General features: G+C 50.0%; 3 protein-coding genes across 12 annotated transcripts in view; 2 read left to right on the top strand and 1 right to left on the bottom strand.

Moving 5' to 3' along the window:
- The first annotated feature begins 22,232 nt into the window (after window positions 1-22,232).
- Window positions 22,233-37,976, top strand: A4GNT (alpha-1,4-N-acetylglucosaminyltransferase). The gene is given in 4 exon segments (XM_063339787.1): window positions 22,233-22,335; window positions 35,466-35,686; window positions 35,946-36,395; window positions 37,344-37,976. Coding segments are annotated over 4 exon segments (1,386 nt in total). The 3' UTR covers window positions 37,956-37,976.
- A 2,034-nt stretch (window positions 37,977-40,010) lies between these two features.
- DZIP1L (DAZ interacting zinc finger protein 1 like) lies at window positions 40,011-56,734 on the top strand. Of its 9 annotated transcripts, none has more exons than XM_063339780.1 (16): window positions 40,011-40,144; window positions 40,393-40,500; window positions 43,996-44,523; window positions 45,395-45,479; window positions 46,365-46,477; window positions 46,861-47,055; window positions 47,256-47,393; window positions 48,983-49,123; window positions 49,656-49,686; window positions 50,516-50,560; window positions 51,018-51,154; window positions 52,284-52,476; window positions 52,648-52,852; window positions 53,640-53,791; window positions 54,597-54,736; window positions 55,363-56,734. In XM_063339780.1, exons 2-16 carry the CDS (start codon window positions 40,453-40,455, stop codon window positions 55,510-55,512), a joined length of 2,301 nt encoding a protein of 766 aa, XP_063195850.1. In that variant the 5' UTR covers window positions 40,011-40,144; window positions 40,393-40,452; the 3' UTR covers window positions 55,513-56,734. The 9 variants fall into 9 exon arrangements, 8 of the variants coding, with proteins under 8 accessions (XP_063195850.1, XP_063195852.1, XP_063195849.1 ...); XM_063339782.1 differs by having other exon boundaries at window positions 40,107-40,144; window positions 40,393-40,525; XM_063339779.1 differs by lacking the exons at window positions 40,011-40,144; window positions 40,393-40,500 and adding exons at window positions 42,563-42,692; window positions 43,095-43,350 and having other exon boundaries at window positions 46,861-47,022.
- Window positions 56,735-64,072: 7,338 nt separating this feature from the next.
- The window catches only part of CLDN18 (claudin 18), a 16,390-nt gene continuing 10,557 nt past the window's right edge, over window positions 64,073-69,905 (bottom strand). For both annotated transcript variants that reach the window (XM_063339318.1, XM_063339317.1), the window contains exons 2-5: window positions 66,822-66,986; window positions 65,482-65,587; window positions 65,002-65,112; window positions 64,073-64,399 (exon numbers count right to left, since the gene is read on the bottom strand). In XM_063339318.1, coding sequence (XP_063195388.1) covers window positions 64,222-64,399; window positions 65,002-65,112; window positions 65,482-65,587; window positions 66,822-66,986 — 560 coding nt within the window. In that variant the 3' untranslated portion in view covers window positions 64,073-64,221. The remainder of the gene's footprint in view (window positions 64,400-65,001; window positions 65,113-65,481; window positions 65,588-66,821; window positions 66,987-69,905) is intronic.

Genomic DNA, 69,905 nt, shown 5'->3' with positions numbered 1-69,905 from the left:
GAGGGCTGGAGCCCCTCTGCTGGGAGGACAGGCTGAGAGAGCTGGGGGTGTCCAGCCTGGAGAAGAGAAGGCTCCGGGGAGACCTTCCAGCCCCTTCCAGTCCCTAAAGGGGCTCCAGGAAAGCTGGGGAGGGACTCTGGATCAGGGAGGGGAGCCATGGGACGAGGGGGGACAGTTTTACACTGAAAGAGGGGAGATTTAGATGAGATGTGAGGAAGCAATTCTTTGCTGTGAGGGTGGTGGGACGCTGGCCCAGGTTGCCCAGAGCAGCTGTGGCTGCCCCATCCCTGGAGGGGTTCAAGGCCAGGTTGGACGGGGCTGGGAGCAGCCTGGGCTGGTGGGAGGTGTCCCTGCCCAGGGCAGGGGGTGGCACTGGATGGTTTCTAAGGTCACTTCCAACACAAGCTATTCTGTGATTCTATGCCCTGGGGCATGGGGGGTGTGAAAGGAGTGATGTGATACGGCCTGGAGTGTGAACATGGTCTTCTGGGCAGCCAGTGCTTTGCCGCATCCCTACTGTCCTCTCCAACAAGGTCCCCGAGGAGGGTCCCTGTTTCTGCAGCTGACACAAGATGTCCCCCCTCTACTCCTGCCGCTTCCTCTCCCTGTGCAGAGGATTCGCCATGATTTTCTGCTTACTTCCAGCTGTGTTTACAGTCACAGGATTTCTTACTTCTCCTGAAAGTCATTCCCAGGGTGAAATTTGAGTTTGTAAATTATTAAAATGTTATCAAGAGCATGCAGACTTGGCCGTTTTTTTTTTTCCTGTTGGTGAATAAGCTGATGTATAATTCAATTTTCCCCCACAGTTTCTTCAGTATTACTTAAAAATTATACTCGTGCGCGCACACACACACACACAGAGATCCAAACCTTATTTCCATTTATTTAGAAGTCTCTTTGGGCCAGAGGCTTTATCTTCCTCTCTTTCTGCACAGTGCTGAGCAAACTTGGGGTGTTGTCAATATATGAATAATATATAATAATAATAATAAATTCAGAATTCTTAGTTTCTGAATGTATCTTAACAATAAATTATTTTAATGCTTGTTTCTGAGAGAAATAGCAGATGAGAGCACATATATGGCACACAATTATTACTGTTTGGTATTAGGCAGAGCAAGAACCAATACTTCTATTTACAGTTTCCTGACAATATCTCCTTTACAAACAAAATCTGCTTATAATTTTACTAGATTTTAATTCTTTGGTCTGAAACTCCCTTGGCTGGCTGCCTAGCAGGGTTCAGCTTCCCTTCAAAAGGGAAGCAAGCAAAATCTTGGGGGATTTTTCCCCCTCTCACATTTAAACAGTTTTACAGCCTCGAGGAGGTTCTGTGCTCCCAGGCAAAAAAGCCCACGCTGTTTGGCAGGGTGGCTGAGGTCAACGGCAGCCTCTTGGACATTCACCCAAGCTTAGTCCAAGCCAATAGCTCCTGAAAAAGCCGTTTTACACTATCCCTGTAGCTATTTATTGGTGACTGGAAACTGAAACCTCAGAGGCTGGGCTCTAACCAAAGGAGACAAGCCATGAAGAAGTGGGAAAGAGGGAGAGAGGGCAGAAGGATGAAGGATTAGCAGCGGGGCCCGGTGGGAAAGGATGCGGTGGAGGAGATGGCCCAAGGTGAGGTAGGAGCTGAGGATGCCAAAGAACATGACTTGGGATGAGGAGATGAAGCTGGAAAGGGGTGAAGGAAGACGCAAGAAACAGCTTTTCTCCTTCCCTCCAGGGACTGGTCTTCAGGGAAGAAAAAATCACCTTCTGGTTTGTCCATGAGCTCCAAGGGATTCACTGGACAGAGAACATGGTTGCTTTGTGTGTTGGGAGCTGCTCTTCCCACCCCCTGCATGAAGGTTTCCTAAGCACAGACAGGCCCTAAAGAGCTAGTGCCGTAATGAAATGTTCAGAAATAAGCAGTTATCTAGGCTCCTTCCTTAGCCAACATGACGTGAGAGAAGCTCTTCCAAGGGCATTCATCCTACCCATCCCAGGAAGTCGTCTTCATACTTTCTAGAAGTCAACAGGCTTTTCCCCACTGGAAATGACCTGGCTCAGGATATTCAGCTTTCAAAGGGCTGGGTGTGCAAGGTGAGGAACTCCATCCCTCGGTCTGCAGATGTGCTGGGCTTTTCCAGTCCCAAATAGGGTTTGCTGGAGCCGTGCTTGGAACCAGTTGCACTAAAATTGCAGGGACACGTGGTGTCTTGGACACCTGGGTGGCACAGGAGGCCCCTTCAGCTGCTTAACACTTGTGAAGGTCTGGGCTTTGTTTTCTCTGGCCAGTTATTCACCCTTTATTTCATTTATCTTTCCTGTTCATCAAGTTTAGTCCATGCTCTCTAGACCCTAACCCAAGGTGCTTTAGGCAATTGTGTTCTCCCAGCTCCCCGATGCGGACATGTTCCAGGTGCCCTCCTGAGTTGGGGGAGACCCTCCTTGCTGGTGGCATTTCCCGATCAGAACTGCCCCAACAATTTCTGCCCCAAAAATTCTTTTAGCTCATCAGCTTCACACTAAAGTAGGACCTGTCACGGACCTTGTGCTAGGAGGCTTAGTGATATCTATTCTAATCTCATGTTCCCCAGGAAGCTGCTCTAATCCACTGGTAAGCTTCCAGCAGGTCATCTAGCCAAGGAAGGGGCTTTTCTCATCAATTGTGAAAGTTTTCCTGTGCCCTGGGACCCAGATCTGCATGTCTTCCAAATAGGCCACCAAGTGTTTTGGTGGCCCACGTTCACGGAGCTGACACATACGCTCATCCGCTCCCCTCCCGAGGCCTAAGCAGCATCCTGGAGGGAAGCTGGAGCATTAGCAGAAGCTTTCCCCATTACACATCTGGCAAGACTGGCGCTTCGGGAACATCAACGACACGCTTATGTGCGAACACTACCCGGGAACACGTTTTATAGGGAAATGTAGCTTGCTAAATGCTCTCCTGTGTTTGGTTTAAGAGGCTCAAAGACTGCCCGAAATCTCGCCAGCAGACATGGGCTGTCCATCGACACATGGCAGTGTGGTGTCTGTGGTGGAAAAACAACTGGCAGAGCATGATGTATGGGGCTGTAATTAATGTGAAGTAAGCTGTACGCAGACGGCTGAAGCAAAAAGCACCCGAAGGACAGCCAGCGAGGAGCAACGCTCAGGTCAGCCTGACATTTGCTGTCCTGTGGGCAAACATTCCTTACAAGAATTGGACTCCACCTCCAGAAGAGAATTCATGATCAAAATTGATGAGGAGAGGAAATTGTTGGCTGTCTCCAGCAACAGCAACAGACACCGCCATTAAAGACAAGGAGTGGAGGTGTTTCTTTTTTCCTCTTTCTAATGGAAACCAATCTATCGAGATGTTTCTCATGTTGCTGAAATAACAAATAGGCTTTTTATTGCACCTCCCATCCCCGTTCTGCCTTTCCCATCTCTCATTAATGAATCTTTCACTATATGGTAGGAATTGCAAATAGAGATCACTAGCAGCCTGGGACTCGAAACCCATATTCCTAAAAAGGCATCCTTTTGACCCAAACAGGTATCTCCTCCTCATAATAGATTGTTCTCCTGTCAGGCGGACTTGCAAGAAGAAGGAGACAAATAGCATTGATGCAAGCCTTTAATTGCTTTCCCATTCATGGAAGGTAAACTTGCATGCAGACTCTATCTAACCATTTAATTACAAGCAGAAATTACTTTTCTCTACTGAACCTAAAAATGTTAAAGCACACTGGGCACCTTTCATGCAAAGAAAGTAAATATTTTTGCAACCGTGTCAAATTTTCGTGGTTTTTTTTTTTTTCTTCTTCTTCTTCTTTTCCACTCATTTGCTCCCTTTCTGTTTGTTAGCTTTTTGGCAGCGAGAAAAAATAATTAACCGGAACAATACGACGCAGAGAGGTATCACAAGCACTGAAGTCGTTTAGCCTAGAGAGGAGAATGAGAAGTGATTTGATTGTGAGGGATATCATGAGAAGTAATAAGAATATACTGTCATTTCCTATAAGCAATGGGGGATGCTCAGCTGGAGTACGGTCCTCTGCTAAAGCGAAGCAAAGATAATATTTTTAACTCAGAGCCTGGTGCTGCCACGGCAAATGAAGAAGAAACCTAAGTAAAATTCAGCACCCGCTAGGTGCAAGGTCTGCTGGTGTCCTTTCAGACTCAGAATTGAGTAATTTCTACTCGAGGTGCAAAGCCGTTACGCCGAGGCCTGTCCTTCTACTTACTCTTCAGGAAAAAAAAATGCTGATTTATTGCTGTGGACTTGCCTCTAAGTCGCTGTTTACCGTGATATCTGCTTTCCAGATAAATGGATAAATTGGATAAATGGGGGTTGCTCTTTACGTGAAGAAAGCCTTGTCAGTAAACATGCATTATTGCTGTGATTAGCTTGAGGAATCATATACATTTTTCATGCTTTTCTGGTTGCACACTTCCTCTAATTCACTCCTAAAAGCCCATCTGTTTAAATGAGCTCGCAGTGCCCGCTAATCAATAGTTCGCACTCCCGGGCTGCTGGCGGTGATGCCGGGGGAAGCACAGCCTTGCACCGGGAGCTGTGGTCTGGGGGCACAGCGGGGACCCCCCCGTGGGGTGGGCAGTCCAGGGGGTGCCCTGGGGGAGCAGGAGAGAGCCTGAGACCAGTCTCTTGACGAAATTGCTACTTAGCTGGGGCTTGACCCCAAAATCTAACAACAAATCACTGCCTGTCCACTCTGGCCTTCCTGAGCTCTCCCTCCGCGCAGTGTTCTTGCAGGGCAGGAAAGCTTCGTTAGCTTTCTTGCTAATAGCCCAAAGCGATAGCCTGTGGCTTTTAGGGCAGCCTCGATGGCACTGGAGACCCCCAAACCTCTGCAGCGAGGGGAAAAGCTGGCAGCTGCCAGCCAAGGAGGCACCTCTAAATCCCCATCGCTGAGTACAGCCCCGAGCCCCAAGGCAGCCACCACCACCGTGCTGCTGCAACAAGGGTTTTGGGGGTGGCAGCCCCAAAAATGAAGGTCTGGAGGCAACACGCTGACCTGCCTGGGACCTGCCGAGTCCCAGGGACACAAGCTGCCTCGTCCCTGTAGATGGATGGCTTTGCAAACCAGACAGGGGAACCGCTACTTCTTTTTGAGCCCGTTCCCCGCTTCAGTTCAGCACGAGCCCACGTCCCAGCCTGGTGGAGCATCTTCCGAGATGCATGTTCCTTAATTGCCAGAGCATCTGCCTCACACCGGGAGCGGGAGGGAGCGTGATTTATTTCAGGGCCACCGTGGCGAACGTTTTGCTGCAGACAGGGAAGCTGCAGCAGCTCCGAAGCAGCGCTGCATCCCGCCGTCAGCGGCACAGATTCCTCTCCGCAGCTGCAACAACTTCGGCTGGGTGAGACGCGCTCGGCCCCCGCGCCAGCAGCCCTCGTTTTCTCCCGCTGAACCTGCAGAGCCTATAAAAAGATCAATGTTGTGTTTACTTGAGGCTTCGTAGGGACTTTGAGTGTTTCAACAGCAGTTATTTGTCACGAAAGGCCGATCGGAGAGGTGGTTACTGCCTGCTGGAGGGCACGGGGCTGCTGCTGAAATGTGCAACTTTTCAGGCAGCACGAGGAGGGGAAAGTTGGTCTCAGCTTGCCAAAGAAGCAAAAATTAATCTAACGCGACTGCAGATCTAATGAGAACCCATTTCTTTCTCCAGCCCAATTTAGGCTGGCTAATACTGTGCGTGTTTGCACGGGCTTAATTGAATGTCCTTGCCTCCGATGCTCTTTGACAAGGAAGGCAGTTTGCAGAAGTTTGTCGAAGGAAGGGAGCGACTTTGGAGACCCGGACCCAAAATACAAACTTCCCTTTGAATTGCAGCCTGCGCGTAATGTTTGCCTCATTTGTTAAAAGCCTGGTTTATTTGCCTACTTGAGCTCATCAGCGTAAATATTTGCCCTCTCTCGTCGCGCTCATTAAATCCTTTGCATTTGCTCGGGAAGCGGGAGGAGGTGGTTCGCCGGCGCGGGAGGAGCCGGACCAGCCCCTGGTTCATGCTGTGTTTGCTGAGCTGCTCGGCTCGGCTTGCAGCCCTGAGAGCCACGCTGCTCGGGGACACGTTTCCTCGGTTATTTGATTGATTGGGGGTGTTTGGGGAGAAATATATATATATATATATAATTTTTTATATATATATATATATATTATAGCAGCCTTCCAGTACCTGAAGGGGTCTACAAGAAAGCTGGGGAGGGGCAGTTTGCAAGGGCATGTAGCAATAGGACAAGGGGCAATGGTTTAAACTAGAGCAGGGCAGGTTTAGATTAGACATTAGGATGAAATTCTTTACACTGAGGGTGGTGAGACACTGGCCCAGGTTGCCCAGAGAGGTGGTGGAGGCCCCATCCCTGAAGACATTCAAGGCCAGGCTTGATGAGGCTCTGAGCAACCTGATCTAGTTGAAGATGTCCCTGCTGACTGCAGGGGGGTTGGACTAGATGGCCTTTAGAGGTCCCTTCCAACCCAACACATTTTATGACTCTAAATGCACATTTCCTCATACCGGTGCAGGCTCGGCAGGGCCATGAGTTCCTGGGCTTTCCAACCATCAGAGGCTCCGGAGCCTCTTGAAGGCTCTCCAGAAGGCCACAAAAGGAACAGTGTCAAACGCGAAGTGTAATGAAACATGAACTGAAGCCGTTTCCCTTCCTGCTTTTCCGTCTCTTAAGACAGAATGTAATCCCAAATTCCACCCGAAGGCAGATGGAATTCAGGCCAGTTTAAAGCATCAGCATTTCTCTGCTGGGTGGGTCTCATGTTATTCTTGTTGAGGGAGAGGGGAACGAGAAGTGGTTATGGTTTGAGAAACCCACAACAATTTATGGTCGTTTAGACAGTTATTCTCTCATCCGATGACCCCTCCCCACCTGGGAAAAACAATTGGGGAAAACCAAGGAAACTCGAGGACTAAAATATAAACAGATTTAATAGAATAAGACTAGACAATTAACATTAAGAACATAAAGAACCAGTATTGATCCCGATACCAATAGAAAATGCACAAGGACTATTCCCAGCCCATCCCATCAGCAGAAGCCGTGCTCTCCCAGCAGGGACAGCCAATGGGGGACCCTGCGAGCGCTGCGGCGTCGGGAGGAAGGGAAGGGCTCAGGGCTCCGGCACCGGGGCAAGGAGTGCTCAGGATGGCAGCCAGCAAGGGAGAGAGACTCTGCAGCAAACTTTCTAATTTATACTGAATGTGAGATTCATGGTATGAAATAATCCTGCTGGCAGCTTGGGTCAAGAGCCCAGGTCTTGCTCCTCCTCGTCCCTGCACCTGGCGAGCTTGAAAACATTGAGACCTTGAAACCCACACCTCAGAGCTGGCTATAAAGTGAACATTTTCACCAGTTCAGATACTGGAGTCTTCTAAAAGTGCAGTTTTCCCAAGCATTAGAAGAGAAATTAGTCCTATGTTGCTCAAACCAGGACAGAAGTCCTTCGCTCTAAATGCATTATGCTTTTCCTCCTCCCCTTCACATCCCAATTTCTTCCCCGAGGAACACCAAAATCATTGCCAGGGGCAGCAGGAGTAGGTGCAACATGGCGTCCCCCTTCTCAAAAAGCTAATGAGGACTCAGCGTCAGCAGGACCAGCTCAAGGGACTGCTGCAATGCAGCCACCAGAGCCCCACCATGAAGAGACTCGCGTCCCTGGTGCGGCCCGGCCCTGCGGCGAGATCTTTGCACAAAGCCATCAAAAGCCCAGATACCTTCCATCCCAAGCGGCAGCAGGTTGATTCTTACACCCAAATGTATTCAGAGCAAATTTGCTCTCCTGGGCCTCTAACATGCTCTAATAACTACAAGTGGTCCGTAGCAGAGCATTCCCAAAAGCGTCGTTTCTCAACCCAGATCTTTTAAAGAACCAGTCGTGCTTTGAAGTCGGAGTGAGTCCATTTTCCCCAGCAAAGATCTGAGGAAATACAGGATATAAGGCACTTTCTGATACCTCTGAGCTGCTGTTTGAACCCTGAGTCCAGATGAGCTCAAGGAAGGCAAGACTGTGGAGCTCACTGGAAGACCTTAATTCTCTCTCTAGTTCTGAAATTTAGCTGGAAAATATTTTAGAGGCATTTTTCCCCCCCCTCACATCCAAGCTACAAGCATGGATTCCTTTCTTTGATGTAAGGTTTCACTAAGAATAATTTGTGATGCAAAAAGTTCTACTCAGAAGACACTTTGAAGCTGAACAGCCTTTTTTAACTTCAGCAAAAACAAAGCAGGATAGCAAGCTGTAACGTTCATATATCCCATATAAATCTTTCAGCATGTATGTGTTTAGCCCCTTTAGTATGGCTTTCTTCTCATGCCTGTCTGCAAAGCCGTTTTCCGACAGAAGCAGTTGCACAGCAGCCCCTGGCCCCCCCATTCCCTGACTGTTGATGAGTGCCTCTGCCCCACTGGGACAAATGAGTGTTTCCCACTCCTGGGTCCCAGCAGAAAAACCACAGCTCGCAACATTTCAGATGATGCACTCGGTGACAACGTCGCCGTTAGAAAAGCAGGGAGGGGGAGGCACAGAAGCGCTCCAAGAGGCGAGAAAAGCTTTTTAGGAGGGTTTGCTGCTACCCTACAAGCTCTTTACAGCTGGAAGCTAAACTGGTGCCTCCTGTCCTCCTCCCCATGGCACATCTGCCGGCACACGGTGCTGGGGGGATGCCGTCCCTCTCCCCAGCGGCATCAGGAGCCAACATCTGACTTCGCCGACATGCCACTTATGTAGCGCCCTCGCTATTTGTCTGACTTTCTCCAGAGTTCTTCCGCAGCCTCCCATCCAGCTCTGCGTTCCTGGTGTCCATAGTCGCATCTCCACCAACCCCAACACCCACTTTCCTTCTCTGGAAAGGAGCAGAAGACCCCTTCTCCCACTCAATCAAACCAGTGCAGTGAGACCAGCAGAGACCTGACATCCCTGTTCCCCTTATTTTCTCTCTCTTTTCAGAAGATTTTAGGACGTCTGCTCCCTCGTATTTATCGCTGTGTTATGTGCCATCAGTGCTAACTCTCCTGGGGAAGTTTTGCTCTTGGTGGTCGTGTGGGAATGATTGGTTTCTCGTGGCGGAGCTGCCTCTCTGCCCACTGCTCGCACCACACCGCAGGGAGGTGAGCCTCCTGCTTAGAGAGGGGCTTCTCCTCCAAAAGAGGGGGGTCCTGGAGACCCCCTTCCAGCTTAGAGAAAGGCTTTTCCCATGAGCTGGAATCAGTTTCAAAACCTTCTAACCTCCTTCCCAGCATTGCCCGCAACTTCCAGAGCTCCTCCCCTCTGGACTGGACATTTTTGTAGCAGCTCTTCCCAATTAGCTGCTCAGGCACACCTGGGTTGCTAATAAGACCCATTATTAACCCACTCAGCGCTGCTGGTGCCTAAGATCCAGCTCCTTCATTACAAGTCCCTACAGGACCTTCCCCCCCAAGTCTTCCCTCTTTTTTCAAAGGTACCATTTGCCTTCAAGGCAAAAGGAAGCACTTTCAGGAGTACAGACATCCAGTAAAAGTAATTTTGCATTGATTACCAGAGGGAGGTAATGCAGAGCATCTTTTCTTCCTGGACGTCAGCTGTGGCCCTTTGGATAGAGCCCTCGCAGGTGTTTGCTGGCCACGCATTCCCCTCGCAGCTCACGGCCAGTTGTGCACAGGTTGTCACCTTAAACTTTCGTTCTTACTGTAACCAATCCTGGAGAAAAAAACAGTTTTCTTTTGTTAGACACGTTGCCAAGGCATCTCTGCAGAGACGCTTTGGAAACAGCATCTTCCATGAAGGCTGCGCTCAACCTGATATAATATCCTCCCTTTCCCAGGGAAAGTATTTCACAGAGGTGTTTCAGAGCTGGCCAGTACCGTGAGTATACCGTTACTCTTCCCCTCAGTTGATAATTGTTTGATTGTCCTCCGTGTCCCGAGATTTAAGGTTTGCTGCTGGCTCCAGCCAGGTTTTTCTACTGGCTTCAGGCCAGCTCTAAAGTGAAAGGTTAAAACTGGGTCCTCCCAGGGGTTCTGCTTGTGTGCAGCAGGGAGGACCCGTGCTGTGCTATATGAGGATGATCTTAGTCTATAAAGCATCCCTGTGTAACAATTGACAGGCTTAAGTGGGCTTCACCCGTTGATTATGCTCAAAAATTAGTGAAAACTCTTCAAGATAATCTCTCTGTACAAGTCCCGCTCTCCCGCGCTCTGGGGACAGGCAGAAATGGGAGAAGGAATCAGCAAAGAGATTCTCCAGATGTGCAAGACAGGTTTTCTGAGGCCAGTCCGCAGAGTCTGGTTTCAGCAGTGACCTCCTGGACTTGCTCTGACTAAAGAGATGGCCAGACGTCTGCCCATTGGTCCTGCAGATCCTGGTGGTGGGAGCCCTGGAGGAGTAACCACCCTTACCCACTGCAGCTGTGTTCACATTGCTCTAACAAGTCACTGCCTGGACTTTTCTGTTCCTTTTTGGTAGCTTTGCATCGCTTTTCACAGCTTCAACTCACATCACCTCCTTTGGAGGTGGTCTGCAGAGCATGTTTCCCCATGCTTGCTGCTGCCCCCACAGCCGCCGTGTGATGGGATGCCCATCCTGCTTGCATTCAGACATCCCGTGCCTTACCAAAGCCTTTCCTGCCCGCCTTGGGAGATAATCCTTAAGTGACCATTTGGGTATTGCATCCAAAAAAAAAATCTCGTTGTTATGCAGAAGCACCAGAAGTGCTTCTAGAATTAGCAGCTACTCCAGGTTGCCCTGTTCATTTTGATATGTGCCACTTCAAAGCCCTTCAAGGGCTTGATTTGGGAAGTAAATGGGATTCAGAGCAGGTGAAACATTAAGTAATTACAAATTATTGGAACACTTCATGTTATGAAAGCCCTTCAAATAATTTTAAATTACTTTGTACTAATTGTGATCAGTGCTCCATTCATTTCCAAAGCCCTCTTCAAACGACAAGCCGTGGTATATTTTGGGAGCTGGAACCCAGTGCCTGGTTTTTTAAAAAAAAAAAAAAAAAAAAAAACACAAAAATCTTCTTTTTGGAATAATACACTTCTGAAAAAGATCTGACAAATGCACTTACCAGTTGCGTTTCACAGGTTCTTCTGCGTTGCCTGGAACAGCGTACCAAAACCAAGTCAAGGCCATGTATACAGCTGATACCCCTTGAACAGAGGATATTCCCCCATTACACCACTTGGGAATGATTCAGAAAATGAAAGGGAGGATTATAGTAGAGAAGAAGACCAGACAACCGTTCTCCTGGCAAGAAAAGCAGGCATAGCTGGGGTGTGGGAGAGCGCAACGGGCACCCTTCCCAGGCATCCTTCATCCAGGACAGCCAGGAAAAGCTTTTTCATCATCTGAGCCAGGACCAGACCACAGGCACTGATTTATTTTACATTCTGCCTTATCGAAGACCTGCCTCTGGGAACTGACTTCCCCACAGACCTCCACAAATAGGAGCTTGGAGGGGAGCTGTGTTCATAAACCCTCGATGTTGATGGGAATACTTTGGTTTGGCTGGAGGCCTAGGCACCTTGGAGATTTAGGAGTTGTAATGTGTGATTTCTCACCTGTCTGAGGTCTCCTTGTCTTACAATGGGATGAATCATCTTTTAGGGGTATGTTTCTCACACAAAAACATCAAAATCATCCCCAATGATACATCCAGCCAGCTGACTACAGAGAGCTTAAGCTCCATGAATGCGTAGGACCCACAGCCTGTGTGAAGCTGGTGTAGAAGTTGACTGGAAAAGTTGTTTAATGTCCCCTTAAGCTAATAACACATGTTATTTTCACTACCTTAACTGTACAAAAGTGTGTTATGAATCACTCATAATGAGATTAAAGCATCATATCTGACGAATGCTTGAGGAAATTTGTCTTCAGGTAAGTAAGCATACAGACAGCCTATGCAAATTCATACCTGAAACTGTTAAAAAATGGTCCTGGTAGTGTAATTACTGTTTCCTTCATTGCAGATTAAGTCATATTACTTGGAGCTTTTTTCCAAATCCATAACAAAGATGACTACATTGGGTGGTTTTGTCTCATTACCAAGCCTCGGATGGTCCCTGACAGACCTTTTATGGCATGCCATCCCAAAGGGACAAGCCAGGAGGCGGCCCATGCATTGTAGGTTTGACGGTCAGAAAGCACAAGAATGGTTCATGACATCGAGGAGAACACATTTCTATCAACCTAAAGAAAAGGAAAATCACACAGCTTTTTTTTTATAATCTGGTCAATTTTTAAGAACGGCAACAGAAGAAAATCTCAGTGCTCGTGACTCCTCACCCTACCTTGTCGATCTCAGCTTTTCCCTGATGATCTTTCCAGTTCCTAGCTCTCCGTGTCTGACCATCCACCCGCATCCAGGCCCGCGGTGCCACTGGGATGCTGTTCTTCTCTGGAAGGCTTTACAGTAACGAGTGCTTTATTTCCTGTTTAGCAGCAAAGGTCTGACTCAGGCAATAGGGGTATTTATCGCCTTTTTCATGTGTTTTATGTGGCACTGTATCAAATGGGTTCCTCACGTCTTGAGTTGCTACCAAGGCCTTTGCCTGAGTGAGAAAGCATCTTTCTGTGTCCACTGAAAACGTTAATGGAAATCATAGTGTTATGGGTCTTCCCATCTCCCTGCACCTGGAGAAACCTCCTCTCCCTCCTGCTGCTCCTCTTATGCAGCTCATTATCGTCTCCTTTTCCCGTGAAAACGCTGAGGGCTTAGGAAGTTGATGGTTTGAAGTACCAGACCATGTCGATAGGCTCATTAATGTCTCCTCAGGGAGGCTCAGCTCCGGGTCTTGAGCCCTTGTGTCTGTGTGGGTCCTGACTCAAGGTGTAGAGGGGAAACCAACCCATTTGCTCCTTTTTTGAGTGAGGTCTCCAGGGCTGGCAGAAGTTCACCTTGCAGAGCCTTCCCCTCCTGGGTTCCTAATTCAGCAACCCCACCAACTACTTATTTTAACATGTCATTTTTTTTTAAATAAAAGGCATTTAGCTGGATGTTTGTCCCATGAGCTGTACCCAGAACAAGTCATACAGCGATGGCTCTGTAGGCTGCAAGCTTTCATTAGGCTTCTCCACCCCACAGCCTGTGGGTCCATGCCCAGCTGTAGGCAGTGGGTATTTGTGGCAAGGTGATGTCTCTGAGTTTGCAGAGAGTCTGAAACGATGACGCTGGGGTGTGAACCATCTTCATCAACCACCTGGAAGTGCCAACTCTAAAGCAGGTTGATGGTTTACGTGCCTCCACAAACACTCCTTTGGTAGACCAGATGCGGTGGTGCAGAGAGAGAGAGAGAGAGGAGAAGTAGGATGGGGGAGGGACTGCACGTTGCTGGGCTGAACAAAATGGAGAGAAAGAGAAGAAAGCAAAGAAGCGAGGAAGAAACAAAGAAATAGAGGCGAAAGGGAGGACAACCAAAAAGCAAAAGTAATGTTTCAGAGGGGAGCAGATGGGTGGGCAGAGAACGACTCTGCACTTAAAACATCTGATCATTTCTAACAGCCGCCTTCCCATATACCAAAACACACTCCTCCCAGTGAACATTATCTGCTACGGGCTGCAGGGAGAAGACTTCCTATTCATTATCACCTAAATGCCTTCCTTGGAAATCCGTCTGCAGGATGTGTTTGGCTGGCCAGTGTCTCCAGGCTGGTGTGGGCAGCCAGCTGCTGCCAAACCCGACGGCCAAATCCTGCCTCCCTGCCCCTCACTGGCGGCAGGCGTTGAAATCTCCCCCCTCCTCTATGCAGTCAGCGATTTTCAGAAGGCTTTCAGGAGCTGAATTATCTTGGAGACATCATCTGCACACCCAAATGTTTGTTGAAATAAGCCACAGTTGAGAAAGGGTTATGGGAGAGCTCGCCAGCCAGTGTGCCAACCTCGCTGCCTTAAGAAACCAGGCTGAAAACGTGGAGGAAAACCAGCACAAAATAATAAAAAAAAAAAACAAAAAACGGCTAATTTACTAATTACAATAACAATAAAACTCAGTCATTAAAAAAAGCAGTTAAAGCCGCAAACGAACAACTGCTTCAACAGTTATCGGTAACAGCATTTACAAGGCCCAAGTTCTCAAAACCCATGAAAACGAATAGCTCAGGATGTCATAAATTTTATACTGCTCCCATAGCAAACCTGCGCACAGCATAGCAGAAAATGCATATTTCATTACCCCTCAACAGCCTTAGCTCCCATGCAGACTGCAGGCATTCTTTTCGGTGTAATTTTATAATACGCACACAACTCAAAGCCTCTTTGTAAAAGAAACATAAAAATGATGCATGCGCATATTAAAGACTCGTATTTATCAGTCTCAAATGTAAGTTCACGTACATGCTTAATGTTACCATAAATCAACAGCTCTCTCCGTTAAACCATGTATGCAACCTTATTATCGAGAAAAGCCATTTATGAACACTAGAGCAAGTAATCCAACCATCGTTTGAAAAAATGTTTGTTAAAAATATTTCCTATCTGAACGAATTACTCAAAAGATACATCATGAAAGCAAAATAAAAACAAACCCCACCAATTAAAAACACGCAAGGACTTCAGGCTCAAGGAGACGGCATTAGGCGGAGAAAGCGTTTATTTCGTATTTAATAAAAGCGGCGCCCTTAGCTAATTGCACTCCTCAGGTGGGTGTTTGAGTCTTTGAGGATCCTCCGTAAAGTCTGGAGGAAAGAAAAAAACTCTGTCAAAAGTAGTTTTGATGGTGTTTCAATGAGAACAGTAACTCCCTTTTTGCTTCTGTTGAAAATTAGTATTTCTTATTAGAAAAAAAAAAGAAGAACACAAAAAAAAAAAAAAACCCACATGAAAAAGCATAGAATCATAGAACGATCTGTTGCGTCTTCAGGGGGTGAAGAGGAGGCAGAAACAGCCTGTCCACTGTGGGCTACCCTTTGCCACCAGCAACCCACCTCCTGCTTCTCAGTCCTAAGGAGGACTCCAACTATGGTGAGAAGAAGAACCGTGTCTCCCTTCATCCCTGTCCGTCTGGTGCGATTCTGGGGCTTGCACGGAGGGAAGAGTAGCTCCCCGCAGTCTCACCCTCTTGCTAATGTTCTGCGACTGTGGGGCTAACAGCTCATTAGTATTGAAATTGGTTCATACATAGTTCACTTGCAATTGAGGCTCCAATAAGCTTCCTATTTAGACCCTGCAATGCTACGAATTTATGCCCAGCTGAAATCTGTTACAATGCTACCGCATAGACATGCAATTTCATAGAGAGATAAGATATAGATCTGCTGTACTCTGGTGATTCTCTTTCAGAAGCATACCTTGTCAGGCCATAATTTGATATTCTTTTACCATTTCTATACGGCGGGAAAAAGCCCTTTAATTTAAAAAAAAAAAAAAAATTACATTTTCACCCTTTTGTTCAGTAATGACACAAATAGTAAAATGTTCAGATTACATCAGGGAATGGAAAAGCCCCATGGAGAAAAGACACTGACAAAAGCTTCATTTTCAGGTAAAATTGCATGAAGCTTGGGGCACTGCATACTCTTAGCGATGTTTTTTTTTTTTCTTCCCCCTGCCTTTCATCCCCATGCATCCCTCTGAATGTTAATAGATTTTACATGGGGACGTTTAAAAAGGACTGCAGAGAAATAGGGTTTTATCCGCTCTAATGTCTTCCAGAAATCTCAAAGCAATTTACAACTGTGAATAATATACAAGTAGTTTGGTGAAAGCGGGGGCCAGCAAATCGGATGCTGACTCCAGCTGCAGCTCGCATCCTGCTATAAAATCAGTTTTAATCAGGATGCTTTTGGTAATATATATATGCGTGTCTGTTTTATTTTTCCTAAAGCTGCGTGGTGTTTTTTACTCCTGCCCAGATAACCATTGGAGAAAAAGGGAAGGGGGTAGTCCAAAGGATGATGTTCTTACTGGGACTACGCCGGAGGATGGAACAGGGTGGGATTTAAGAAGTGCCCGGGCAGATGTTGAGTATGGGAATGCCACACTCCGAGGATAGGCTTATGCACATCTGTGGTGCATTCGAAGCCAGAAACAGGCCGTACAGAAGGAGCATGTGACTCTTCATTGGAGTCAAGAGACAACCAGCACCTGGTTATAAACTGGGGGAGTCGTTCCGAAAGAGCACCTGTAGGAAATAGTCTTGATGGCCACTGGGATTGGCAGGGCACCAGCTAAAGCGGAGTGTTCCCAGGTTTGTTTGCACAGTAGGTGTGAGTTTAGCGGTGGTCCTGTATCCCACACCACCGTGGCCAGCCTACAGCACTGAAATGAGCCACCATGAGCCAGCAACATCAGGCAGAGGAGTGTGGTCCTGCTCATGGAGGCATAGTAGCCAGGACCTCCTTGATCTCTTTCTGAGGACGCTGTGCAGCTTCAGGTTTTGGCTGCCAAGAATTTCAGTCCTGGTTTGTCAGGAGATTTCTTGCTCCTCATGTCAGACTGCATCAGCCAGGATCGCCCTGAGCTGAGGATGTTTTGGACTCGAGTAGAAGAACTATGCCAGGATGTCATGAATTGAGTCTGGACTGGCAGACAGTTCCTCGAGGGGCACCACCATCACTCTCCCAACCCAATGGGACCTCTGGTAGCCTGAGCTCAGCTGCTCTTAGGGGAGTGATGCCCACTACCACCACCCCACAAGCAGCACCCTACAGCCAGGAAGGGCCCACAAGAGATATGGTCAGGGAGCAACAGCCTCTTGACTGTTATTTGCCCCAGAAACAATCCCTCCTGAACCTGTTCACCTGATTCCAATGCAGGGTCTAGCTCTAATTAGGCTTTAGGTGACCAAGATGTCATTAGCCTGTCCAGCCTGGAGAGAAGAGCACCTCAGGTTATCCAAGCAGCATCCTCCCGCAAGGTCCCACTGCACCTGAGATATCGCACTGCCAGGAGCTCTGTGTTATGAACAGCTTCTTTTTCTTCTGCATCTAGAGCTTGTGATTTAAACCTTATCAATGCCGCTAAACTTTTTAATGTATATCAATTGGGTAAAGTTCACAAACAAAGCAGGAATCGATCGGTGGAATAATAAAGTATTGATCACGTTGACGCTAACCGATGAACCTTCAGATCAATAATGAACACAGATCACATTCCCGTAGCACATTCAGTTTACTGTTCACTCGGTGGCACGCTCTGTGGGATGGCAGGTGGGAAGGGAAAACCATTTCATAGCTCCACGAGTTTTGCAAAGGACTGCAGGAGGCACTGCTCAACCAATACGCTTCTCTGGGCACCAAGCACTTCTCAGACGGGCTCCCCATTTCTGTCATCACCCTCTTAGCTTTTTCTGCTTCTGGCTGGAGTTTCTCTCTGAAACGTTGACAGGGAGAAACACTGCGTCGCAGTTGCCTGTGTAACGTATGAGTATTTGCCTTCCTCTACCAGGAATGCCTCAGCTGACACATCGGAGGGCTGCATGTATGGTTTCGTGGCAGGATCACCCGAAGGGTTTGCCATCCTAGGCTGAAAACCTGGCCATCTGCTGTCAGGTTCCCTGCTTAAAGCAGAAAGTTTGTTTTGGGGTTCCCAGGAGAAGAGGGGCACCGATATTGGTACTACTTTCGATTGCAACAATATTGATTGCACCTGTATTAATAGGCACAACTGTGTATAAGCTGGACCCGGACAGGTTTAAGATAGGAATGAGAAGAAGGTTTCTAACCGTGAAGTTCCTTAGGCTGTAGGTGAGCTCTTCTGGGGAGAGAAACCTCTTACTCTCGGTGTGGGTATGGTTCAGCAGGATCCTGCCCATGCTGGGGTGCTCCTGAAGCCAGCAGTGCCCAGGAAGTACAGAGGGACCATCTTCCCTGTGATCCTCTGCCCTCCCACAGCCCACACCTCACAGCCGACCCCTAAAGGAGAGGAAACCACACCATTTCCACCACCAATGGCTCGAGGCTGGAGATTTTACACCTTATGCTCCCTGCAGTCTCTGACACCCCAGTGCACGAGTGCTGGGGAGGGGAGGTCTACCCCAGCTGACATCTTGCCCACCACTGCGGGGCTCTCCAGAGAAGTAGGAGCATATTTCTCTCTGCCCTCTGTTGCTCTCTATGAAAATCAGGAGCAATTTTATTTTCATATATCAGAGAAGAAAGCTCCCTGCCCCACCCCCCCCTCCACCGGCCCTGCTGACCCCAGCCTGGTCCAGACGGGGCTGTGATATCAAATTGTTCTTTTTTAGAAGACCATTTACTGTTTCCAAAGGTTTAAGAGAGTGGGAGGTAGCTCATTCGGTTATTCACTTGGACTCGGAGCTGTTAGACACAGATCTTAATGGATAGTATTGATTGAAAGAAACAAAGCAGCAGTTTTCTTTCTTTCTACCAAGGGATTTCCAGGCTGAGATGAGAATAGTTTGCTGGCTTACACTCTTAACGACAAAATACCATATTACAAGGTCCCCAGAAGTCTCTCAGCAGTGAGAGAAAGAAATGTGCAAGGTGTTAATGGGATAACAAATTAATAGAGAATAGGATTAGCGAGGGGACACAGGCTGGTACCAGGGCTCCCAAGGTCTCTGGTGTCGAGGTTTAATCCATTCTTGGCATGTTGTCCTTGCTGACAGATGAACACAATGGGAACCCACCTGATTCCTGGTGCCATTGGGATCCCCAATGGCAGCTGGGACAGCGATGGCATTGTGAGCCGCCAAAAAAACAATTTTAGGGGAAATCAGCTCCTGCAGTACCTGGAAAGCCAGTGTAATTCTGTCCTGTAGCATCTGAGAACTGTGACGAAGCAGCAGGCTTGGAAACAGTTTTAAAATCATTACCTGACTCTCTGTTGTCCCATGCAATTTTCCCATCCATCTGCCAGTCATTTTGAAAGGTCGAGAGCAAGGACATGCAAGTTTGGGGACCCGAGACTCACTGCTGCATCTAGTTCTGGTTTGCGATGGCCCCGGGCCACCAAGGCATCCTTAGCAGACCATCCCCACCTGGGCAATTGTCTGGGCACGGCAGGCTCCGCCACCCTATCAGCCACCGCAGAGGTGACCGTTGAACCCAAAACCATTGTCATTGTCACCTTCCTCACCAAAAGACTTTGAGTCGCATCTCCAACTTCAGGATCTTGGACGTGGCAGAGGCTAGTTTTACCGGCAGAGCAACCCATGCCCTTTCTCGTTGCACCTGGGGGTACCAGCCCCTGAATATCTGGGGAAGCAGCGCAAGCTGCGATGTTTATGCTCCCTGTTGTATTCGATTCCAGATCCCCAATGGTTTCAATCAGCGCTGAGTATACAAATCCCCTGGGAAGCTTTTCACACCTCAGCCCTCCACCCCAGCCACCTTGGGCACCTTTGAAAGTTCTCCTGCCTCTCATAAAATATTGGTCTCAGGCCTTTTAAATGAGTGAGAGCCCCAAATATCACACCATCCACAAGCTGTTCAGCCCCTCCTGGCATGAAGACAAGAACAAAAGGGCTTTCATTCCTACTCTGCTTTTGACAGTGAGAAGAGGGATGGGTCATGGGATGGGACATTTCATTGCCTTTAACGATGATGCTGATTTTGGATGGGCCATGAAGGTCACTGAAGTTTTGGAGGGATAACTGCCCCCCCCCCCCAGTCCCCTTGGCAGCGGTGCTCGGTTGTGAGTGCGATGCTCTGCAATACTTCACCCAGCGCTGTAACACCTCCTAGACAATGCTCTGTCTCTCCCTGACTTTGATGAGTCACTTATTATCTCTGCTTCTTTTTTTTTTTTTTTTTTTTTTAAAGGGTCCCCCCATCTTTCCTAGATCATGTTAACAAGACAGCTATGGAGAACGGTGGCCCTAGGGGTCTTCATTAGTTCCTCCCAGATTTATGTTCCCTGACAGTTTAATACAGTGTTTCGGGCATGGCTGCACAATGATGGGGTCAAAGCGAGCTTCCAGAGGTCAAGACCTTGATCCTTTTATTTATAGCTAAAAGGGAGGGGAGCTCTAACACTGTTTAGTCATTGCAGGGCTCCAGTAAGGAAAACGCAGACAACAGGAGGGGTATCTGCACAATCACATTCGGGATCTACGTGGTTCTCGGTGCGTAAGGCGGTGCTGTAGGACAGAGCTCCCAAGGATTTACAAAGCCAGTGTTTGGTCCTACAGGAGGATGTGTAGAAGGTGGAGACCAAATACTCAGACTCACATTGCTCCAGGGCACAAGATTGGTGTGGCCTTACAGGTGGATCCCAGGAGGGGAGCCCCATTTCCATGTATCCCTTGGAAATTAAGATCCTGCAAAAATTTTACCTCCAGCCTGCTTTGGAGGTGAAGGGAGCAGGGTAACGCACGCTCCCTATGGGTTATGTTCAGTCTTCCCAGAAGAGAGCTGAGCTGGAGACCTGAGCGTGGTCTCCTGACCCAGCCGAGCTGCAAAGCAGGCTGCTGAGATAACTTTTGTTCTCTCACTGCTTTATTCCCCAGTAGAGGCAGATTTGCACCGCTCATTTCATCCCCATCCTCACATCCATTGCAAGGGCGCACGTGGTGCCTCCCATCACCTTCCCTGGTACAGCTGAACCGATCTCCATGGGGGCACTTCCCAACACCATCCTTTTTTCTTTTTTTTTTTCTCAGATGCTGTCACTGCTGCTGGCAGTAAATTTGCTCTTGGTTAGCAATGGAAATGCTACCACCTTCAGGATTCCCCCACACCTTTTCTCTCCCTTCAGGGCCAAGGAAGCTCACAAACCAATCTCAGCACCAGGTCTACTGATGAGCAGGTTACCAGAAAAAGTCCCCCCCCACAACCACTCAGCTGGGAAAAATAATCACGGCCGCATTCTAATGAATACATCTTGATTTACACCACTGGCTCCACGCTAATTTAGAGCAGCTGGGGCCAGGCTTGTGCTAGGCTACTATAAAAAGACATTCTGCCTGCCAGCCCTTCCTCTCTTACAACTCTAACCCATAATTTAGTGAGTGATAGATGACCTAAAGAAATTCCTGGGTAGCTGTAAAACGAGAGGGAGAAAGAAATGATTTTGTTGTGTAGGCTACCACTGGCAAAGAAGTGATTGCACTGGCACTAAATAAAGGTAAGAAATATAGAAAGTAACAATAATAATACATGAACTTCAACATTCAGGAGGCATCGTAGTGGCTAATGATAGACCGAAGGGTTCCAGTGGACTGCTAATGCCCACGTTTCTCTGAAGCAGCATCCTTTGGAAAACTCAATATTTCAAAGTCCCCCTGAAGACTTATTAAAACTGACAAAATTGTTCTAGGTTTGAGGAATAATGAGCTCCTCCAAGCTTTTTCTTTAAAAGAATTAGAGAAAATCACGAGTTCTATCCTTGGCTAAATCTGTTGCAGCACAGGTGAAACTCGGCATCAGCTATTTGTCTATTAGGTGTCTTCAGAAGCCTCTTGTTTGCTTGATCTTCTCTGCCTTATTTTAGATTAAAGCATTTCCAGCACTCAGAAAGGACCTGAATGGGGCATATTTAGCTCAGCCCAAGCAGAGCAACACACCGCTGCCTTAACTGGTGAATTCATAAAGATTTCAGGTACCTTCTGTACCTTCCCATTTGAGAAAGGAGATGGAGTGATCAGACATGATGCACGGGGAGAAAAAATGGCCCAAAGCATTTCTTTGGCCCTCTCCTATTTCTCATTTAATATTAATGGCAGTGTTTTATGCTTATGCAAGTTAGATACGTGCCAAAGAAATCTGAATCAAGGTGTTAATACTTAAGGCAAACAAATTCCCTGCTGTTTCCCAAGGTTTAAAAAGGTGATCAAGACTTATTAGGATTAAGGGCTCATTTCAGCTGAATTGATCAGATGGCATTTGGGTGTAATTTAAGCTAAAAATACAGGGAAGGAATAAGCAGATTTTTATTTCTGTATAAATTTGTCTCCTCCTCTCCCTCTTTCTCTGCCATGCACACGCACGCACTTACCCTGAGCAACATTGCCTGGTTTGGGGAGGGTTTTTTTGGTACACTGGGAAAGGTTATTTGGGCTGGATCTGCAGGGAAGATAGCGATGCCTTGTCTCTCACCTGACATATTTAAACACGTTCCTCTCCCATGTCACTTTTCGGTCTCGAGACACGAAAGCTGATTGTCCAGAGTCACGTTTCTTGAGCCACGCGGAGACCGATTTAGCTTCCACCATCGTTGTCGTTTCACAGTTGCAATCACTGATATTTCTTGGAGTACGTTCTGAAATGTGTCCAGACAGTGAAAACTGGAGCTGGAAGAGGAGAGAAGAGGGATGCTCTTTGGTGGAACAACATTGCCATCTCATGGTGCGGGTGCATCCCTACAAAGTCTGCAGCGATGCTCCCATCCACAGCGTTCAAGGTCGCAAGCTCCAAGCCCACGTGAGTCCCGCTGCAGAAAATCCAGGTGAGTATGCAAACTTCACCAGTCTGCTCCCAGCCTTAGAGTTGGAGGGCCTTTACCGGGATCAGTCTCAAGACAGGGTTTTCGGACGCCCATCAGCATCTTCTCGCCGATCCCGTTTCCCCCATGACAATCCTGCTGCCGCCTCTGAGCCAGCCCCTGCTCCCTTTGCTTCAGAGTTCTTCTGTTAATTCTCATTTTCTCAAGCTTCACTAATAATTTCCCATGCGGCACCATATCAAATGCTTTATTGAACTCCAGATAGATTAGATCTACCAAATTTCCCTTGTCTGGAAAACCAATTATCTTATCAAAGGGAGATGTCAGCACAGTCTGGCACAAACTGCCTTTGGTAAACCTGTGTTGCACTTTATCTCATTTTTCTCAGTGCCTTTAATTAATGTTTCCTTCAGAATTTGTCCTACAATCTTGTGTATAACTATAAACGGGTTAACACATCCATAGCTGGCTAGCTCATGCTTTTAATTTTCCTTATCTTCCTCTACTTTCCCTATAATCCATTTGCTTGTGGGGGTTCAATCAGTGCCATTTGACCTGCAAGACTCATTAGAAATCTCTGCTCTCCCCTCTGCACACCATGTGCTGCTTCTCCCCAAATGGGGTGGAGATTCCCCCCACCCCTCAGGCTTCATCTGGGTCCCCTCCAGGGTCCTGCTTTCGCCGCAGATGTGGCTGTCTTCATTCCCCACCTCTTATTCCAGGTAACTGTCTGCCTTCGCTCCCTGATCCACATCAACTTTACCATCAAAAATGAATCATCTGTTTAATTTGGAGGGAATGATTTGATTACCCTTTAGCCTGGTCCTGCTTTTGCTGGCCGGCTGTCTCCCTTCCTTCCTACTTTTATTTATTTCACTAAGGAAACTTTCAATGACTTTCTTTTTCCCTTACATGTGCACGGTCACACTCAGCCTGGCTCTAGCCCTCCCATCGCTTTGAGGACACACCTTTCTGCTGTCCTGACACTTTTGTCCATCCCTGTCATCTCTCCATCCACTCTCCCTACTCTGGAGATTGTAGAATCATAGAATGTGTTGGGTTGGAAGGGACCTTTAAAGGCCATCTAGTCTAGCCTCCCTGCGATGAGCCGGGACATCTTCAACCAGATCAGGTTGCTCAGAGCCCCGGCCAACCTGGCCTTGAATGTTTCCCGGGATGGGGCATCTCCTACCTCTCGGGGCAACCTGGGCCAGGGTTTCACCACCCTCATAAAAAAAAATTCCTTCCTTATATCTAGTCTGAATCTCCCCTCTTTCAGTTTAAAGCCACTACCCCTTGTCCTATTGCCACAGGCCCTATTAAAAAGTCTGTCCCCATCTGTCTTCTAAGCCCCCTTTAAGATCTGGAGCCCATCTCAGTCCCTTAGATGAGCACAAATTGGTTCTGCGGGGGCAGAAGGCATGAAGGGATGGCTGCAAGTTGTCCATGCAGGATAGATCTTCATGGCTCAGACACCTCTGCAATTCCCAATTAATGGCAAAAATTATTCTTACCCTTGGGAGAGAAGAGGTCGTCCTCTAAACCTGCCAGTGCAGACCGTTGCTCATGGGAAGGTCTCACCATCTCCCATGTCACAGATGCACAGATGGTCAGCAGAGTTAACGAGGGCAAGTGAATTTTAGCCACCAAAATGCCATTCTAATTTTTCTCACAAGATAAAGGCATGGCATGACTGTAATGAAGGTAACATGGAAGTGACTGGTTCCGCCACTCTGTTGCAAGAGAACAAGAGTCTGAAACTTGCAGAATTAGTCCGCATTATTGCAGAGGAAAATCCTAAATTCTGGATAGGGATATACTGACAATATTACAGTGTGGTGTCAGAGCAACTTGCCATCACACTGAAGCCATAAGTTTAAATTTTGCTTAGCATTTGTAATAAGTGTACCCTCCATCTATCAACAGGTACTTGCTCACCTAGGCTGGGGACCTGAAGATGCTCACAGTGATCCTCTTTGCCATTGTGCACGCCTAAAAAAAAAAATACCCTGGAAAATGCAGCCTTCCCAGCAGTCTGTTAGTTCTGTTTTGGCAGATGCTCAACCAAATGTTGTGTTTTGGCATGGTGGGATCCCATCTTTTTTGAATCCATCCTGTTGGACTCGTATCAAAATTTGCTGACAACTAGATTGGGCCTCTTGGAAAGTTGTGTGTTTTGCTAATTTTCTATTCTACAATGCCACGGCAGCTCTTTGCATGGGGGGCATCGCGTGAAAAAGGGAGGTCAGGATGGAGCCCGACAGAGGCAGTGAGGGGACTCGCTGATCGCAATGGGGAAGAAATAACTAGGGTGAAGAGGGGCTCATTACTCCTATCGTAAACCCTTCTGGCATGGCAGGGGAGACTGGTCCATGCTAGCGTAGTTGCTGGAGTGTCTCCCAGGCGGCTCTGCAGCCCCTTCTGCCTTTTTTCCGTTCCCCAGGATGTCAGCCTGCTGGAGGAAAGCCATCTATCACAGCTGATCCTCTCCATCCACTAGTTATCTAGATTTAGCTTGCAAGTCGCATAATTTATGGTCAGTTGGTTCATCTCCCCTGCTCTTTGTCAATGCACAGCGTTTCGCAGACCAGTTTCTGAGAATAAAAGCTGCAGCACTGAAGGCATCCACGGGCAGCAAAAGCCCCACCTCCAAAGTACACGAGCCAAGGAGGCCCGCGCATGGGCCATGGGAACAAACGGGCTAATAGGTGCCGATAAGGGGTTTGAAGCAAAGAGCCTCGTTGCCCTCCTTCGCGATCTTTGGATCAGGAAGTCATTCCGCTGAGATTTGTTTTCCTTTCCTTCCTCTGTACGTAGGATAAAGCAGGCAGAAAGTGTGAAGCTGTTATTAGAGGCAGAGTGCCAAGAAATCAAGAAAAATCTCACAGAAGCGCAAGTCATGCCCCAAACTAAATTTACCTGAAAAAAAACTGGTAGTGCTTTACACAACCTTATAATGACTTCATTTCTGTTGTGATCGTTGCTGTTGTTCTGCTTAATACCTTTCTCACTTAAAAAAAACCCTAACACAACCCTGTAGCAACCACTACAGAAATATTATTTGTTTGTATTATTCTTTAGGTGGTTCCTGTGCTGGAGGCAGTAAGTAGTTAGAATCACTCAGTACGTAATAGAGAAATTCATTCCAATAATAATAACAACATTTATTATTTTTGAAATATGAATCTGATGAATTCATGAATATAGAAAGCTCTTGTTGCTGGCTGTCCACAAAACGCTAATAAAATCAAGCATGATTTTGCCGGTAGACTTTTGCTGTAGATTTCTAATGCTCCAGACGTGTGTCCATCACTGCTCGGCACCCAGCTCCTGGCCCTGCTGTGTGTTTGGATCCACCTTCTCCCCATGCACCGGTACACGTTAGGGGTTGACCTGCTGGAGAGCAGCTCTGCAGAGAGAGTCCTGGTGGAGAACAAGTTGCCCATGAGCCAGCAATGTGCCCTTGTGGCCAAGAAGGCCAATGGTCTTGGGGCTCATTGAAAAGACTGTGGCCAGCAGATGGAGGGAGGTCATCCGCCCCTTCTGCTCTGCCCTGGTGAGGCTGCAGCTGGAGTGCTGTGTCCAGTTCTGGGCTCCCCGGTTCAAGAAGGACAGGGAACTGCTGGAGAGAGTCCAACGGAGGCTTCGGAGATGATCAAGGGACTGGAGCATCTCTGTGCTGAGGAAAGGCTGAGAGACCCGAGGCTGTTCAGCCTGGAGGAGAGAAGACCGAGAGGGGATCTCATCAATGCTCATTGATATCTAAAGGAGGAGTGGCAAGAGGATGGGACCAGACTCTTTTCAAGTCGGTGACAAGACAAGGGGAGTCTCCTTCTCTGGAGACATTCCAAACCTGCCTGGACACATTCCTGTGCAACCTGCTCTGGGTGACCCTGCTCTGGCAGGGGGTTGGAGGAGATGATCTCCAGAGGTCCCTTCCAACCCCCACCATTGATTCTGTGATTCTCGCAACAACAGCAGTGGGATGGGGCATGCCTGCTCACCCTGTGGTGCAGGCAGCCTTTTCCTTATGGTATTATTTGGGGGGTGGCATCAGCTGCTCTCCCCCCATAGAGCAGCGATCAATGTGGGGCAGATCAACCTGCTCAGGCGCTGTGCTAATAGAGCATTTATAAATGTTGTGTTATAAAACCTCCTTCTCTTAGAGGCAAAGCAACCACTTGCCTGGAGTTTTACCGTTCTCCAGCATTCCTCTTTTTTAGGGGCTGGGAGCTCTGTGGGGTCCAGCAGGTGGGACCTGGGTGGATTTGCTCCGGAGCGCCCCACTCGTGTGCGATGGGCTCTGTTTGGTGAGGGGTTTTTTTGCCTTGCAGGATTGACGCAGCCTGACTCTCAGCAGCTGAAATGTAATCTTTAGCAAGTAAACTGGTAGTTTACACTGGCTCTGGTCAGAGGTAACAGAGCTGTTTCTAATTAGTAGGAGATTTTTAGAAAGTGGTTTTTTTGCCAAGTGGGGCCCCGAGGTCTAATGGTGTTTGCGCTCTGATATACCGGCACAAAAAGCCTTCCTGATGTAAAGGCAGATTTAGATGTACCCCCGACTAAACCGTCTCCCTCTGTGCTGTACCGACAGCATCATGTCTTCAGTTAACGACCCCTCGTAAAAAAACCTAAGGCTGTCCAACCCAGAAAACACTTAAATCAGTTAGTTCCCCGATGTCCTGTTATGACGATGTATAAATTAGTATTGCAAAGGGTGACTAAATTGGAGGGGAGGAAGGCTATAATAATGCACAGGTGTTTGCAGAGTGTGATGCTGTCACAAGCTGGGAAGTTGCAAAACGCTTAACAAAGTAAAATTAGGCATGTAAAAGTAAACTCTTCTCATGTTGCAGATATGGTGGCTGCCTTTTTAGTCCTTATGCTTGCTTTATCTCCAAAGCTGTGTGGACATAGCGAGCATTAGAAATACAAATATGGAAACCTTTAAGCACAAATGTATTGCTTTACAATTGCTTGTAATCTGGCACGATTCAGCTCCTTGCATTCCTTCCTCTGATATTTTTTTTTCCCCTCTGCGCATTAGTGCCCATGGCCCTGCCTGCCTCTGAATCGACCGACGAGCTGGCATTTGAGAGGCGTAACTCTGGGTCCCTCTGCTTATAAGAGAGCGGTAGGACCTTCTCTTCTGTCCGTATGCATGTGCTTTATAGTTTCCCAAGCGACAGCTATTGATTTTGGGTAAAATAACTAAGGAAGCTCAAAAGGAGCAAACGAGTTTTCTAACAGATCAACGGATAATTATAAAAAAGACACAAGCTTTCAGTAAATGCCAAAAGATATACATGCTGGCAGTTAACAACAGCAAGTACAATGCCTAAAAGGATTAGTGCGCAAAGGGAGCAAAGCCAGGCACGTTTTGCCCTGTATTTATGAAATGTTCAGGCTGGTCTTCCAGAGGTCTTACTCAAAACTGAGCACTGTGGCGTGTGGAAGGGTTTACTCCCATTGTCTTGGCACGTAGGAGGCCATAGCTGGCTACTGCGTCCAGCTTTGGGCCCCCAGTATAAGAAAGACATTGGAAAGCCAGGGAGGGCACTGTGGAGGGCCACCAGGCTGGTTATGGAGGAGGTGCAAGGAGAGGTTGAGGGAGCTGCCTTTGTTCCACTCGGAACAGAGGAGGTGAAGGACGAGTTGCTGTCTCTCCCTGTTCAAAAGAGTTTATAGAGGAGGCTGAGCCAGACTTTTCTTGGAATTGCACTGCAAAACAGTGAAGGGTGATGGTGAAGAGCTGAGCTGTGCCCCATGCACAGCCCCAGAACGACAAGCACCTGAGTTTAATTGCTGCAACTTCCCGAGATGGTTGTCAGATGGGCTGAAACTTTCTATAAAGAGGGCTTTGGAGCTACTTTGGCAAACAACGACATCAGTTGGCTTATTTGGGACAAGTGTCTGTGTTTCAGAAGGGGGAGATCTGGGAAGTGTGAGTGGGTGATAAGCCCCGAGCAACTTATTTAACCCCTCCGCTTGGCAGTGGTCACAGGCACAGACCTGAGCAGATCTTTTGGTAAGGTTTAGAAAATAAGATATTGTTTAATATTATTTAATAACCTCCTTTGGGTGATGCTGAGAGTATCTAAGGAAATATTATAACATGTTACGCTTCTAGGGGAACGCCAGTGCCTGCATGAGGTACTTGCCTTCAGGCTCTGGCTTCTTTTCTGAAGGGATTGAGAAATCATTTTTTTGAATGTTACCGGGGCCAAATCCATACCAGCAGCATGTTGGGCTCATGGAGAGCAGGGCTCAGCCATTGTTGGAGCACCCTTGAGCAGCCACGTTGATGCGCCTCCATTTTTGGAGGAGATCTCCAGAGCAGATATGTTCATCCTTTCACGGAGCAAAACTGAAGCAGGTTCCCAAGCTCAGGAATAAAATGAACCTCATCTTTGAGTGGAGCAAGGGTGATTTTGTAGGATTACTGTCTCTAAGGTTATTCAGGATCTCCACAGTGTCTCTGCTGTGGAGAAGATGAAGGCTTGGGTGGGCTCTAGAGCAGAAAGCCAGGCTGTCCCAGTGACCACTGTCCCTGCAGCAGAGCATCAGGCAAAAGGGTTGAACATCTGCAGCCTGAGACACTGGATGTGCCGCTACAAGTGGCCAACGTCGCATGTGAACCAAACCTGAGCCAGGCACACCGTGGGCCAAGGCTGGCGCAACGCTTTCCCTACAACTGTGGTGAGCCCCCCATGGTGTCCAAGGCTGGACTGTTGCTCTGCACTTGTCGGATGTGCAGCAGCGTGGAGAGGTGAAGGGAAAAATGTGGCTTTGTGACTAGTCACCTTGCTGGGAGCTGGGGCCTCGGTCTGCTGCAGACTGCTTATGTGACACTGGGGTGTGATTTTTCGCCTCACTTGGCCAGGCCACCAAGCCCTTGGGGATGCGGGGAGACCTGGCACAGACTTTGCCTGCAGACTGCCATTTTTCAGGGCTCCCTGTGCAGTGAAGCAAAAACCAGGCTCCTCCAGAGGGCAATGCAGAGCAGCACCAGGATCTTCATAGAATTGTAGAATGGTTACAGTTGGAAGGGATCTTAAAGCCCACCCAGTGCCACCCCCTGCCCTGGGCAGGGACACCTCCCACCAGACCAGGTTGCTCCAAGCCCCATCCAACCTGGCCTTGAACCCCTCCAGGGATGGGGCAGCCACAGCTTCTCTGGGCAGCCTGGGCCAGCATCCCACCACCCTCACAGCAAAGAATTTCTTCACAATATCTAATCTAAATCTGCCCTCTTCCAATTTGAAACCATTACCCCTTGTCCTTTTTTGCTACTCCCTGTATTTAATTGTATGGGTGTGAAGCATGCAGCAGTCTCAGTCCAAGTAACTTGGCAGTGCCCCATCTACCAGCACAGCTCCCAGCTCCATGCAGACCAGGCTCACTGGTCTCTGTGAGCCTGCTTGTCCCCCCCCTCCCCTTGCTGCCTTTCTAGCAGGCTTTTGGTGACCCAAACTCATGTGCCAGGTTGGTGGGACATAGGCAAAGCCATGGCGGTGGCATCTGGACCATTGCACCATGGAGCAGTGCCCTGGCGAGATGTTGGCAGCTCACGGTATCCAGGTAGGGGGTCGAGAAAATACAAAGAGGTTTGCCTCAGTGTGTTTGACATATTAAGAGACGGGATGAGTCCAGCCCTCAAAAGCACTTTTCTGAGGCAAAGAGGCTCATTCAGGAGATTAGAGCCCAGCCAATCCTGGGTCTCTGCCTGTAGAGGTGCAGGGGTCAACAGAATCATAGAATCATAGCATGGTTTGGGTGGGAAAGGACCTTAAAGATCGTCTAGTTCCACCTGAAGGGTGGAAGGGATCTTAAAGCCCACCCAGTGCCACCCCCCGCCCTGGGCAGGGACACCTCCCACCAGACCAGGTTGCTCCAAGCCCCGTCCAACCTGGCCTTGAACACCTCCAGAAGAATCCCCTAAGATAAATAACCCCATTTCTGCCTTAAAGTGCTTTCCCAAACCCTCTCACCAAGCAGCTGGGGCTGCGGGCAGCCTGTATTCATGCCCAGCCTTCTCCCTTTCTGTTGCACATTGAGCCTGTGCGTTTTGGCTCATGGTTTCATCATCTCCCCTACATGCTGGTGAGATGTGCTGCTCTGGGCTATGACTTTACACCACACCTTCTGCAGGACTGGGTTACACAGAAAATTCCCCTCCTAACTCCAGGGCAAGGGGCTCGGTGGCACATTGAGGCGATGGGGGGAACTGGTGCAGGAGGAGGATGCTTTCATGTTGTGCCAGATAAAAGCTGGGGTGAAACGCTTAATAACAGCTGGCATCTGTTCCTATGCATTAATGCGTCCTGTAGGCTCAGCAGACACTATGTATGTGCACAGGGGAGGGAGGGAGGGATGGACGGATGGATGTGTTCATCCCTGAAGGAGCTCCTGGCTTTGGAGCCAGACACATTTCCTTGCAAGTCAAACTGCTAACCATGGACCTGGGCGAGTGTTTGCCAAAGGAGAGGATTTCTCGTGGAGAGGTGTGTCAGGGCACGAGGGCTCCTCACCTACGTCATTCCCCGAGGGACTTCTTTGGAACTGGAGCCCTCCTTGCGTTTTCACCCAGGGCCCTATCTGCTGATTAAGCCCTGACTATCTCGACAGCTTTCCGTGGGGACTGTTTGCTCTGCGGCAATATTAGCATCCTCTGCCAGCTCTCCGCAGCAGGAAGCACGTACGCGGGAGCGCAAACAAAGCTGGGGGCTTGCCCTTTGCACCCTGCAGTGGGGCGAGGTGGGGTGCCCCCGAGCTGGTCAGGAGCAAGAGGGCACGCCCTGGCATTTTGGGAAGTTAATTTTTTTAAAAAGCTGGCAGGCTGGCTTTTTTGCTGCCACCACAGGCTATGGAGGGGATGAGCGGAGTGCTTTTTTGGTGATTTATAAGCACTAGGTGGTTGGTGTTGGTGGAAAGAGGTGGTGTTCTGACTGGTTTTGCTGTGCCCGCATCTGTGCAACATGTGGGGCTGCTGGCACGCATCGACTGGACAAAGCTTCTAGCTAATGAATATACAGCCTTGCCAAAAATCAGGAGGAGGAGGAAAAAAGGCGCAGGGGGGGAGCTGCACAGAGCCTGATTGCTGTGGGTGATGGGGAGCCGGTGGTTTGCATCCCAGCGGGGTGCTCTGGTCTCCTCGCATGGGCTGATGGTGCTGGTCCAGCACAGGGCAGGGATGCAGGAGGGATGCGCTGGGGAGTCCTCTTTGGCGCTTCAGCTCTGACTCTCCTTTACAAATTCTGCTGTCCCAGCACAGGCAGCTACTGAAGTTCATACCCCTTGCACCCCAGGGCCAGGAAAGCTCTGGGGGATCCTTCCAACCTGGGTCATCCCAATCCCAGGGGTGCCTGTCAGCCCTCCTGTACCACTCAGGGCATCCTCCTGGGGACAGGTTACGGGGACAAGCAGAAGCTCTGATGGATCAAACCTCCCTGCCCGCCTGATCTCTAACGGGGAGCTGGGCAGGCATCTGAGCTTGTCAGGCAGCCAGTTCGGGATGTGTGGTGTTATTTGGGGTGCCTTTGTGTCGGGGGCCCTGTTGTTGCCTTCCTTGGAAGTATTCAGAGCATCAAGGCCACTCCAAGCCATAGTTGTTCTTGCTACAGGGCAAAGAGGTCTAAGCTACGGTGCAAAGTAGCCTCCACAAATGCAGTTCTAGATATAAAGAGAAAGGGCTTAATACGCTGTAAAACACAACAAAAAGGTGCAAATGATGTGTCTTTTGGCATCCACTCAGTCCCACCCATCTCTCCTGACCCTCAGAGGTTTGGCTGCCCGGAGGACCTCGCTGTGCATGCTACTGTGTGCCTGGGCTTCTGAAAGCACAGCCCGAGCTCCTTCCTCAGCCTTATCTCAGCGCACCAAGAATGCAAACACCAGGGCTGGTGGAGAGCAAGCCATGAGGCTGCTCCAAGCCCTGGCAGGGCAGAAGACAGCAGAGAGCCAGTGCAGCTCCTCCGGCACGGGCAAAGGGCTCACCACCAGCTGTGGATACCTTCCAGCGGGGTCCAGCTCGGCTTTGCTTCCCAACAGACTGCACGCTTTGCCTGCTTTTTGCAGCCAAGAGGTGAGTTTTGCTTTATCTCTATAAACACGTCAGGTTGTAGAATCCGAAAGCAGGTAAGAAGCAGTGTGGTAAGAAGCTCCTTCGTTGGCATGCGTTGCTGGAGGTTGGGATTACGTTACATTAATTACAGCCAGTGATGAGTCGGATATATTCTCCTACAGGTTTTCCATTTGAAGGAGGTTTCCAAATGTGCCTGGTGTTAAATCTGGAAGGAGGTTGGCTTTGAAGTGCACGCACGTGCGCTAACTTGATTGTAGCTGTAATTTACTTCAGTAGATTCTGTATAGCCACGAAAGCAAACCGGTGTAGGTGCAGGCGATACCATGTGTGTTCCAAACGGGGACTACCTTGGGGTTGTTCCCTGCCAGGGGAAATACGGACCGTCACCCAGTTGGATGAGTGCGGACCCTAATGCACAACCCCTTGGTTCTTGGAGGGAAGGCGCGGTTTTGGGGACAGACAGGAGGACGGGAGTCTCTCTTTTGAATCCCGAGGGATGCCCAGGAGCCGTGGGGATGAGGATTCAGTGGGCAGAGTTTGGCATTGCCAGAGGACGGTGCTCTGTGTATTATTTACCTGTGGTGCATCAACTGTAATTCATAATGCAGGTGACTTCCTTCAGATAGTCTGAAACTCAAGCCTGGTCTGAACTAAAGGGCTGTGCAAACTGAAAGCTGCAGGTGCTGTTATTTTTTTATTATTAAGTATTATTAAAAAAAAAAATCCTTTTGGCAAATGAGGAGAAAACGTAGTCCCCGTGCAAGCTGTGCCGGCGTTCTGCATCCCTGCGGGGCCGGTTGTGTGTGGTGGGCTGCCCTTTGCAGGGGGGACCTCTCTGGCTGGGCTGTCCCTGCAGGGACCCCAGCGCTTGCCATGGGGTCAGGGTGGGATGCTCAGGGGTCTGCCCGGCTGCCAGCGCCCCCTTGGGTTGATTTACTCCCTCCTTTCAGTGGCGTTTACCAAAAAAAATCCTGCTGTACCTCCCCTGCCGCACGTGTCTGGCGGACACCTCGGCGGAATTATCGCACATCCGTAGTAATCTCTCTGGTAGTCTCCCACCCGTTTTCATCCTGCACTTGAAATACTGAAATTGCCCCGAGAAAAGAAATATCTTTACAAGATGGGCCATCAAGCCAGCATGCCGCCTGCCGCATCCAGAAAAGCGACCCACTCAGCAGGGTAATCTATTCAATGGCTGGGATTTATTTTTAACATTCAGTTCTGCAGTCCTTTTAACTTGAGCAGGGAAGTGAACATTTTGATAACAGCAGCCTCCAGGTCAAATGTGATGAGAATTCATAACTCGCCGCATAGGGGTTTTGGAAAACCAACCAAGCAAAACAATTTCCCAGAATGAGACGATGAAGATTCGCGTTTCTCTTCACAATGTCGTACACAGAGACGGTATCTATTGGAGTGTCTACTCATTCTCTCCCCACAATTTGCAAATAAAATGCCTCCCGGACTATTTTAAATTTGAACGACAATTGCGAGCGCGGCTTTGCTAGGCTGCTCGTAAAGACCTGAGACATCGGATCTTTAAGCCATCAAAGAAGAAATATTAATCCGGTAATGGGAATGTCCTGATGGTCCCATTTCTAATCAAAGCAAAGACAGAGTTTTCCTCCTTCAAGCAACCATTGCCAAGAGAGTGGCATCGAGATTTAAAATTTGCAAGGAACAGAGGGAGGGAGCTCCAGCCCCCGGACTGCAGTGGAGCAGCACAGAAAGATCAGCTGGCGTGGGTTAGGTCAGAGCTGGGACTGGGAGAAAAACAAAAAAGAAAACAAAAAAAACCAAAATTAAAATCTGTCTGAGATAAGACTGGTGAGGGAGCTGCTTAGAGGCAACTTTTTTCTTTCTGTTTTATTTTTATGTGGCTGGAGTAAGTCAGAAGCCACGCATCTGAGGAAGAGGCAGGAGGGGAACATGGCAGGAAATTTTGTAGTTCAAGTTAATGTGGTTTATTTTAATTTTGGATGGTGTTTCTAAGTGTTCTCGCGTGGGGCTCGGCAGCGGGAGTTCGTGCTGGGGCTGCAGGGCTCTGCAGCACAGGCGGCTTTATCGGCAGGCTTGGGAACAAGTCCTGTCCAAACCACTTGTATTTGCTCTCCCTTCCCTGCCTTCCGTCCAAATTCGATATCTGCAGGGAGGCCCTGGGCACGGGGTGCTGCCTCTCACAGCAGGGGCTCCTCCGCAGGGCGCTGGGGCAACAAGGGAAAGCGGGGAAAATGAAGGGGAAAATAAAAATAATAACAAAAAAGCCGCTCTCATAGAACGGTTCCCTCCTCTGCAGGCTGCCAACCTGCTGGCTTTGTCCAGCAGATGGTACCCCCAGCCACATTGGTGCCTGGTGGCTATAGCTTTGTCACCCACTTCCACCCATGGCATCTTCTCCCACCCTGTCATGGAAACCCAGGGTGTAGCGAGAAACTCTGTGCAGCGGCGATGGCAAGCAACGAAATTTGTTGTGCGGCATGGAAAGCCATCCTGATGGGAACCGTCATTGCTTTAACGTTTAATTCGATGAGATCTAGCTCTGAGAAATGGACCGGGAGCTGCTACAGCTTCAAGTGCGCGCTCAGCGCTTGCAGGGGAATTTCCATGGGCTTTGCTACGCTGCGGACTTATCCATATTCTGGCTGGGTGACATGGTAATGCATCTCACTAATTAACCAAGCACACGGAGATATATTTCCTCCCATTCCCTTCAATTCATCAAGCTTTAAACACTTCCAGGGGTCACTTGGGCATTGGGTTGCCATTCAAGGCGTCTCCCCTCAGTTGGACCTTGGTCGTGGTCTCTGCAGAGCAAATGTGGGCTGCTCAGGTGCTACCAGGTGGCATTTCAGGAGGGAATTTCCTTGCGTCATGAGCCTATCAAACAGATACAATGCAGATAAGATTCAATCCTGCCTCTCGCTGGCAGGAATTACCCGGTGCTGTACAGGCTCATGTCACGGCAAGACCAGGAATGAAGAGCTGGAGTGGGCTGATGTAGGTATGAGATGGATCTCCCCTAAAAACTGTCCCTTCTTTGTCCTTGTAGGTGGGTCCCATTGACCCCAAACTGTTTCTGGGGCTGAGATTCAGCCTGCGGCAGAGCTGGTTTTCCTCCGTGCATCCGTCTCCTGTCTTCAGAAATCCCTTTGCATGCTCCAGGCAGTTTGGGTGTCTTCACCAGGGAGATGGACTTTAAGGGAGCCTGCTTGCCACCGCGGTGGCAAACAAACAAGCTGGAAGTGTAGATTTGTCAGAACTATAATCCAGGTAGGTCCTAGTTCTTTGCTGTCAATTTTCTGTCCTTGCATCTCTCTCTCTCCGGACCTTCTGCAGCCCCGGAGTCCCTCACAGCTTTTGGGGCTGAAGTGTGAGCACAAGGGGTGAATCGGGAAAAAGACTTGGGAAAGGCATGAGCTTCACCAAACTGCCTTCATGCTACGCTGTCCAAAGCCACGTCCTACTATTTCCCAGTCCTGCTAAGTAATAACACCGGCGTACATTTTTGCTGTTCCTTGTCTCTCCTTAGCATCCATGTCAAAGGCATGACACCAAACGCCCAGGGAAAGTAAGAATGTTGAAGAAAATCCAGATATGCCTCTGCTTCTTCTTTGTCTCGGGCATTTTGTACGAGATCTCCCTGCTGTCCAGCTGCTTCTTCTCCTACGTGCCTATGTCCAAACACTTCCTGACACCTGAGCAGGTCTTAAACCTCGGCAAAAGCATCATCTTTCTGGAGACGACTGAGCGCCTGGAGCCACCCCCGCTGGTGTCCTGCTCTGTGGAGTCTGCCGCCAGGATTTACCAGGACCGGCCCATCATCCTCTTCATGAAGGGACTCACGAACGACACGGCGTTGGACTTGAACTCCAGTTATGCAGCCTTCTCGCTTTTGTCTTCTATGAAGAATGTCTTCATTTTTCCTCTCCAGATGGAAATTGTCTTCCAGGAGACCCCTCTGCTCCAGTGGTACAACCAGGTGAGCTTTATAATAAGGGCGAAATAGGAAAATAGTTATAAAAAAGGAGGGGAAAAGGTCTAAAGTAGGCTTAAAATGAAGGGAGAAACGCGGGACTGGCTGGGTGAAATCAGTCACTTATATTATTTTGGTTCAGAATAGATTCATTTTGGCCATGTTTTGCAGTGTATTCATCTATCTGTTTATTGAACACATAATCAGCATTTTTTTCCCCCCTATCTGGAGAATCAGATTTTTTGGCAAATGAAACATTGGTAAAAATAGATTGCATGCGTGTTTTGATAAAACAGCACTTACTAATCTTTCTAAACAGAAACTGGTTGAACAAAATGTGCTGCCTGAGTGCTTGTTAATGCTGCCACACGCCAACAGACCCCACAGTAGATCAGATGTGGGAGATATTTCAGTTTTTGTAGCAGCAATATGCAAAACCAAGGTGGGATCTTGCAAGCTCCACCCTGGAAAGAAGTTCCTGGCAAACTGCTTGCAAGTCGCTTTTGTCAAATCTGTTCGGTTTCACCTCTGTGCAGGGCAGGCACGTTTCCTCCAAAGCCTTCCTTCTGAGAAAAAATGACTCCAAATACCAACAATGGCAATGAAAACCCTTCCAGCCTGTTCCAAAGAGCTGGGAGTGATCAGGGAGTGTGTCAAGTGGGTTGTGTCTCACTGAAATAGCAGGCAATGATTCATGGTATCATTGATTTAACATTGTAGGTTCCATCAAAACACCTGTGAAATGTTCCTGCATTCATTTCTATTAACGCAGCATTGCTCTGCACTGCCCCCTTATCTTATTCCAATAAAGTTCAATAGCTGGAGGAAGCAAAGGCGGGCAGTGACATTTGCAGACGTGCAGGTGGAGTTTTATGGTGCCATTAGCAGCCCAATGGATGGATGTGGCCTGTTCTCTGCTGGCAGCATCACTGTCTCGCCTTTCCAACTCTGCAGGTAGTCCCAGAGCAGGAGAAGAACTGGGTCCATGTCAGCTCCGACGCCAGCAGACTGGCACTCATCTGGAAGTATGGGGGCATCTACATGGACACAGATGTCATCTCCATCAGGCCCATCCCCGAGGAAAGCTTCCTAGCGGCGCAGAAGTCGCGGTTCTCCAGCAACGGGATCTTTGGCTTCCCTGCCCACCACAAATTTATTTGGGACTGCATGGAGAACTTTGTTCTCAAGTACAACGGGAACATCTGGGGCAACCAGGGGCCCTTTTTAATGACAAGGATGCTCAAAACCATCTGCAATCTCACAGATTTCAAAGGCACCGAGGACCACAGGTGCCAGAACATCTCCTTCCTCAATCCCCAGCGTTTCTACCCCATACCGTACCCAGCCTGGGGCCGGTACTATCAGGTGTGGGACAAAAGCCCCAATTTCAACCACTCCTACGCGCTGCATTTGTGGAACTTCATGAACCACAACCGGAAAGCCGTGGTTGCGGGCAGCAACACGCTGGCTGAAAAATTGTACAAAGCCTACTGCCCCACCACATATGAGGACCTGATCCAAAACGCAGAGCTGAGGGATTTCACGCGCTCTGAGGACGTGGCATGACATGGAGTAAGGAGGACGGGGGGTGATTCCCCGTCCTGAGGCCAAAACACAGTCACCATTGGTGTCAGTAGCTGGCTTTGTAGAAGAAAGACAGACCTTTTCACAACCACCATCCCTACTCCCTTGGGGCGTGTGTGCAGAATGGTGGTGGATATCCATCAGACGTAGCCTCCAGTGACACTAAGGACACCTTTGCTTCAGTTCTATTTCCTTACAGGTGCTCATGAAACAAACTTTCCTGAATCAGAGGGACTTATGGGCCTTACTAGTGAGCTTTTCCAAGGGAAAAGTTCCTAAAGAGATGCATCGTCTCCTGGGAGGAATTTTAGACGCGTCTGCACCTCTTGGCAGCATTGTCAGCTACCCATGTCAGAAAAATTGCAGACACAACAGGCTTTGGGCTGGGCTGAGGCCTCTGAGGCAAGTGTAATGCAAATGTATAGCAGAGGGTAGGTGACAGTAATTGCTAATGAAGAGAAGCCCGTACCACTGTCTTTTCATTAATCTGTGTTTTTATCACATGAACTTTACACCCTACGTTTTTGAGAGGGACTTTATCAGTGCAAGTGAAAATAAAATGGTTATTAAACCACCACTCCTCTGAGCTTGCTTTCCCCTGCATGCCCCTGGAAAATGAGTCCCATTTTTTTCAAATATTTGTGCTCCTGCACTTCTACTTTGGCTCCTTCCAGGAAGGGGCTGCACTGCCCCATCCTCCGAGGTCGGTTCTGGCTGCAGAGTCACCTCTTCCCCTGGAGAGGAGGAGCTGAGGGCACCAAGAAATGATGGGGATGCCCCTCCAGGGCTCCCAAATCCCTTTGAAATAAATTCATTTCAACTACTCCGCAAATGAGGTGCAGCGGCTCTAGAAAGGCCCTGGTCACTTTTGTCCAGCTGTGCCATCTATTTTTGTCTTTTTATCTCCATTTTTGGGCTCCCATGTTGTGTTTTTTTGGTCTCTTTCCCTCGCGCTGGCACCCTGCTCCCCCCGAAGGTGCTGGTTCACGCAGGGTTGTCTGCTGCCAGCACCGAGGAGCTGCCATTCCCACGGCCCACAGCCTCCCACATAGAATCATCATAGACTTACAGAATGGTTTGGCTTGGAAGGGACCTTCAAGCCCACCCAGTGCCACCCCCTGCCCTGGGCAGGGACACCTCCCACCAGCCCAGGCTGCTCCAAGCCCCGTCCAACCTGTCCTTGAACCCCTCCAGGGATGGGGCAGCCACAGCTTCTCTGGGCAACCTGGGCCAGGGGCTCACCACCAGCCTCTCTGAACTCCCTCCGTGCTGCTCCATTTTTGGGGCCGTCCGTCCATCCATCATCCAGAGGGGGACTGAGCAAGAAAAACCCCTCCATTTTACCCCAGCAGGGCACCCAGAGGCATTTTTTCTGCTGGGGAGCAATGCATCCCCTTGCGTTTCCTTTTTTTCCCAGGGTAATGCCAATCCACCCAACTCCCTGAAAAGGAAAAGAAGCCCAGCTTGCAAATCTTTTCGGAATCTGTCTGAACGGCTGTTTTTAACTTGGGAGCAGAAAGGCGGGGGCGGATGGATTGCCCGTCATCGAATGTTTGCCATCTGCACAATGCTATCTTCTGTAAACACAGCAGCTAATGAGCACGCTGCAATCGGCAGCCCGGTTTTCTGCAGCTAGAAATCGCAACAGGATTAATCGGGAAAAGAAAGCCGGGTTTATGTGCACTTTGTGCTGTGTTTTGGATGTGGGGCTCGAGGCTTCTTCCAGCCCCGTTTCCACACACACACACCCCCAGTAACTGCTGAGCTGCAGGGGTATAAGGGCAGGCGGTACCAAGCCGAGAGCAGCAATGTGGCTTGGGGGAATATTTGCCATCCCCTTTCCCAGGAAAAACTCTCGTGGCTCAGCCTGGGGACATGAGTTTCATGCCTCGGTGCCATCCACACTGGTTTAGCTTTGATCCCTGCTCCGTTACAGCGGATTTTTCCTGCCTATGCCATCCGGAGCTGCTTTTCCTCCATGACTCTGACTTTCCCGGGCTGCAGGGATGCATGGGAGGAGTGTAGAGTTACAGCCCAGAAAGTCCTCCTTGTTTCCCGCCCGGCTTCGGACAGCCCCCGGCTTCTCCCAACCACCTCTCACCGCCCACGTCCATCATCGCTCCACTCCCGTCCTTGTCCCCCCTCTTCAGTTTATCTGTCTCTGGCAACAAGTGAGTATTTGCCTTTTTCTGCCCCGTGGCTCAACTCTCTCAGCTCCCCTCTCCAGGCAATGGCTGTGCCGGTGGGAGGGAAGGATGGGGCTGGGGGACGGGCAGAGACTTGACCCGCTTGAGGTCCTTTTGCAGATGAGCTCAGGCGAGAAACATTTCCGAGGCTCTGCCACCTTACGTAGCCGCTCCTCTGCAGATGAGGTCCAACCCCGTCTCGCTTCTCTCTCCTGCCTGTTGTTTGCTCTCAGGACTTTCGGCAAAGCAGGGCTGATGGCAGCAACCACAGCCGACCTCAAGGGAGGTCCTGCATGGGGGCTTTCTCCTGCAGCCACCTGAGCGAGCTGCTGCTGCTTGGCGTGAGTCCCGGGAGACCACGTTTTGGTGAGAGGAGAAGCTGGGAAAGGGAGGGAGGTGATGGCTGCTTTTGGGAAGGGGCCGGAGGAGGTAAGGAAGCTGCTCAAGCAGGTCATGAGCAGAGCCCGAGTCTCCTGATGCCTCTCTGCTTCGTGGTAAGGCATCTCCCAAAGTCTGCAGGCTCCCACATCAGCAGAGGGATGCTGGCACCTGGGGCCCCCCTAGACTTTGCAGGGAGTGAAGAAGCCTTGAGGAGTTCAGGAAGGTGAGGAGGGCCCCAGGGTGGCAGTGGGGAGGGTGGAGGAGAAGGAAACAAAGAGAGATTCCCCTGCCAAAGGCTGAGGGTTGCAGAGAAATGGACCATGCAACAGCCTGACCCAGCAACCGTGAGCTGTGACAGCAAACACATCGCCTGCCAGCCTGGAACATGAAAGCCCATCAATGCTTTCCAAGACCCAGCTCTACTAGTACATCCACAGAGTTGTTTTCTGCACAGTGGAACGGGAATGGTGCTGGTGACCACCTCCAGCTCTACGCTCTGCTGGGTGGTGCTAGCTGCTGCCTCTGCAATGGACCTGCGCCCCTCGAGGACGACGTCTTCAGCACCCAGTGGGCAAAGCCTCACTCTTATAGTAAAGGAATTACCAACCTTTCCTTTGTGGGTGATGAAGATGGCTTTTGCCAGCAGCTCCATCGCATCAGCTGATGTTGTGTTGTATTCCATTGCAGCGTCGAAGTTGAAATACTTTCACGGCTTTACACCAGCTGAGGCCCCACCCTAGGCAAATGCAAATAAGAACTGAAGAGAAGAAATAAATCTTCAGACCTGGGTTCCTAGGTTGCCTAATGCGGTGGTTTTACCATACCAGCATCCTGCTGAAGCCGTGGTTGTGCTGTCTGAGACCTTATATATAGCATTTTGTAAGAAATGGAGGGGGAACAGGTTTGCCCAGAGATGTGGGAGGTGCCCCATTCCTGGAGGGGTTCAAGGCCAGGTTGGACGGGGCTTGGAGCAACCTAGTCTGGTGGGAGGTGTCCCTGCCCAGGGCATGGGGGTGGGACTGGATGGTCTTCAAGCTCCCTTCCAACCTAATGATTCTATGATAAAACCCCTCACACTCCGGCACCCACAGGCACGCGTGGGGCAGGCTATGGGGCAATCACAGCCGTGCTGTTAAGGAGCAGGTCGGTGTTGATGGCCAGGTGAACCACGGCTGGCTTTGGTGCGTGAAGGCCTGGTTAATATTAACAAGGTTATGCAACACAGCCTACCCCCCCTGGGGCATGCGGTAGATCGTTAGGGGATTTTTAATTAGTGGTCCCTGCAAACCTCCCCTCTTGGGGGTGGTTAATTCATGCAGCAAAACCTCACCTGCAGGTACCATGCGCCATTACTCAACAGGTCCACACAGCGTGCAGCTATGGGTCAGGGCAATATTTATACCTGTTTATACAGATGTGTGTGTGTATATATATATATATATATGCATGCATGTATATATATGTACACTTCACTTTTTGCCTGATGCATTGGATCGGATTGCTTGACATTGCAGCGCTGCTACCAGTATATTTATCACCACAGTAACAACAACAATGATCTTTGCTGGCCATACAAGCTTGGAAGGGGCTGGCTGATCTGCTTTTTTCGGGTACACACCCAAAAAAATAAAAAATGAGCAAACCTTAGAGGTTAACTACATCATCACGCTCATCCACAGCCATTCCCAGAAGCTTTCATGCAGCAGTGTGTGACCGCTTCCTAGCTTAGCTGCAGCCCTGAATCAAGGCCTTCCTGTCTCCCGCTGTATCGAGGCAGTGGAATAAGAGAGGAAAGGGCGAGGAAGAAGAGAGGGTCAGGTAAAATTGATGTAGAGCTAAAAAGCGCCTAAAAGAGCCACCCAGGTTGATCCAGACAGGTTCAGAGCAGTCGTTGACCCTTAGTGTTTACACGCAACGGGGAGAGGCCCCGGTGGGAGGTGGGACTACAGGCAAAAAGGTATTTAGGTGCCCGATGAGCAGATAAAGCAGACAGAGATGGAGATGTGAAGAGGCTGGTGCAGGGCGGGAGCAGACCCTCTGTCTCTGAGACCAAGAGAGGACTCTGCGGTTTGTGATGGGTCTGGATGCTGCTGAGCTGGACTGAGAGCAAACCAGCCTGGCAGGGACGCACGAAGCACCCCCAGCAGTGGAGGTAGCGGAGACCCTGGGGTAGGGGTGGAAAAAAAGTCTCAGGGGATGGGAAACGCTCATGGGCTTGGAGGTGTCCCTGGCTGCAGTATCAGCACGCACCGGCTCCACCCTGCGCAACCCCAGGTTAACTCCTGGGAAAGCCTGGGATTGCTCCAGCACCAAAGAAAAGATGAGACCGGGGTCATTCTATCCCAGGACACGCGCAGGCAGGACAGAAAGCACCTCTGCGAGGCTCTGGCCCCGTGCCCCCATCACCCCGTGTGCCTGGCGGGAGCCTCCCGCTTGCAAACAACACTTTGGGGGACTGAAATTAGGGGCGAGGTGGGGGGGAGGCTGATTTGGGCACTTTTTCTGCTGCAAAACAGGCAGCGATAACCACTGCCCCCCTCTTCCTCTGGGTTAGCCTGGGAAAGCTCGGCTTTCTTGCACCTTGCCCGCAGTCACTCGGCGTCTCCCTGGGTTGCATGACCCGGTTCGTCCCCGTCTCGGGAGCACAAGAGGAGCTGCAGGAGGCAGGGGCAGGGCAGTGGGGTGGCAGGGACACGCGTTGCCACCGTACACAGCACGCCCAGCAACGCGCCAGCACCGCTCCCAGCCGTCTGCTCCGCGTCCCGGCGCCCGCAGCCTCCGCCGCGGCCCCGGCCCCATCCAAATACATGGTAAGCGGCCACGCAGCAAAGAGCTTTTGTTAAAAAATGAAAATATTTTAAAAGTGGCTGGTGGGTGAAGCTGTAAAACTTGCGGGGCGGCAGCAAATCCCTAGCTAGGGACTAAGAACAACGTAGGTATATTTCACAGATTTAGAACTCTGTCTTTGAAATACAATTGTTTAATTATTGCTTAGGAGGCAGCTAGGAAAGGGAGTGAGCACCAGCTCTGGAAATGATCTGGGTTTAGGTCGGAGCAGGGGCACCGCGGAAGGCAGCGGTGTTGTGATATTAAAGGGCGTTGAGTGTTTACCCTGCGTGGTTTGAAAACAGGCTAAATCTGTTTCCTTGAAACAGGTACGCTCAGGAGGGACTTACAGGTTCATTCAGAACGGGTTATTGTAAAGAGTCGCGATGTGACAGTTTTACAAGTCTCCCCTAACAAGACCAGATGGTGAACCAACTGGCAGATTTTTTTTTTTTTTTTTTTTGGCAGAATTTGGCAAAGCAGTAGCTAGCAGTTCTGGATGGGGAGGGAAAAGGAAGGGTTTTTTTTTTTTTGTTCGCTTGCCACATAAGGTAAGCTCTAACCTGCTCCCTGGTGGGGATGGCAGCGGGGCCTGGCCTCATCCCTAACGCATCCTTTCTGCCTTCCAGCCCTTTTCTGCAGACTTTTGCCACCCCCTGCATCAGCCCGGGGCTGCGGGCATGCCAGGGGGAACACCAGGACTCCCCATCCCAGCGGACACCCCCCCTTTCCGCTTCCAGCCCCGCCGGCTCGCCGTGGACTGGCGTCGCTTCAGCGCCATCGACGTGGAGCGGGTGGCCCGGGAGGTGGACCTGGCCGCCCTCCAGGACCACGTGGCCGGCGTCACCTTCTGCAACCTGGACGGGGAGCGGTGCCCCCACTGCGGGCAGCCGGCAGACCCCATCCTGCTGAAGGTGCTCAGGATGGCCCAGCTGAGCATCGAGTACCTGCTGCATTGCCAGGAGCGCCTGGGGACCAGCCTGGCCCTGCACGCCCGCCGCCTGGAAGCTGCCCATGCCGAGCTGGCTTGCACTCGGCAGCGGGCAGAGGAGCAGGCGGTCCGGCTCCGGGGGCCCGAGGAGGAGAGCAGGAGGTGGAAGAAGCTGGTTGCAGCGCAGCAGGTCTTCCTGCCAACCTGCCCCTTCGCCTACCACAAGGTGCGGGGTGGAAAGGTGTCAGAGGGGGTGTAAAGCGCATCCCCATTGCAGGATGCTCGTTGCTGCATCCTTGCCCTTGTAGACCCACCGCGGTTACACCTTGGCCCCAGAAAAAGGTGCTGGCCGGCCCTGCTGCTTTCCCTGGCGCAGGTCCATTGCCTTCATGGGGACTCCAAAGTCCTTGCTAGGGAAGCTCCCTCTTGTTGTGCTAACTACAGGTAGTCGGAGCCCCACAGAGTGTGGGAGAGGGGGTCCGTAGGGACATCTCACAAAATCCCTCTATCCTCACGCCAGGGAGACTTTAAACATCCTCCAGAACAAGTGGAAGATTTCTGGATGCTCCTGGATTTGGTGGTGATTTTGCTTTTCCCTCCCCGCCAAGCTTTTCCCACGCTTCCAGCAGGAAGCCTGCTGGCTATGCGTCTTTGTCTGCTGCTTCTCCATCACCCAATCAACCCGCTCACTTATTCCTGGAGAGTAAAAGCCACCCAAACCAGGTGATTGAGGTTCGTACATCCCCACAAGTGCCAGGTCCAGAGATGGAGCAGGACCCTGTTATAACCAGGACCTCGCCGCTGCTTTGGCCACCTCATTGCACTGCTCCGTTGGGGGATTTTCCACCCCCCCCCCCCGCCGAGCAGTATCCCTGCACCACCCAGGCTTCTGCCTTCTCCTGACCCCTAAAGGGGTTTTTCTTTGGCTTCAGACAGAAGAAACTCCTAATATTCTCCCTCCAGCATGACAGCCACATCTCCTGAGGTCTCCCCTTTTGCTTTAAAGCAGCAAAGCTTTGGCTGCCAGGCAGGAGACACGGGGAGCGCCCTTCTCTGCAGCTCCCTGTCCCTCTGCTGACTCTTTCCCCCCTCCCCAGTGCCACCTCTGCGACAAAGCCTTCATGGACGACTCCTTCTTGCAAGCCCATGTGCGGCGCCGGCACACGGATGCCACTGAGGAAGGTGAGCCCTGGGACGATGTCTCCCTTCACTTTCCCAGGCCGGTTTTCCCCCATGGGAGGTGGATGCTGGAAACCGGAGAGTGACCAGAGGTTAAAGACAGCTTCTTATAACTCCGTGCTGCTTCTGCGAATATTTACTGAATGCTTTCTGCTCGCTGCCTTTCCCTCAAGCACAGGTAGGACACACAGCCAAATATGAGACAGCATGAGAATTTAAAGCTCAGTTTCCCTAGGGATCTTCTCCACCCCGGGATTCCACAGGAATGGGGGGATGGAGCTTCACTGGGGAGTTTGGGGGAGTGTTTTGCTAGAGGGGGAGAGGGGTTCACCTTCCCCGTGCCCCTTTTTTTGGCAAAGGATCGATGCTCCCTTGCAAGGTGCTTGGAAAGCTGCCCGTGTAACGTGCTGCGTGAGAGCCACGGAGCCTCCTTACAGCTTCGCCTGTGCCCGGCACCTGAACTTGGCGGATAAAAAAAGCCAGTTTTGCGGTTTGCTGGCAGGTCGGAACCCCAGCCCAGGGCTGATGCAAACGCAACAGGCTGAGCTTTGCTCCGGAGGCGCCTTCCCTGTTTCCCTGAAACGTCCAAGCAGGGCACTTAGGCTGCTTGGGAGAGCAAGCCCAGCGCAAAGCCACGCTGCTCCCCCAGCCGCTCATCTCGCCACATTTACAAAAATAATTTAAAAAATAAAAATAAAAAAAATCAGAGGCCGCATGGCCACGCTTGCCATGGTTTTTCCTGCAGCTCAGCTACCTGCTCCTCCACCCTGAAACCCTGCAGCACTTTTCTAGGGTTCTCCACCCACACCCCCCCCAAAGCAAAATCCCGGTCGGAGCTGGCAGATCGCACCCTGGCTCATGGCACCCCCGTTTCCCTGGGCTTTGCAGAGAGGCAGAAGACGAGGCGGGTGAAGCAAATGGAGGATGAGGTGGAGGAGCTGAAGGTGAAAGTGCGGGAGGCGCAGCGGCAGCTGGAAGCGGAGAAGACGCGCAGGGAGCAGGTACGGGGCGAGGGCAGCACCCGCTGCCTGCTTGGGAAAAATGGGGGGAGGACAAGTGATGAGACGCGGAACGTTTTTAAAGCACAGGTGAAAAAAACTATTTTACGGTGGGGGCCGGTGTTTATTTCTTCGGAAAATTGCCCCACCCCCTCCCCTCCCCACCAAAATTCCCATGGGAAATGTCACGTGGCATTAAGGACTGTGTGAGCATGCTGCCTCCACCTCCCCGGGGTGTGCAGGCAGGCTCTGAGCAGCGGCGGATGTAACGAGAGCGTTGGTGCTCATCCCTCTGGTGCCAGGGCAGAAGCCCCAGCCCTTGGTGGTTCTGATCTGCGGCCAAGAAGTCTTCTCCCCGCCCCCCCCAATATTTCCACTCTCTTTAGGAAACGGAGAGAGCTCGCCAGCAAGAAGAGGAGGGCAGGAGAGATTTGGAAAGGTGGAAAGAGGAGGAGAGGACGAAGCTGCATGAAGAGATAGATGGTCTGAGGGAGCTCTTCCTCACAGCGTTCAAGGACGTGGCCAGCAGGAGCAGTGCCATGGAGGGGGTAAGCGAGCCCCCCACATGCTCCTCAAGGCAGGTGAGGGGATGTCCAAGCCTGCTGCTTCACCTGGTCCAGGTGGCATCACAGGCTCACAGACCCAAAGAGGCCTCATTTCTTTCTCCTGGGGCACGCAAGCATTTTGGGGTTGGAAGCAGTGGCTGGGCCAAGGCTGGGGTCCCCAGGAGGAAAGTGGATCCTCCTGTGGGACACACAGCTCCCTCCTCTCCCCACTCCAGAGGCTTCAGGAGCTTCAGGCCAGAGAGGTGGTGGTGTCCAACCTGGGGACCCTGCAGGACAGTGACACCGAAGAGACGCGGTGGCAGACACCAAGCCGGGCAGAGCTGCGGGGCAAGCGGGAGAGGATGGCAGTGCAGGTGAGCAGTGCGATACCCATGTCCTCACCCCTACTGCGCAGCCCAGGAGGTGCATTTGGATGGAGGTGGACCCACGTCCATGCCCCTCTGTGTGCATCTGCTTTGTGGATGTCCAGTCTAAGCTCCGGTTCAGGTAGCAATGGGCTCCTGCTGGTGTGGAGAACTGACGGTCCAGGGCCAGAAACGGGACCTGGGGGGTGCAGAGGGCATGTCATGGTTCCAGGTCAGCCCTGCTTGCTGCAGGGAAACCCATCTTCACCGGAGCAGTGAAGATGCTCACCACATGGAAAAGCATTTGAAGTACCAATTAAAGAAATTTATTTACCCATGCATCAGCCGCCTTTTCAACATCTCAACATCAACAAGTTCAAGAGAGACAGGGAACTACTGGAGAGAGTCCAGCGTAGGGCAAGAAAGATGATGGAGGGGTTGAAGCATCTCCCTTATGAGGAAAGGCAGAGAGAGCTGGGACTCTTCAGCCTGGAGAAGAGAAGGCTGAGGGGAGACCTTATTAATGTTTACAAGTACCTAAAGTGTGGGTTTAAGGAGGATGGAGCCAGACTCTTTTCAGTGGTTCCCAGTAACAGGATGAGGGGTAACGGGCACAAGCTGGAACATAGGAATTTCAGATCAAATATGAGAAAAAACTTCTTTATGGCGAGGGTGATGGAGCACTGGAAAAGGCTGCCCAGGGAGGGTGTGGAGTCCCCTTCTCTGGAGACTTTCCAGACCCACCTGGATGCAGTCCTGAGTGATGTGCTCTGGGCAATCCTGCTTTAGCAGGGGAGTTGGACTAGATGATCTCTAGAGGTCCCTTCCAACTCTGAAAAATTCCCTGATTCCATGATCTACAAACATCTGAAGAAGGCTTTACCATGCATGGTACCTCTGAGCATGGAATGGGGTGGGAATGGCACCACTGTTAAGGCGCCAAGTATCCTTTGGGACCCAAAGGGAAGCTGAATTTCTCAGAGTATGAACATGATTGGGTCCCTGGGCCCATGGTGCAAGGAGGGGAACGCCTGTGTGTTTAATTTGTCAGCGAGCAGAGCGGAGGCAGGCACTGGGGGAGCAGTGGGCACAGGAGGTCCGGGTGGGTGCCAGATGTCCTTGACACCTCCAAGACACCTTGCTTAGAAAAGGTCTGGATGTTTCCCTTGTGGTTTTTCTCCATCTTTAAACCCCGGAGATGTTTGGTCTCTCTGGAAAAACCAGGGATGCCCTCTCTGCAGATCAGCCCAGAGAGTGGTGGACAGAAAGAAGGGGGTTATGCACTTCAAATGAGCCTTGGCTGGACTTCAAAGTCCAGGGTGATGGAGTATAGTTATTAGGTTATCAAGGGGAAAGAATAAATGAAATGTGGCAACCAAAGCTGTGTCCTATTGCAGACAATGAGGAGACATGAGCTTACCACGAGCAGACTTTGAAGCTGGCCATGTATCTTCTGCAAGGCCAGATCTGCCCTTTGGAGGACATCTCAATAATGAATAAGAATCCAGAGAGCCGCCCTTGCTGGTGAAGGGAAGAGGTGGCTCCAAACCCATTTTTACCATGTTCACGTCTTCTCATTCCTTTTTTGCTCCTCTCAGTTGAAGAAAGAGAACAAGACACTCCGCCCTGCCCTATCCCAGGACCAGCAGGTCGTTACGGACCATGAGCATCAGCAGAGGGTTGCCCTCAGCACCTGGCTCAAGGAGCAGCCCAAGGTCACAAGGTCCCAGGAGAAGGCGGCAAGTGAAATAAAACAAAGGAGACCTCTGTTCATCAAGAGGGTTTAAGCAGATGTTTAACTCTAAGCAACCTTGGAATATTTTCTGCATTAAGACTAAGCCTAATTTCAAGCCTTTGCTACATTCAGCTCCTTTTTGCGCTCATTAAACACGAAGCACTACATGAATATCATCAGCATGAACCATGCCCACCGGGGTGTAGATCACCAGAGCAACACTTTGCATTACAATTTGGGGCATCTTTAACTTGTGTGATTTGTGAATAGCAGGTGGGGTGTAACAGGATGGCATCTGATGCGCTAGTGATCATAGTACGGAAAGGAAAGCCCCTAAGCTGACCCCTTACGGGTACAGTCTGCTTAAGGGAAATAGCTCTTGGGGAGTGTATGTGCCCACTTTAGGCTCTTGCTATTTTCCGCTCCTTTTTTTGAATGCATTTAGTAATAATACTCTGCAGAGAGAGAGGTAAAATTACCCAAAATTATAGACAAAGAAATGATCTTTGAGTGATGCCCGGTCTATTTCGTTACAGATCAAGCTGCTCTCTGCAAGAAAACCTGAAGGTAATGATTGCATTTGTAAAGTGAATCAATTTGGGTCTAGATCAGTTTTTCATCGCTAACAGCCCTTCAGACCACAATGTCTTCTCTGCCTCCCTCTATGAAAACGTGCCGTGGAGTCCTCTCCAGGGAGCTTGGCTGTGTGTCCTCTCACATGCAGCCGTGGAGTGGACACCTTCCAGTCCCTTGACTACCTGCCGCAACAGCGTAGACCACAGCTCTGGTGGCTGACACAAAACTGACTTGTCTCTTGGGTGGGTTTTGCATTGTAGCCGTACCCCAAAGGAGTGACATTTCAGTCGAGCGCTCACAGCAAACGGGTGACCTTGCCTCCTCCAAAATGATGCCAGTGGTTATTTGCATAAAAATAAGGAGCTGAGGGGCATGCTGTGGTTTCTTATTTACTCTATGGGTTTTCTAAAATCAAGTGCCAGGGAAAGAAAATGGGGACTTCTCAGTTCCTTGATGCCTGTGACGCAGCCACAGACCCGGCCAGGTCCTGCTGCTCAGAAAACAGAAAAGGCCATAAACCAGCGATGGCTATTAGCAAATATCCAAGGGTACATCATTGACCCCAGCCCTGAGGGGCAGCAGAGGGCTATTTGCCCACTGGCATCCTCCAGCTGGTGGTCTTGGAGGGCAAACACCCCAGGGTTTCCTTTGGGGATGTTCTCCAAGGGTTGGTGCCAGACCTGGGCCAGGCTTGCCATTCCCAAAGGGCCAGGTATGTCCATACTTTCCGTATAGGAAAATCAGGACATGATCAGCGCTTGCTTCTGCACTGGGTCCTTGCCTCCTCTCTGACTCTCACAGGCTCCTTTCTTCCCTGCAGTGACCCAGGAGGTGACCAAAGTGGTGGCTGTTGAAGAGTTATCAGGTGGGTATCAAAGTTGGGACCATCCCTGTCTCGCGAGCACCAGGAAGAAGCTGGTGTTTGGCTTGGGGTGTTGTGCAGTGGGGACAAGGGGTCCTGGGCAAAGCTGGAGGTGATGAGATGGTGGGCTGGAGGCAGAGGGGATGAGCTCGCTGGTTCCCTCTTGGCTGTTATGACAGCACCATGACCTGCTGCCAACACTTCACCTGGTAAAGCTGTCCCAGGCAGCTGCTGGGCTGTGGGTGGGATTTTGGACAAGAAGTTGTGGACAAGAATTAATCAAATTAGAGGAGGAAGTTACCCTTTTGTAGAGGGACGTAGTCTGCTAAGAGCAACCAGTTGCTTGCTCTGGGACTGGTGGGACCCGTGTGCCCACAGAGGAGAAGGGTCCCACCAGCCCCTTCCCCAGGGCATGGCCCATCCATCGCTGCACTGGTACCAGCACCCACCTTTACTCCAGACAGGGAGGAGGCCACCCGGGGCAGGAAGCAGAGGCTGCTGGAAGCCCTGCGGAGAAACCCAAACCTCCTGAAGCAGTTTCGCCCCATCCTGGAGGAAGTGCTGGAGGAAAAGCTGGAGAGCATGGGAGTCAAGAAGGTAAGTCTGTCCTTTCAGCGCAAGCGTTTGCAATGCCAGCCCTGAGTCAGTGCAGAAACGTAAAGACTTTTGGGGGTGGAGGAGAACAATTGAAACACTAACAGGCTGTAAAAAAAAAAAAAAAAATCCCCATCTGGAGCAATCACGCCCTGAGAGGCAAATGGGAAGGTGGAGGCAGAATCACACAGTAGCGCAGGGAATAAACTGCGTGCTCCCATCTCTGAGGCTGGTTATTAGTATCTCGCCAGCAAATCTTTCTCACAAGCAGCCTTTCATATGCTAAATCACCCAGGGCTCCCTCTCTTGTAGGGAAGGAGGGTGTTTGAGGGCACAGCAGCCCCTGTCAGGGGGATTTCAAGGGGACTTTCAGCTTCCAAGTCCTTTTCATGCCGAGCATATTAAACAGTAGCTCCGAGAAGTCTCCTGGAGCTCCCGGCGATGCAACACCACCACCTAGCACCTTGCGGTGAGGAGGCAGGCAGCAGGCACGGCTGCTGGGGACCCGCGTCACTCCGTCGACCTGCCTTTCTCAGCAAGGCAGCATTTCTGTTTCGGGTCCCCAAGGCACAAAGAGAAGGCAGTGACTGAACGACTTCTTGTGCGATTGTTTCCTGGAGGTGCTTTTAAGCCCGGATTCATTTCACCGAGGCTGGAGCCCTGGCATGTCCTCACTTTCCCCAGCTGGGGAACACTGAGGTGGTGTCAAAAGCAGCACAGGTGGCCCAAAGCCAGACCCACAGGTGTACACCCCCCTTCATCTCCCATCATTTTACATCTCTACAAGCCCAGGACATTCATGGTCGCAAAACCTCCTCGAGCTGTAAATACCTCCCAAGACAAAATACTGCACTTACCCTCTAGCCCAGAAATTGCCTGAAATAGCTGAGATTTACTCTTCAGCAGTAATTTACCAGAGCAGCTGAGGGCTTTGCAGATGTGGGCTCTTGGCATGGGATACATTGTGCTGGGGAAATGATGGGTATCACGGCTGGTAAGAGCATCCTTGGGGTTTGGATAGGGCTTGGAGCTTGCAGGATGCTCTTGAGATACAGGCAGTGCTGCCCAGGGCTTGTTTCACCACCCAGCACTGTGGGAGGATGTCAGGCCCCTCAGTCGTCCTCTGCTTTAGGTTGCGAAGGGGATCTCCACTCGGACCTACAAAAGCCTCCAGGCTCTGCTCAGGCTGCAGCAGCAACAGAAGTCTGAGAAATTTCCTGGTCTCCTCCACCTGAGGGATGAGTTGGGCCGAGCGGTGATGAGGAAAGTCAGGCGATGCAAGAAGCCCAGCAGTGCTTTGCCTCGACAGCTCTCCATCATCCCAGGTGAAGTCACCTCCTGTCCTCTCTACATACCAACCATGGGGACCTGTGGCCACACACTGATGGCCACGGGATGCCGTTCCCTTACCCAGTGAGACAGCAAGACAGAGTCAGTCCCCACAGGACTACCAGGAGGTGCATGGTGATGTCTTTGCTCTCAATATTGCCTTCCAGCTCAAAGCCTGAAGAGCTCCAGGTCCCTTGGTGGCTCACAGCCCATGGTGACACCAGCTGCAGTAGAGCCTGAAGCCTTGGTGGTACACCAGCCTGCTCCTCGGAGCAGAGCCCACTCCACCCACAGCCCCCCGAGGATGCCCCGGCGCGCCCTGCGGACCTCCAAAGCCAGCAGCTCCCACCGAGGACTTGTCCCACAGCGGAGGTGAGTCCCATCACCTCTTTTCAGTCTCCAGGCAGGTGGGCATTGCCCGGGACCCTAAGCCATCAACTACCCCCTACATACTCTGGGTTCTGCCCAAACACCAGCACCTTTGGAAACTGCCAAGTGGTGGGTGATGTGGCACCCCAGAGGGGTTTGTTTAGAAAAGGAGTTTCCTGGGATCTCCCTGACCATACAGGCTGGCTGAAACAGCTGAGGGAAGTCAGACCTGAGCCGCTGCATCCACCATGTGGTGCTGGAGACCAACACGAAGCATTTCCCACTTGGTTCCTTCTTCCCCTCCCAGAACCTGTGTAAGGGGATAAAGGAGTTCTCTCGGGGTTTTGGGTCAAAAGCAGTGAAGATGTAAAACAAAAGCTCGGAGAAACTGTGCAGAGAAGAAGTAACATGGAGAGGGTGTGAGGTGGCAGCAGAGAGGAAGAGGAGCTCAGGTGTGACCAAGAGCAGGTGAGGAAAAGGAGTTACTTGTTTGCTCCAGGAGCAAGAGAAAGCCAGACCTAGGTTTTAAACTGAAGCACAGCAATGCCAAACACAGGCAAGGCCTGGGTGGGAGTACCTGTTGCAGGTGCTAGCAGCAAGGTGTTTGTACTTGGTCTGTCCATGGATCTGTCCATGTCCACGGGGAGCGCGGGGCTTCTCCATGGGCTGCCCCGCTCGGGGCTGGGTCACAGCCCAGAGCATCACAGGGCTTCCCTGCATCTGCTTCAGAAGTGGGGGGAAGGAGGACGCCAGAGCAACCCCACGCCTGACCCACCTCTCTCTGCACCAGCCCCGAAGCAGCACCGGCGGGGAAGAAGCCCACCCTGTCCCCCGTGAAGCTCAGCCCTCAGCGAGAGCCGGCTTTCTCCGCAGCGGTTCAGGGGGATGAGACTGACTCTGACGGGTCAGACCAGGACTCGCTGGAGGAAACAGCTGGTTCAGGTACCACCTGTTCTCGTAGCAGCCACTGCGGGTTGGTGAGACGGTGGGGAGAATCCTGGTTACCGCCATCAGTGCTACCGTGTCACCTTCTTCCTGGGGCTGAAGTGGGACGAGTCCTACCCCGCCGTCCCCCATGCCCAGCCAGGCAACGGGGCACTGGTGGCTTTATCCATCGGCAACTTGTGTGCCCGCCCCTGCCAGGGTATTTTCCAATAGATCCTGCAGCTGTCTCTTTGCACAGGGGGAAACCAGACTGTCTAGAGGGTGCAGGGAACCCCCCAGGACCCAAAGGGCTGTCAAACACAAGGAGGAAAGCTTCTGGCTTTATGCTGTTGGCTTTGTGCTGTAAAACCCTACGGGAACCATGTATCAGGGGGTGATGTCAGGGGACTACTCCCGGGCGCCTCGGAGAGTTGGGGGACAGCGGGAGGCACCTCTCGCTTCTGCATTAACTGCAGACAGCAGCAGGTGCTCCTTGCACGTGGCTGTGGTGTGTCCCAGGCCAAAAAAGAGCCATCGATGCTGTGTCACTCACCGCGAGCCTGGGCTGTGCGTGCGGACGGAGGTTTCCTCCAGCATCCTTGAGTGCACCCACCCACTGCTTGCATGGGGAGGGAAATCCCTGCGATTTATTCTATGCATAAAACATTTTCTTCCCGAAACAGCTCCATTGGGATGGATCCGGACAGTGCTAGTGAATTTAAGCTAGAACCCAACTCACCCTGGGGTGGCTGGTGGTCCCCTCCCTTCTCACCCATCACTGTGCCTGGGGGGCTCCCTGTTTAACCAGCTCTGCCCTGCACAGGGACAGCCACCTCCACCACGGTGAGGTTCTTGGAGAGACGCCTGGATGCAGTGGCACAGACACCATCCCGCAGGGTGAAACGCTTCCCAGACCTGAGCTCGCCATGGCCAAAAACCAGCCAGCCCACCAAGAAACTCCAGGTATCTCGTGCAAATGGCCGTAGGAATTATGTTTTCTGATAAAATTTCCATTAAAAAAAAAAAAAAATGCGCATCATTTATTTCTCGAATGGAGAAGAGGTCTCTGGAACAAATCCAGAGATAATTGGAGTGATGCAATGGTGAAATTATTAAATTACTAAAACAGGACTTAAATATAACCTCAATTTATGGGGGAGAGCTGATGTAATTAAAGTGGTGGCAGTGTCAGAATCAAATTGCTTTTTTAGGAGGGAAAAAAAAAATTTAAAAAGATTTTACCCAAGGAAGGCCTGGCACAAATACTGGGAAGATTTTTTTACTTTTTTTTCTTGTTGCAATGACAATGAAATTCTAGGCCTTCATCTGGCAAAGTTTTTTTTTTTAAAAAAAAAAAAGTGAAGCAGGAGGTTTATGGGACCACTTGCAAGCCGTGGAAACAGAGAGGGGGCCTCCTGTGTGGCATCCTGATGCAACCGCGTTTCTGGCCCTCTTTGCTCTAATTTTTTTGCATCAGCCCGATGGAGAAGAAAGCCCGGTTGTTGTACGGCAGGAGGGGCCGGGGTGCGAGCGTGGGGTGTGGGTCCGTCCCTGCTGCTCCCCTTCACCCTCTCGGTGCTCCTCTCCAGTTCGCAGGTGACAGCAGCGACCTGCAGACCTCCGCCCTGGAGGACCTGGCCGAGCCACCAGCCCCGGTGGCTGCTGATGCCCCGAGGGACCACCACGGTCCTCAGGACCCCGGGGCTGCCAGGGGACGCGTGGTGGTGACAGGAAAGTGACAATCCTCTGCCAGCAGCCACTGGATGGTGCCACAGGACCAGAAACGGGCAGCAGCCGCTCTGCAGCCCTCCCAGGGCTGCTCCTGGGCTCCAGCCACCCCTCTTTTTGGGGCTCTTCCAGACAGCACAGGGGAGATTGGGTCCTCCCTGGCCAGCCCCTGTGGATCGCATCAAGGAGGATAAATGCCGCGTTGTCTGAAAAGGAGAAATTTCTACTTTCCCTTCATGCGCGCACAGGAGCTGTGACGTGGCATCTGAAGGTGTTGGGACCTTTCAGAGCCCCCGCAGACTCCTTGGACCTCACCGCCCGTGGGCTGAGATGTGACTCTCCATGTCAGATGCAGCCCAATGCTTGTGTGCAGCTTTTTTTATTCTTTAAGGAGCCCAAAAAAGCAGAGTCGGGGAGGTGAGAAAGCAGCTTTCCTTCTCGTTGCATCTCTCTTCTGTGGCTGCTCCTGGGGGTGATGGAAAAGGTCTCATTTTCTGCTCTAGGACGAACCCGGACTGAGTGTGCTCAGAGTAACAAACCCCAGTGCCTGTCTCCTTCCTTCTTTTCCTCTTGAATCGGTGGAAACTCAAACTCAAAGGATGATTTTTATTTTTTTTTTTGCCCTGTAAACATGACCACATAAGCCCGAATCTGCTGATAATGCTCATCTGTGTAAATTAAGTTCTTTTTCCTAATTCTCTCTGGATTTTGTACACTCGTAGACGTGCATTTATGATCTCGATCCCTTAAATGTACGAAATTTTGAAACATGCCCCAGGAAAAACCGGCTGGTTTCGGTTTCTCTTCTCTTTTCCAACCCCCTCCACCACTGCTTCAGCCTTTTGCCATTCCCCATTTAACGTTTGCGCGTGGATTTTAATGCTAGGGAGCAGAACGCCCAGACAGGGTTGGGTAGAACGTGCTCAGTTCATTTTATTTCACTGAACAGTAAAAGCCCCTTCTAGATAACTGTCCCCAAACGTGTAGATAAACCCCACCCCTATTTTTTTAAATCCCCACATCCCCTGGTACATGCACATTCAGCTGGTGCTTACACCCACCCATACGGCGTGTATCTATACCTTGAAAAGGATTTTTTTCCATTTTAACCATTCAAGTTGAAGAACTATACCTGGCTTGTGTTACTCATTGCTGACAGTGCTATTGCCAGCTGTGTTGCTTCGTGCTTAGTTTAACAGCTGTTGTGCTTTTTGCTGAGTGTCGCTCATGACAAACGCTGCCCTTTCAGACCGCTAGTATTGGTAACCAGGAAACAAAAAAAAATAAAAAAAAGAAAAAGAGGTTTTTATCTGTAAGAAATTACAGGGGGAGGTAGCAGCAAGAATTTGCTTGCAGCCCCGGGCTGGGCTCTGCTTCTGGCATGTTCTAAAACCAATGGGGAAATAAATTTCTGCCCGAAAGAGCAAACAGGCAGGAAAAGGGCAGAAGAAAAAAAAGCAGAAGCTGTTTCGCCTTGGCTACGTGGCAAGCTCGGTGCCAAGGCAGTTGCCCTGCCCAGCGCTAAAATCTCAATCGCACCCATTCTGCCGGAGCCTGACCAAACCCTGCCGGCCCCAGGTCTGGCTGCTCACGCCGCTCCTGCACATATTCACCTGCCGACAAGTGGAGGAATCGCTCTTACGTTCGTTTTACTAGCAGTTTTCATGCCTGAGGTGCTCTCGAGCCATTGCGGTGAGCTTCGTGCACTCAACACCAAGTCCAGATGGTGCCAGAAGGGTGGGGGGGACAAACTTTCCCCTAAGTTTGGGAAATGCCAAGAGTAGCTGATAGCCTTGTTCTAAGAGGCAATGCTCATACTCTTAACAATTAAATAAATATAGATACAGACAAAGCATTTTTATTTCAGACTGGACATTTTGAGCCAGCATGTTCCATGGAAAGGTGTTCTCTGCTGCAAGCTGCAGCGAGCCATGTGGCAGAGGATGCGAAGTACCATTTTTCAGTGGTGCCCAGGGACAGAACAAGAGGTAACGGGCACAAACTTGACCATAGGAAGTTCCATCTCAACGTGAGGAGGAACTTCTTTACTCTGAGGGTGGCAGAGCCCTGGCACAGGCTGCCCAGAGAGGTGATGGAGTCTCCTTCTCTGGAGACATTCCAAACCTGCCTGGACACGTTCCTGTGCCACCTGCTCTGGGTGACCCTGCTCTGGCAGGGGGTTGGACTGAATGATCTCCAGAGGTCCCTTCCAGCCCCACCATTCTGTGATTCTGTGATTTTGGTTTAGTGATGGTTTTTCTCAGAGTTAGGTCGACGGTTGGACTACATGGTCTGAAAGGTCCCTTCCAACCTAAATGATCCTATGATTCTATTCTATGAGGATTCACCTTGGTTTGTACCAGATGCTGGGCTCTGTCTCCAGAGGAGAGGAAAAAACAACTCCAACAATACCAAATCCATCAATGTGTTTTGTCCAGAAAATAAAATTTTACTCAATTCTGCCCCCCCCCGCATTGTTTTAAGGACTCCTTCCCCACATAAAGCCAACTACTTGTGTACCCCTTTTTAGAATACTGTCCTTTTCTTGATGATGACAAATTGGGCCCTGTTGCCGGGTCCCTGGCATGAGTCCTGTGCCCCCTGGCACTGCCGAGCGCTGGTGCTCCAAACTGGTGGAGAGCAGCAGGGATGCTCCCCGAGCAGGCGGGATACTGCAGCCAGGGGAATGCAAAACAAAGCGAAAGACAACAAAGGCAGCAGAAAGCACGCGGTGGAACAGAAAGTCAGAAGAGCAAGCGGGAACTCTCTCGCGCAGCCGAGGTTAAATAGGCAGACAGGTGTCCTGATACTGCCTCCGCACAAAGATGTCTTTGTGACTGCATTAAGGAAACAAATTTGGCTTCTCCCACAGGAGAACAACAACAGAACAAGAGCCGACTCCAGAATTCATTTCGCTTATGCCTTAAAGATGCGCTGCTGCAACATCACGAGACAAGGGGGAGGCCGCCGTGGGCAGAGGTGGCCTGTGAAAAGCACAGGCATTCTGTCTTCGTGCTGCCAGCCCCTCTCGGAGCCCAAGACTGTGTCCCCTCCCTCTCAAACCTTCACACCTTCTCCTTGGGTCAAATCCTACCCACCAGCACGCTGTGGTTGTCCACCGCCAGCCCGCTGCAGTTGTCCACTGCCAGCCCGCTGCTTGCTAGGGGATAGTGGAGAGGGCGGTGGAGCAGTCTCGGTCCATGTGCTGGAGCACACGTGCCCATCCATGGTGCTTGACACCCAGAGGCTTTTCCTGAAAAGCTAAAAAAACCTGCAGTTTCGTTAAATGACAGAAGATGCAACCCTAGCATCATGGCGTGATTTAGAAGAGCAGGGTCCTGTCCGCTCCCCGTGCTTTTTCCTGGGCATGACTCTTGCCATGGTTTTACCTCTCCTCCAATGCAAGCAGCACTGTCCTCACCCCTCTGCCCTGACCCGCAGCCCCCACCCGGGCAGGTAACCCCATCCCTCCCATACCTAAACTGCTCCCCTTCAATCCCCACAGGTTTTCATTTTCCTCCCTCCAATTTTTCAACCTTGTCTTCATTTCAGTGCAGCATGGAGAGTTTTCCATGGTCTTTACCACGGGCTGAAACGTTGTTTCTCCTGCCAACCAGAAGCGTCTCCTTTGGCTTCGTCGTCTCAGGGATCAGTAAAATAAGTTCAGAGCCGGCAACATAAAAGAACTGGCGAATTTGGTGTTGGAGAAACCATGCCAAACAGGGTTTCCTTCTGAAAAAGGGACCTTGGCACTGCCACGGCAAATTGAAGGGTCAAAGAGAAACCTGAGGTTGGTTTTACAAATACAATCCCAGCTGGTGTCTGCACAACCACCTTCCAGCTTGGAGGCAGTGTGACAGAGCCGTACCATTTAGGACATCCATGGGACATAGCCATGACCCCCTTCCCGTGGGCACAAAGCAGCACAGCGACACTGAAATCCGTGGTCAGGCCCTCACCAGGAGTTTCATCCCATCGGAGTCTCGTGCTCTTTAAAATAATATGTTTTGTGTTTTGTTTTTCTCAATGGCATTTGTCTTTGTGGGACTCCACTTCTGTAAAGCATGAGTATGTGTGGGACAATTAGTAGACAATCAAACCACAGCACTAACAACCTCTGAATGCAACGCAACATCCCCAAATAATACCAAGCTGAAAAAAAATATAAAGGAAAAGAAAAATCCTGTCAAATTTATTCAGCTGGAATATCTCACCCAGAGAGCTATTCTCCCATAATATTTGGGGCAAGCACAGTGTCATAAATCTTAGTGCTATTAATCCGTAGACTCATTCATCTCTGTTCAGCTATATAAAAGCAATAACCTTGTCACTATAGGAAGGAAGATTGGGCTTTTAATTGCATATAGATTTCAGGAGAGTTCTTATCTCATAGTCCAATTTGTAGCTTCAGATACGGGTCTTTGCTTCCCTTGGTCAAAGTCCATGCAAATCTGCCGTGCTCTCATATACTTAAAAATGTTGCAGGAACTCAGAAGCTCCGCTGGCAGATAATACGCACAGCCTTTTCAGCGTTTGCTTTATTAGACAAGCCTATATTTAATTATCTCCTCTAAAACAGGATATGCAAAATGCATATTGAGAGGACGATCAAATTTAAGGAAACAAAACCGTTTCTGAGTGTGTGCACACACGCACATATACATCACCAATCACGGTTCCCCTGACTCATCAACCTTGGCCTTGCAAGTGCCACCCACTGCATCCTTTGCCCTGCAGTTCATTGCCAATAAAGGCAAAATAATTGGCAAGGGGTCTTCCATCCCTCACCAGCAACAACCGCAGCGGGGAAACGCTGGATTCCTCCATGGGGCCAAGAGATCTGCGGTAGCTGGGCTCCCGTTATTCCCAGGCTTTACTCAGCCAAAGCTTTCTCAAGGCACACTGACCTCCTTGGTGCTGTGCCGTTGGTCGAACCAGCAAATATGTGACCACTCCCCCCAAACAGCAGCCAGGCGGGATGGTGAGGGCTTTGCTCCCCGTGCCGCCATACCCTCCGCCCGTTTCTGCCTGCGGGGTGACCACGTGCATGAGTTTCATACCTGAAATTCACAGCCTTTAGGGTGAAGCGCTGGGGACCCAGGCACAGGGTGGGGTGCAGAGGCTGTGTTTTGGGTCCCCAGGGCATTCCCCGGGCAGCATGTGGACCGGGTGTCCCCTCTCCCCGTGCTGAGCACCGCGGGCTGTGGATGTGGCGCAGGGTTTTGTGTCTTTTCCATGTGGGCATTGGGACATAACAGTGCTGGGGCGCAACGAGCTGCCACCAAGACAACCTTGGATCATCCGGGGGGGGCTTTGGGATCTCGCTTTTTTCTCAAAGGCCAAGAAATAATCAGGGTATCCTCATTTTTTTTTATTTTTTTTTTTTTTAAGCCTGGGAGATGCAGGGGAAAGCCTGGAAATAGGACCTTTGTTCTCACCAAACACCCAGCCCTTTCCCTAAGCAGCTGATTTCAGCTGCAGGGCTTTTAGGAGACAGATGAGTTTGGCTTGAAAAGGGGATATTTGGGTCGGTGTCCCAAGAAAGGGAAACACCGAGTGGTTTCCGCAGCAGGAGAACCAGATGCTGGTCCTTCCCACGCCATCGTTCCCTGATACACGATGCTCACCGCTCGCAGCGGTGCCGCCACGAGATAAGGTCCGTGATGGCCAGAAAAAGAGAGGAGCAGCCGTAATATCAGCTGTTGTCACACAGCAAGTAGGCTCATAAATAAATGATTCTCTGCTTTGGAATTTGATTTTTCTTTTTCGTAAAGTTTTCTGCATTAAAATTTTTCATACTGCGAGTGGTTGGCCGAGGTCAGGAAATGAAAACCGATGTCGGAAGATTAGAAACCTACCGAGGGCAGGAATTCCTGGACACGGCTCTGTCTCAGCTCTCTGCCGCTCTCCGCAACGCTCCTGCCCGCAATCTCGTCATCTACGTGCTTGCACACATCAAAGTGAAAGCGAGAGATAGCTGGCGCAGTGAGTTTGTCAGAGTATTTGTGTGTTGCATGAAAATAAAATGTAACTTTCAAAGGTGCTTCCTTTGCCATTTGATGTGTGCGCCTGGTTTTTGTTCTGACGCAGTCAGAAACTTGTATTCCAATTTCTTTTTCTGGGTGTTTTTTCTGTATTTTTCATCACCCTGTGTACCTTTGCCTAACCACCACTTATGCATTTCCTATCTAATTTAAACACTCCCGTGCTTTTCAGCCCCTTTCCAGTGGACGTTGGCAGGAGCGAGAGCATACCAGCAATTTTTCTGCCCTCCTAAGAACGATGAAGTATTTAGAAGTGTTTAATTGCTACCTTGAAAGGTGGGCAGAGGCTGGACTCGAAGTGGCCTCAAACCCCAAAATACCCACACGCTTTCTGAAGCAAGTCCCAGCAAGGACTGATTTCATTGCGTCAGTGAGTTGGGATCCCCTGATCCCTATTCATCCACTTTTCGGATATTTTGTCGCAGCATATAACTGACTATATCTTATAAAGGGGGGGGAAACCTTATCTTTTATTTTTTCCCCTCAACCACACATACTTGTCCATGCTGCTCCCAAGAAGCTGCAGAACCCGAAGCTGGGGTGAGTTTAGGTGAGCAGGAAAGAACAAGTGAAAACAGTGCTTTTGGCCTTAAAGACTTTTTCTTTTTTAATATTCGTGTAAAAAAACCAAAATAACTAACAAAACAAACAAACAAAAAATAAATCTAGCATGCAATAAGGAGGCAGAAAAGCTAAGTCTATACTGAGAGACAGGGAAAAATCCATTGTAAAGAATAGCGTGATTTTGAAAATTACCTCTGCAAAACTGAATTGTTCTCCTTAAAAAACAGGCCCTTAAAACAAGTCCTGTGCTAATACAAAAGAGCGTCAGCACTGACATCCTGCAGAGGTAGCGATTTACCCCACGTGGCAGCAGGGCCCAACATCCAGCCTGAGGTGGGACCAAGAGCTTCTGTTGGATGGAAGCTCTTCCCACCTCCCTGCGTGGTGCTCCCCTCCTCCAAACATCAGCCCCTGGTGCCACACCCTGCCCGGAGTTCCCTCCTCCTCTCACTGACCTGCCCGAGGTGGAACCTCTCTGCGTGTCCTGGACCCGTGCTGGAGATGTGCCTCCACGTGGTGGTGGAGAACAGGTGGTTATGGAGAGGGGACGGTTATGGAGAGCTGGTGGGTATGGTCGGTGCTCACTGGGAGCACTGATGTTCAGTGAGACAGCCTGCCCCCAATATTCATACAAGCCACTGGAGATGCCAGCTAGGCTGGTAGCTTGACCTAGCAGAGGGTCCAACTCTGGAGAAATGTTCAGCTCCACCTCTGCGAATTTCAGCATTTCACCAAAACAATTTTGCCAGTTAACTCCTGCAGCGAACTTGTAATCGTTACAAGCGGGTCTAAAACCTATTGCAGAGATCTATCAAAATGGAGGGTTTGGACACCTTTTTTCCTCTCTAAGTTATCCCTTACCCAGAGCTTCGTTAGGACGTGCTCTGGAGCCAGGTGGGAGGACCTGCCAGAGGCACACGGGCCTCCCCTCCCAGGTAAGCTCTTGTGTCTCTTCCTCTCACCCCTTCGAATAAACTTCCTCTCTGATGGATTGGCTAGAAGAGGCAATGTCCCGCTAAGGAGTTAATCTTCACATCACTGGGGAAAGAATTAACACAAGAAAGTCCCCATGCCAGTATGGAGTTACACATCTAATGCTCCCTGGGATTTCTGCTCCAAATGCAACTCTAATTAATTCTAAATGAGAAACTCTTCTGGCTTCATTAAAGATGGCATCTGCAGGAACACCGGTCTCACACAGAGGTTTGCAGCTATTACAGCAAATATCTAGCGTAGGAATAACAATGGATTATACATATTCCCCGGAGAGATCAGAAGAAATAAATACACTTTGGTATCACGGGTTACAGCAAATGTCTAAGCAACATAAATCAGATTAACTATCACAGCAGATCAGCGAAGCAAAGGTGTGTCTGAGTAGAAACAGTCACCAGGGAGGAAAATGCCATGACTATAGGGTCCGTACGCGTTGGCCCCAGCCAAAGGGACACAACTGAATTTACTCAAAATACACAGCAAAATAACATAGGAGACCACTAGATCATAATTTTTGCTTTTCAACCTGCTAAAAAAAAAAAAAAAAGAAAAAAAAAAAGAAAAATTGGGTGGCAAAACCAGAGCAAAGATACACTATCATTTCAGCAAAGCACTGTTTTTTCTGATGAACAGAGGACACTGAGGTCGTGGGATAATGTTCGCCACTCTAAACTCTGAGAAAGTAGGGGATGATGTTGCCTAACTGCATGAAAGCCAGCTCAAAGGGAAAAAGGCAATGGGGTATCATTGCTTTTACGTCTGGCCTATTATTAAATGGGAATTTTAACCTATTAGAAGAATTAGAAAAGGGCACAAGGCACAATCCTGGTCCTGGATATCAGAGTTTATATAGAAAATATAAGCAAACTGTTCTACTCTGAGAGCATAAAAAGGCATTACTTTTGTTATAGACCTCCTTGTCTATACTCTATATTCCATACTAGCACAGAGTTGAATAAAACCCATGTTCCTAACGAGCTAGGATACAACCTCAGAGCAGGGCAAACGTGATAGAAAACACAATCCTATTTACAGACTGCTTTGTTTGCATATAGTTTTTGCTTCTGAAGTGAAAAATATTTTATAAAAGATAGTGCATCTCAAGCTCAGAGTCTACTAGACATAGTCGTATTTTGAAGGGTATGAGCGTCTTCCGTCCTCGCTTCGAGCAGCTTCTTCACACCCTGCACCCTTCCTACTCTTCGTTTCAGGTTCGTACCCTGAACCAACTTTATACGGCCCCGTTCTGTAGGAGATATTCCGCCCCGATGCGTTGTAGGACACAGCTTTGTAACTGAAAGAGACACAAAAGATGGCATCAGCCACCAGAGAGTCTGAGACTACCCCACGTTGCACCCGGTGCTCCTGTTTGCTGTTGGATTTTAGGCAACTTCTTACTGTGTCATCACTTGGAGCCACCCAGTGAGCTCCACGGACAGGCTGCAAGTCTCTCTCATGTTTTTTCATAAACTTATACTTTCTTTCCCATGAGTAAATCCTTGGTTGAGTGAAGGACGCACCTACAAGCACCAGCTACGTAGGCGTACAAAGCCCTACCTGATGTAAACCAGAGCTCAGCTGATGCAATCTACACCTGCTGATGATCTGCTATGCAATTTGCAATCAAAGCTGCAATCAATGGGCCTGGCTTAGCCAACACATTGCAAATTTTAGATTTTAAGGTCCATCTTTCCTGCCCTCTCTATTTGTTTGCAAGTCGTGTCGTCAGGGAAGGGAAATGGTCACTTTTGACTGATGATGCAGGGCAAACATCACAATAACTCTTTCAACAGTGGTATCACACATAGACATGTCCTGTGGTGAGCTGGCTGTACACTATCCCAACACCCAAGGCTTCATGCAATACCTTCCCATGTCTACCCCAGATAGACTTACCGGGATTCTTCTGGAATCAGCCCTCTGCAAGCCAGGCACATCATGATGCCTCCTACGAGGGCCAGGCCACCTGCCACCCAGCCAACGAAAAGGGCTGAGCCAAAGGTGTACCTAAAAAACACAGAGATGCGGCTGCTTAGTGCTGTGACAGTGGTCCAGTCTGCTGCTTCTGAAACGCACTGAACAGTGTCATTCTCGCTCTGGCCCTGCAGAAGTTCCCTTGAGCACCATCTCACTTGAAGGCTGCTCATCCTCAATGAGGTCTCTACCTCACTTTTGAGCTGCGTGAACAGAGACATCCCAGCCAATTTGCTTGGACAAATTATCTCCAGTGCAGATGAGAAAGAGACTCAATAAATCTTCCAGGTCCTGAGACCACACTAATATGCATCCAGAGTTTGCCTTTCCTTCAGCTGCAGCACACCATGGCCCTGAGGAAGATCTGCACTGTGGAGCACCCCGAGACAGACAATCACCCACCTGTTCTGGATGTTCTGCATTCCTTGGTACATGCTGGCCGTGGACATCCAGAAGTTTGTGACGAGCATGTTGGCAAACACAGACACTCCAGTGATGGCACAGAGACCTGAGATCAGACAGAAGGGCAGACACACATAGTAATTACGGACTTCAGCTTTTCTGGGCACCCCAGGTCTTAGTTATCCTCACGACACCCACCAAGACCTCTGAGTTTTCCTGAAACCCAGTTACTCACAGCACTGAGGAGGGACTGAGCAATCAGCATTGCTTCTGCCTCAGATCCCCATACAGCCGCCACTGTTGTGGCACATCATTGTCACAGTCTTTAACACTTCTGTCCTGAAAGCAGCACTTATCTTAGGCAGAAACACAACCCCCAGCTCACAGAGGTGTGACCAAGGGCCAGTTCCATGGCATGTGGGTACCCAACTCCTCGGCTAGCTGAGACTAAGGACTTTGTTTTGAAATGGGAGAACTCAGGCAAGGGATGTCCCATCCCAAGAGTCGGCCACATCATTGGTTTAGGCACCCTCTCTTTGGGTAAGCATGGTGGGCTTTTCTAATATCCTCATTGGCCAAATTCTCAACCCGCTGACTCAGGTTGATATAATGATAATTTTAAGTGCAAAATCAAAGCTGTGTTGCAGAAGATGGTTTCCTTAGCCCAGCTTGTACTTATTGTACATTTTTAAGTTGCGTTGCGTGTCTCATATCCCATCAAAAATAAGCGCTGTTCAACTGTAAGAATTTTAAATGGGGACGTTCTCTTTCCCTTCATTAGGATATGGATTTAGTTTGATTACTCATCTGCAATAAAGTGTGGGAAACCTTGTAAGTGTTGTTCTGAAGCATTTGCAATTTTGAGGTAGCTGGGCAACAGTAGGCATTCCTGCAGCCTCCCTGATAAACCAAGGCATTACAAAAATAACAAGCTAGGCTACCCCAACCCCGAGAGTCTTCATAAAATTATTATGTATAAAGCCTGAGGCTCTTCATTAAACTATTACGTATAAATAAAGGATATAATAGCACGTAACAGCAATATACATATAAAAAATTAAGAGATTTATTTTTTTTATCCATGGGCTGTTTTTTCAGCCTTCCATGTTCTGTCCCATACAAACTTCTGGTTTTCTTTTACTAGGCAGAGGTAGAAACCACTCGTCCCCAGAAGCGCAGGCTGGAAGACAAATGCTAAGAACTTCATGCAAGCAACAACGCTTTGGGTTCCTCCAGAGCATTTGCTACCTATGACCAGAAGTGCCTGAAGACTTCCCCAGTCCTCTATTCCAGGTAACCATGACGCCTTGCACATGGAAAACGCAACACCACACGCTTACCAGCCACAATAAACATGATGCCGGAGGTCAGAGTCATGTTGGCTTTTGCAGAATCCTCCATGCTGCCGATACGGACACATTTCAGAGCAAAAATGCACACAAGGAGGCCAAGGATGCCCAGGACAATGCCCACGATCATGAGGGCCCGCACAGCCTGGAACATTGCTGCAAAACAAATTAACAAGAGCAACACTGTGGCTGAACTGAGTTCATCAGAGCCTAGGAGGTTTTTTAAAAAAAATTCTGTCTAAAAACAAATAATAAGAAGAAAACACTGAACATATTTTGCAATTCATTTGCTGAAAGCAAAGACTATGCCTTGGGAAATGGGCGCTGGATCTACTTTCAGTGGTTTTTTTATGGGGCACCTCTGGAAATGTGGCTGGTTTTTTTCAACTTCTTAAAGAGTTTGACGGTTTCAACATGATTTTTGTATATGTGCATTGGCACCAGTAATGATTTCTTCAGCTGAAACCGAGCTGGTGTACAGCCGGGATAAGCGTGAGCTGTTTCATAACTGCGATGATTGAGAAAGTGCTTTTTTTTCCTCCCCAAGCAGCAAAGAAAACAGACAGCTCCGCCCAGCTATCCGTGGCATTTCCAGCCACTGTGCGACTCGAAGTGAAGTTCTGTATGTTCCTGCTTTACCGTAAAACGCCTGGCACAGGAGAAGAGGAAAATCACCTCGGCAAACATTACACATACACCAAGGGAGAGCAGCAAAGCTTCGGCAACGGCCTCCCCCAGCATACCCTTCCCACGGTTATTTGTAACATCAGTCCTGTATACATCTGCCCACTTCCATTATTACAACACGCAAATACCCTAGCCCTGAATTCCTTTAGCAGCCTGCTGTCAAGGCGGGAAATCTTGGTCGGAGGCAGGTTGTGATGCCGGTGGGTCACGCCGGTGGGAGCTGAGCACTGCTGTCAACCAGATGAAGGTAGCAAAAACCCTCCAGGCCCTTCTTGGCTGGAGTAGAAAAGTAGGGGAAAAAGCAAAGGAAAAGTTGCACCTTTTCAAATGGAGAAGTGATGGGAAAAGGCCATGCATTTGAATACCAAGGTGATTTTCTAATAAGGTGGCACAAATCCCACCTTGCCTGCGATTGAGTGCTGGCCCCAGCCACTTCTCCTCCCTGCCCGTGCACGCGTCCCCGGCAGAGACAGGAACGCGGCAGGGCTGGTGGAGCACTGGGAGGGGGTGGTCGAAAGTATTTCAAGGGCTGTTGTGATTTGGCTAAGAAGAATCTCAGCCTTTTCTTGCCCTCCCACGAGCTCTTGCATCCCTGGGCTTGGCTTTGATGCTCCCCAGTACATGACTGTCCATTTCCAGGGAAGATGACACAGGCTTGTTACCAACTGAGAAGGGCAGGCAACATATCCTGCAGCCCCAGGGACTTCACTCAGCCTGCCCATCACCCCTTTCTCTGGGCTGGCCAGAGTAGCCATGGTGCCCAAGTGTCCCATGTGGCTCAACTGGAGCAGAAGGCACTGGTGCAGGAGAGTGGGGAGTAGACCCTGCTGGTCTTGCAGAGGGAGGGAGAAGGGAAATGTTTATAAACCCTCTGGCAAGGGCGGGTGCTGGGATGCCCATCTGGGTCTCCTTGCTTGTAGGGTACCATGAAAAACTTCTTTACTTTGAGGGTGGCAGAGCCCTGGCACAGGCTGCCCAGAGGGGCTGTGGAGTCTCCTTCTCTGGAGACGTTCCAAACCCACCAGGACACGTTTTTGTCCAACCTGCTCTGGGTGACCCTGCTCTGGCAGGGGGTTGGATGAGATGATCTCCAGAAGGCCCTTCCAACCCCTGCCATTCTGTGATTCTGGGAACCTGAGCAGAACCGTGCTGGCACCACAACGCACAAGGAAGCCAGCGGTCTGCCATCCCACAGGCTGGGAATACACCACCTTCTCCCATCTGGCAGTCCCACCGGGGCTGCCACTCTCATGACTCAATTTGCCCTTATCAGTTGATAACAAGTGCTAACGAGCCTGGGATTTTCAATCTCACATCCATCAGCCCCCAGGTGCGAGCTCATTAGTTATTATTCATCAGAGAACAAGAAGCTGGCGGATACGCCTTATCAGCCCTCAAAGGTTGTTCACGCAGCACCTGATGCAAAGCAGAAAGATGCAAAGAGAAGAAAATCACAATACTCATTTGTCTTTACAGTTACTTAAGTTTCTTTCCAACTGCTTTTGTGTCAGGGCAGGCAGGAGAGGCTGATACTCCAGGGCAGCACAAGACACTACAGTTCATGATGGAAGGTCCTTGTCCCCAAGACAGCCCTTCATTCCAGGGATGTTTCCTCTAGACCTTATGGTTCCTAGGTGCCATCACCATGGTGGTCTCAACCCTTCAAGAAGTGACCCTCAGATAAGACCTCACAGGGATATTGTGGGCTCTCAGGAGAGAGGTTCCCAGTGCCTTGGCTGCCCATGGAAGGACATAACAGGCCAAACAGCTCCTGGGATGTTGCACTTCTGCTGGAGCATTGAAGGCCAAGTGTGGAGAATCTCCATTGAAACAGAGCGATCTGCAGCTGTTGGAAAGGGGAGAGAGAGGAACACAGCAGGGCACAACAGAAAAAATGCAAAATAGCCACCAGCCGGGAGGCTGACTTGTGCGCCATCCCCACAAAGGGACGGAAAAGAGGAGAAAGTGCTCCCAGGTCTGCTGTGCCACGAAGGCCTCTTCACTTGGCTCATGGGGCTGAAAGTGGGAGCTGTTTGGAAAGAGAGCACTGCAGTTTCAAGTGAATTTTGGCTTCCATCAAAAGTCCACTGAACAGAGCTGCTATCCGAAGGTGAACGACCTCCCCTAGAAGGAAGGAGTGGAAGGGCTTAGACAAACAAAATAGAAGACTAATGAAAAAAAAAAAAATTGTATCAGGAGCACTAGGTAGCAAACAGCCCTCTAATGAAAGTCAAGCAGAGAAACTACCTGCCGTTTTGCATACACAGTTTGCATGAGGCAGGACAACTTTCCTTCACACCTGCACACGTATGGTTGCTCGTTTTGCACACCTAATTTTCATACGAAGGGGTGGCGCGCACAGAAAATACTCAAAGTGCAAGCTTGTTC

Source organism: Chroicocephalus ridibundus, chromosome 6, assembly GCF_963924245.1.
Source record: "Chroicocephalus ridibundus chromosome 6, bChrRid1.1, whole genome shotgun sequence".
Lineage (NCBI taxonomy): Eukaryota > Metazoa > Chordata > Aves > Charadriiformes > Laridae > Chroicocephalus > Chroicocephalus ridibundus.
This window is presented reverse-complemented; position numbering and strand designations above follow the sequence as displayed.

Coding starts and splice junctions, on each gene's coding strand:
- DZIP1L (XM_063339778.1), top strand. CDS start 42,625: ATGCTGCTGAGCTGGACTGAGAGCAAACCAGCCTGGCAGGGACGCACG. Junction 45,480..46,364: donor CACGGATGCCACTGAGGAAG/GTGAGCCCTGGG, acceptor TGGGCTTTGCAG/AGAGGCAGAAGACGAGGCGG. Junction 54,737..55,362: donor AGCCCACCAAGAAACTCCAG/GTATCTCGTGCA, acceptor GCTCCTCTCCAG/TTCGCAGGTGACAGCAGCGA.